This window comes from Cyclopterus lumpus, chromosome 1, assembly GCF_009769545.1.
Source record: "Cyclopterus lumpus isolate fCycLum1 chromosome 1, fCycLum1.pri, whole genome shotgun sequence".
Classification (NCBI taxonomy): domain Eukaryota; kingdom Metazoa; phylum Chordata; class Actinopteri; order Perciformes; family Cyclopteridae; genus Cyclopterus; species Cyclopterus lumpus.
The window spans coordinates 2983104-3054629 of record NC_046966.1 but is presented as its reverse complement, the minus strand read 5'-3'; the positions used below and the strand labels follow the sequence as shown (position 1 = coordinate 3054629).

Below are 71526 nucleotides of genomic sequence, written 5' to 3'. Positions count from 1 at the left end.
AATGTATCGCATGTATCTCACTAGTGAGATACACTAGTGAGAGAGATCTGCACTCACCCCCAGACATTTGGGCTCTCCCCTCTGGATGGCCCCACGCAGAGCCTGCTGTCTGTCAATCAGCTTGACAACATTCGCATCCTCCAACACATGCACTGTCAGATCACTGGAGACCGCCACCGCCATCACCTGCAGAGGACAGCAGAGCAACCTGCTTACAATCTGCAGGATCAGCTTGGAGATCAGGTCGCACAAATAACAACAACAACAAATGAAGTGAAATACAATACACATGTTAGACGCATTTTTTCTATTTAAAGGAAGGTTATTCAGCATTCTGTCTATAACTAAATTGTTTTTCATTGTGACCTCATCACTCACTGCTGATGGGGTTTGAACTATGAAGTATAGCAACACGTACTAAAGTGTTCACAGACTTTGAAACATACTTTAATGACCAATATGATTCGGTTTAGAGGAAAGAAACTAATATGTTATTAAAACGTTTAATTCCATGGTCAAAACTAAATAGAACATTGTTTTTGGTGTAAAATGCTCATAATGGAGCTTAATGAATAAAAAAATAGCACAGACGTATCTACATGAAGACAAGAACCTCTTCACACAAACTCAATTCATATTTAATACAAAATAAATAGAAAATTGAATTGGAAAAATATCTGAATCATACCTGTAGTTGTGCATGTTGGAGTCCATTAAGCAACAACCACGTATGTTCTACACATTTGTTCACATTATTACGCAGCCTTGAGACTTCTGACAGCTCTATTTTTTGAAAGTTGTGTAATATGACACATATGTTGTTGGATCACAACTAACACTTGTTGTCTGCCTCTCATAAAAGCAAAGGGGCCGTTGCACGAACACATAAATCATATCTCCTTTATTTCTGTTTCTGTTTTTGCCACCGAAAGACCGATTTCCCCGCAACGGGTCCTTCCCTCGTGCGTTACACATATTCACACATGTGAAACATATCAAATGAAATAATCTAATGTTGCCACGTTGCTGTACAACAATCCGATCCAGTCCAGTTGGAGTCGCTCGGGACTGATGGAGTGAACCATTGTCCGCCGCAGCGTTACGCAGCACTGCTTCTGCTTCTGCCTTCATGCGCGCACACGTAGGCTTATCAAGTGATTTGTTCCAAAATGTGCACGTAAAGTGAACGCGAACAAACGTCACTTTTTGTCACGAGCGTACACGTTTACGCGCACATTTCGCCCAAATGTGATGAGAGAGTATTGCGTAATCTTGACAGCTCACATGACTTGGTGTTTGGTACGCCGTGTGGCGCGCGCCTGTGCTCTTCTACAGTATGTCTCTTTAATTATTCTACATTCTACATTAAATGATACATTATACATTACATTACATGAGGCTTTACGCATCGTCTGAACACAGTGCGCACTCACTTTGACGGGGTCAAGACACGCGTAGGCTGTTGTCTACTTATTAGAATGCACACATGTCTTATTCCTACCTTGTTTTGAGTGAATACGGTCTGTCCTGTTCTTAGCTCAGCCTTCCGACCACTCCCTGCCTTCTCTTCTGTACAAGCGGGTAAATAAAACGGTCAGGGAGAGAAATCGAGTGAGCTCCTCATCCGGGGAGCTCCTCCTACACATCCTCTCCTAGTTTGGTGCCTTCCAGACGTCATTTTGTTGTCGGGAGTCTTCACCGTTATAAGTCCATCAGAAGAACTGTTTTCCTCGGTGGGACACAGAGGCCTCTCGGGCATACCTGCTCTTGTAAAACCTTCAGTCGAGGTAAGTAACCTCCGGAGACCTTCTGGGGTCACCCAGAGTCGATGTGTAAATCGGAGGGGGGGGGGGGTTGTTTGGGGGAGTCACATTGTTTCCTTGCATAACCTGCAGTGTTGCATAATCTTTTCAGTGCTTAAAGTTAACTTTTCGATTTTTTTCTTGGGTTATAATTACTTAGCATACACAATTCTGAAACAACTCTTTCCAGATCTAAACATCAAGTCTAACGCTGTGTGGGGCTCTTGGTCGGGTGGGCGGCGGTGCGACATAACTATGTCATGGCAGGTGTATTGCTCCGGACCCAAGGGAGCGCATGTTGTTGAGTGGCATTGGCATTTCTCGAGAAAGCTGCAAATAGCAACACTACAGGCCAAGCATGTACCCTGTCTGTACCCTGTCTGTACCCTTTCTGTACCTGTCTGTACCTCTATGTACCTGTATGCACCCTGTCTGTACCTGTCTGTACCTCTATGTACCTGTATGTACCTCTATGTACCTGTATGTACCTCTATGTACCTGTATGCACCCTGTCTGTACCTGTCTGTACCTGTCTGTACCTCTATGTACCTGTATGCACCCTGTCTGTACCCTATGCGTACCCGTCCGTACGTATCGTCTTTATAGCCATATGAACCTTGTCAATATTGGCATGTTGATGTGTTCAGGCCTGGACTCTTATGAAGCATGAACAATTTGGGGCAAAAGAAAGCCAATGTGAAATGTGAGAGGATTGTCAGTACCACATTTTGGACCAAACCTATTAATGGGTTCTATGGAGTACACCAAGGGTGAAAAGAACGTGTTCGAAGGCTGAAAGTGATGTCCAGTTATGACTTCAAAACAAAACTAGTTTATGTATATCCTAAAGTCTTCAAAACATGTTATAAAATGAAAATGAACGCATCAGATTTTGTGGTACCAATGGAACCTTATCCTTACCCTGGTGTGCATTTGGGGGGGCTATGGAGTCCACTGACAATTTCTAAAAACCTTTCAGGCAACCCAAGCCCCTCCACTGACCGGTGACAAATGCGTGCACGTTTGTTTCTCGACTACTAATCTACAAAATGTTTCTCCCACTTCTGGTGGGCCTTGTCAACGCATTACATTATCAACCTCCCTTATCCCCAGACCCCCCCTCTCCCTTTCTTCCTCCTCCGTTTCTCCTCCTCCTCCCACCACATCTGCTTCTCATCCAGCAGCATTCCTGTCTTCCCTAAGAGGATTGCGACATGTGGTTTTGATGAACTAACAGACTAACCCCCCCCCCCCCCCCCACACACACACACACACACACACACACACTCCCACCCTTTCACTACCTCATTTTGGTCTCTATTTCCCAAGTCCTCCTTTCCGGTTCAAACAGATAAACACAGATAAACACACAGAAATCTGACACACATGCTTCTTAGTTGTGGCTTCCCACTGTCCCTTCCCCTTTCTCATGATCATGTGGTCTGTCCTTGTTGCTCTTTGGGTTTATTCACGCCTTCTCCTTTCTTCTACAGTCTGTTCCTCGTTCTCTCTGATTAAGATTTGCAGTTTCAAACATTATTCTCTGATGAAGACGTTGGCCTCAGAAAGAGTTAGAGACTTATTTTAATGAACAGTTTCATTGTATCTATCATACCTATTGTAAGTCAGAGGGAACATAAATCCCTGTTAAACTATGTAATACCAGGTTTTAGGCTTCACAGGGAACCAGTCTGGTTACATCTACTCTACTGTTTACATCGCGGTAGAGAGCCACAACACACAAGGTTTCCCTCTAAAAGCCATACCACTATGGCATACTGATATTAATCGTTACATATGCCCTCCTCTTATCGCTGGTGTGTCGACAGAGGCCTGTCCCAAACGTCGGTAGATAACAATGTGGCTAATCTAGTCCTGCCACGAAGGCTACAGAGAGAGACCGTTGTGTCCTCCCACCCCAGTGGGGTTTACCCCTTGGGGATCCCCCTTTTGAAACACAAGGCGGACACAGCAGCTGTTTGTTCCCTACAGAGATCACACAGAGGGATGCCAGTGGCAGACATCCGGTAATTTCATCTTTAAAGACATCATATTTTATATGATTTGGATTTTAAAATCTTAATTAATCAGATAATTGATCATTTTAACCTTTGAAATGTAGAAAGCGGCATGAAAAAGTACCTCCATTGTTTTTACCACGGATGTTCAGTGGAAGCAGAATGAAAGTTGACATTGTACATGCAATGCAACATTTGATTGTTTATGTCTTATTATCGACTGCATCGTGGATGGTATGCACTTGGTTTATTTATAATAGAAGTGGACTTCAAATCAGTTATCGTGTCTGACGTACGTTTCATGTTTTGCAGGATCATGTCCTCAGGGGCTGTGGTGGCAGCAGGTCAAAGGTCACATCGTCTCTTTGCCTGGTTTGACCATGAAGCCGCTGCGGTGAGATCAGGACACCACTGAGTCTGGGTGGAGTCACCTCAACTTGCATTTGGAAACTTGCAGAAAATGATTCTTCGGTTATGTGTAATGCCAACACTCTGTGTGTGTGTGTGTGTGTGTGTGTGTGTGTGTGTGTGCAGGTGGTGACCATCCTGTTGGGGCTGTTCCAGCTGTTGTTGTCTGTCCCACTCGCCTACGCTAACCAATCGCTGCCCAAATTCTTCATACTGCCACTGGTCTTAGGAGTTCTAGTACGTACCTCATGATTTGTATTTCAGTGTGTGTGTGTGTGAGTGTGTGTGTGTGTGTGTGTGTGTGTGTGGGAGGGTCACTTTGACGTGCAGACTCTTTTCTGATTTCCTGATTAGAGCAGGACCCGCTCCTCTGTCTCACAGCGAGAGTGATTTTTAACAACATTTCAGTCATAAAAAACACCACCAGGCAAGAAAAAGATAACCAAAGACAGTGAAATATATCTCAAAATCTGGTTCATAGATGACCCCAATTTATCCATAAGAGCATGTTTTTTCTCAAATGACCCCACAGAAATTTAAGAAGGGTTCGACATGGAATATATTGTATTAGAAAGACTTCTCGATCTCGATCTGATGACACGTGCATCTTAATGAGGAAGTGAGTGAAAGGAAGACTTCCTTCAGCGGTCTGGCCACTCGACTTTACACTACTGATTGCCTGGTGCCCGTCGGCCACCACACTCTGATCCACAGGCGCCGCTAATGCTGCATTCAAGTACCGTTAGCCCAACGTTAGCCAGCTTTGTGTTAGCCACCAAGGTGAATTCATCTCTCCTGCAGACACACTTATCTGACAGCTGGCTACAGTATCTTGGAAGATAGCAACATAGAGGGCACTGCATTGGAGGAATTTACTCATCAGACTACAAATGAGACAATAATGTGGAATACCAATGCAATTTACAATCTTTTCAACCCTAAAACTGAACGCACGTACTGAATCATCAGGACCCCCCCCCTGCATACCGCGTAGCCTCCCGGTTACAAAGAGCTGAACAATCTGAAAGATGTGCAGAATAACTGCAATAAATTAAAAAAGCAATTATCTGCCGACACAATAATCCTGCTGACACAACAGAGTTTGTTTTGAGTATAAAGGAGGTCATATGAAGAAGAATACAGCCTCCCTGTTACTGGAAATGAAACCTAACAAGCGTGGCCAAGAAGCAGAGAGCAACAATCCACGAAAACTATGTAAAATAGTGCTCACATAACACGTTAAAAAATCAGAAGCAGATGCAACACACACACACGCACACACACACACACACACACACACACACGGGTCATGGATGGCTATAATCATACTATCACACTGAATCCGCTACCTTAAAGCGCAAAGCAGTCCAAAATAGATGAAATTATATATTGAAAAAAGAAAGAAAAAGAAATCCGATGATGAAATAAGGCTCTCTGCTGCATGTCATTTCCTCTGATGAGAGCAGCTCCAGTCTCCCAGTTCAAGTCCAATGCTGTGTGTGTTGCAGATTATGACAGGAGGATCCTTCACCTTCGCCAATGAGAGGAACTCCAGCAGAATCCTGGTACGTTCACATAAAAGCTAATCCAAAGATTAATGGGAGATTTTGAGCCAACCAACACCTGATACATAAGTTGTCCACCCTCTGTGTTCAAATACGCTCAGCAAGTCTCTGTTACTTTGTGTCATCTAAGAATACAAATCATTGTGTGTCTGCCATTTCTATCTTCTAAAGAAAGCACTTTGTAACCGTCGTATTGAAATGTGTATTATGAGTGTATTATTATTGTCACATGTTAAGCTTATATTCATAGCCATCAAATAGCATAAACACCCCATGCCTAAAAAAAGACAACAATAATACTTTTTTGACAGTAATTTCACAACAATACAGCCAGAGTGGGTGTGAGTAGCTTGACTGCCCTCCTCCACAGCTTCGAGGCTGCGCGTGCAGTAACGTGGTTGGCCTGCTGGGGGCGCTGCTGGCCTTCTGCCTCTACTGCTACAGCCTCAGCATGGTGTCCAACACAGAGCCGTGTGAGTCCCCGGATCTCCGCCACGACAACACGATGTCATTGTACGAGTGTTCCGGGGCAGTCCTGATGGTCAGTGGGCTGTAAAAACTAGATCAGGAGTGGGGATTGGCCGGGGAAAAGAGGATGTCCCGCCCCCATGAGAAGAGGAAATGTATGACCTGTCTCATTGTCCCCTGCAGGCCTACTGCTGGAGTCTGACACTGCTGCTGCTGCTCTTTGACACGGGGGCCGTGGTCCTGCACTGCTTGCTGACTGTCTCCGCCCTCAAAGCACTCAAAACAGACTGACACACACACACACACACACACACACACATGCACGCACGCGCAAACACACATCATGCTACATCAGGAATTACTCCATACTGGCATTACCTCCACAAAGCCAATGGAAATGTGCTTTCCAGAGTAAATGTAAAATAATAATAACCTTTCTGATTAGTTGACAGGTGTCTAATTAAATCATCAAACAGCTGATGAGTTTCATCACCTGTTGACCTGGTTAATAAAGCCATGGCATAAGTGACATAATACCCCTTTTTCTATTCATATACCAAATATTAATATTAGAGCCACGCAGATAGCTTCCATATTGGACACAATTAGCTTATTGCAGATATAACAATATGAGTGTAAATGTTGCCAAGGCCCTGTTTCAGAAAGCCGGTTCAGTGAAAACCTTGAGATGAGGGAAACTCTGGGTTTGCAGTTCCAGAAAAAGAGCCAGCTTACATTCTGGATCTGTTACCACGGTAACTGACTCTGTGAACCTAAGCTGCTCGTATCTAAGAGTGTCTCGTCTCTGATTAATTAGCGGTGGTTTACCGTATTTTAAGAACTAAAAAATGTGAACTCTGATCAACTGTTCTGGAGCCGAAGTTTCCCAAGTCGGGGTTAGTTAAGTCAGAGTTCAGGGTTCGGCTCAGTTTGTTGAACCTGCTTTCTGAAAGAGGGCCAAGGTCAGTAACAGAAAAGGTCCATCCGGCCAAAGAATAGAAGTTTGAGGTCACTTTGTCTCAATCAGCATATGCATCACAGAAAATAAATAAATACAATAGAGTAACCCTTGTCAACATTGTTTGTTTATGTTTATGTGGATAAAATACCATCAGAGGTAGAGCAGGTCATCCTCCGATCGGAAGATCGTCAGTTCGATTTCCGGCTGTGTCATCAGTGTGTGAGTGTGCGTGAATATGAATTACTTAAGATCCCGATGGCAACTTGCATGGCAGCCTCATCCATCAGTGTGTGAGTGTGTGAGTGTGACTGGGTGAATGCACACGGGGAGTGTACGAGGATCCCACAAATCATTTCAACCGCTCTGAAGTCTAAACCATCAACAATTATAAATGTTATCCTTTGACGTTGTAATTTTAAGAGTTTTTTCTTCATAAAAACACACACAATTCAAATGATAAAGAAATAAGTTAGTATTTTTTTATTGATTATAACAAATCTTACAATTAGTAATGTTAATGATGTATCATAATCTGCCTCGAGCTCAGTGTAAATAACAATTCATCTCTAATATCTATTTATGTTGCTGTGAAAACATCTTCAAACAACTGGATTTATTTAAGTTCCTACAAACTACACAATACTTATTATGTACCTTTGTTCAATACTCATTTTTACTAAACGCATCATAATTGACACAGCAATTGTGGGGTGTATCAGGGATGGCCAGGAGGGGGAGTACGAGAGTCTGGTGGACGACTTTGTTCAATGGTGCAAACACAACCACTTACAACTCAACACTGAAGACCAAGGACATGGTGGTGGATTTCCGCAGGTCTAAACCCACTATGCTACCAGTCTCCATTGAGGGGGTCAATGTGGAGGTGGTAGGCACATACAAGTACCGTGGGGTAATTCTGGACAATAAACTGGACTGGTCTGCCAACACGGACGCAATCTACAAGAAGGGGCAGAGCCGGCTGTACTTTCTGAGGAGGCTGCGGTCATTCAACGTCTGCAGCAAACTCCTCGAGATGTTTCACCAGTCCGTCGTCGCCAGCGTCCTCTTCTACGCGGTGGTGTGCTGGGGAGGAAGCACTAAGTAGAAGGATGCAGGGCGACTGGATAGGCTGGTGAAGAAAGCTGGCTCTGTGGTTGGTGCTGAACTGGAGCGCATCACTTCAGTCGCCGACAAAAGGACCCTCACCAAACTGCTCACCATCATGGACAATGGAAGCCATCCACTCTACGGTACCATCACTCGACAGAAGAGTCTGATCAGCTGGAGACTGCTGCCATGCAGAACTGATAGACTGTGTAAATCATTCATCCCCACTGTACAATAAATACAATCTGTCAATCAAAGGTACCTCACTAGAAAACCTCAGTTGACAGACAGTTCACTAGGAACCCCCCACCCCCAGCCTGGACTCCTAATAATGTGTGTTTTAATTTTTTGGACAATCTTTTTTAATAGTTTAATAGTGTGTATGTGTATATTATGTTTGTGTGATGTTTGGAGCTACTTGGATCCTGAATTTCCCTTAGGGGATCAATAAAGTACTTATCTATCATCTATCTATCTATCTAATGTAACAGAACAGAACCGTTGTCCTCCTGTCAGTTTAAACACAGATTGGTTGTTTACAATGAAACATCACCAGAGACTAGAAAAACATAAATGATGTCCTGATCTCAAAAATGAATTTTGGCAGATAAGTTTAGTAAAATGTTAGTGATGTTAACATTAAACTGTGCAATTAATCTGCGTGCTGAACCATGAGACGCGACCAAGAAGCTGCAGCAGAATTAGTCGCACCATTTAAAGGAGAACATGACATTCTGTGAAACACATGTATCTGCTGTCTTGCTCAGAGAGAGATGAGGAGACTAGTACCACCACACCTGTACATATGGAGTGGGAGCCATGAGGCGATCATGTTAGCTTAGCATAAATACTGGAAGCAGGGGCCAGCACGTAACACCCTCTCTACAGGGAACAGGTGAAGCTGATCATTACATTACATTACATTACATTACATGTCATTTAGCTGACGCTTTTATCCAAAGCGACTTACAATAAGTGCATTAAACCATGAGTCCAAACTCAGAACAACAAGAATCAAGCAAGTACAATTTCTTCAATAAAGTTAAACTACAAAGTACTATCCGTAAGTGCCAATTAAGTGCTACTAAAGAGCTAAACAACAAAGTGCTATTGGTAAGGGACATTTAAGTGCTACTACGGCATTATGAGTGCTACCTATTCAAGGTATAGTCGAAAAAGATGTGTTTTAGTTTGCGATCAGGGTCATCTCACTGGAAAACTACGTAAACACACAAGGGCAGGGGAAGTGCAGTTATCTGACACCAGAGGGAGAGGTCAACGACGCAATAAAACAGGGAACCCAAGAATGACATAAATGTGTAAACGAGGGAAACACAACTCAGGGGACTTGAGGAGATGTGGATGGAGCCGAGGCGGGCCTAGTTCCACGTTACCGAGCTAGTTGAGGCCCGTCCCCTTTGGTCCCGGTGTGAAGATATAAATGTAATAATGGCAACGAAAGCATTTCACTAACGGGAAAAACTAGAGCGCAGACTTCAATCAATCGAGCATTCAATGTGTCCGTCACATGAAATGATGGAAGATAACCCTGCAACTCCATGAAATGCAATCCTGTCATCTCCTTCAGTTAGTTCACTGACAACGACGTTCTTCACCATCACCTCCGTTCTTCTTGCCACAGTCCTCTCATCGGTCAGAGTGGTGCTACGTTATAGAGAAGGTGTCAGTAGAATGGCGCTGTGTTATCCCGTGCAGTCCGTCACCCAATGCTGCATTGACCAGCAGGATGCCGGGCGTACAATGTAACGCACAGCTAGCCTCATTATTTGTCCGATATTAGCGGCCGTGAGGTTCAGAGTTCAGAGACTCGAATTAGCCGAGGTGGCTAACCCACCTGTCACTCAAACAGGCCTTACCCTTAATTATGCATAACTCTAAGCGTCAATATAATTTAAACGGGTAAGTTATATCAAAACTCTCCCACGAACTTGTTGTCATGAACGGGGATACCGAAACCCTTTTTGTACCAGGCTGTGAACATGCTAATATTAATTCAATTCACTTCAATTCAGTTTATTTTGTATAGCCCAATATCACAAATTCCAAATTTCCAGATTTACAATCTTTACAATATTACTGCCATTTTGATTAATTTTATTATTTTACATGTTGGCAACACACTTTATACCGAGTTCACTTTTTCAAAACTGCTCAGACAGTTATCTTTAGATTTTATTAGCTTTACTTTTCCTCTTTTCCTTCTCCCAAGTGCATTAAAAGATACATACAATTCACATGATCGACACGGAGCTCAGTGCAGCAGCTCATCTCACATCCAAAATGCACTGATGCAAACGAAACACAAGTGTGCAAAATTATACTACTGGAAATCCCGTAAGGCCATAGAGAAAAATACATATTCACAATACAGACATGTATAGGGCGCCTACAAATACAGAAATACAACAGTCAAGCCTGTCTGCATTTGTTGCGATACACAACACATCTTCTCTTGGAATTTACTGCCTGATCCATCTCTGGCAATCTTCTGCAGATATGTCCAGTCATCCAGCCGGCTTTGTGTCCAAGAGGAGCATCTGATCATGCGGCTGGTGCTCATAAACTTTCCACCTGAGAAACAGAATACCTCTATGGCGGTTGAGGAATGGAGAGTAAAGTACAGCAGTCGTTGACTGGAAGAGATGGTGAAACGCACCATTGCCATCAACCTTTTGGGGGATTCTGCCTCACTTGCCTCTTTTCCTCACCTGGCCCAATTCTTTCATAGAGGCCACCGAGGCCGGAAAGGAGGCACTCGGTGATGTGTGTGTGCCAATCAGGAGAACAGAAAGTAAAAACTGCAATAGCAGCAAGAATCATCCTTCATGCTGGGCTGATTATTGCCAGAACGCTAACCGTGCAGTTAGAATTCATCTTCCCACGGGACACCAACGCTGATGAATAAACCTGTCTCCAATGTGTTTATTTTCTATTTTGCCTTCTTCTCTCTAAGAACATATTTTAATTTTTTTAATGTGGACTCGGGAGTGCCCGTTTGTGAAGAAAGCAGTGGCGTGGAGGTCCTCCAGCAAAGCAGGGGGACATATATGAAGCCATCCACAGAGGCACTGGCAGCAGTCGATGGGACATTACCGTCACATAGGGGTTTCCCTTGTATCAGCTGAGAACAGGACCCCACCATTACCCTGCGACATAGGGGACACCAGCGGGATAATGAGCCCGGTTAAATCTGATTGCGCAGACACATGTCGGCCAACAGTATGTATTTAAAGTGTGCACTACTTTGAACCAGGAGTTCGTTACAGTTCAACTGCGCCGTTTTACAATGTTTTTATTATGTCCGAACTCCCCCGCTAACCGCGGAACGTGGATAGCTCCTAAAATGGCGGCGGTTTCTGTCAGTGTGGAGTGAAACTTTCCTCATTTCAGTGAAGATTTGTGTCGTTTTCCGACACATTCTGTCGACTGGGTTTTACAGCTAGCGTTGCCGGAACACGGAGGCGGTTGACGGTGTTCGCCTGGACCGAGCGGCGTCACCACGGGCTCCGTCTGTAACCCGACAAAAGCGTCGGGCTTTTCCTCGAAGTTGACGGTGGCTCGATGCCCGACATTGCGATTATACCGACCGTTGTGTTATCATCGGATCGCTCAACGCGGAACCGTCGGGTGAGATCGGAAGCGGCCGAGTAGCGTCGAACACGACTCGGCAGCTTGTGGCTCGACCCCATTCCGCCGGGGCTGGCCCGAGGACGTGTCGCGTCACTTGAGATATATAGTTGGTGTTGGATGTCACCGCCAGTCAGTGTCGGGCTGAATTCGGTTCGCTAGCGTCGCGTAAGTACCCGTGTGTTTCTGTTTGTTACCGTTGTTTCGCTGTTGCCGGTACAGCTCGTTCTGTTTTGTGGCCTGCGGTCACTTAACTCGGCAGAGTGGCTGTGGCGTGACTTTAACACGCTGAATGTAACACTGCCGTGCAGTCAACTGGGTACGCCGTGGTGCTTTCCAGGTGCTACTATTGACACACAATGCCCACATTTGCCACATACCACTGGTTGCTTTTATTAAGGGAGTGGCTGCAGGTTTGTTTGGCCTTGATTTGTTAAAAATGGCCCAATACGTCCATGACTTCTATTGATCTACTCTAGAGTGGTGGTATTAGGATACAGAGGTTGGGCCTCTGACTGTCCACTTATGTTTCCAAACATTGTTTTTAACTCCTATTTCCTGGTTCCTTTATGACACACAGCCATCCTGGCAAATCAAATGGAGAAGCTCCAGGACCTGAGCCAATCAGAGCTCCAGGAGCTCCTGGACAACCCAGAGAGGGTGGAGTCTATGGCGCTGGAGTCTGACGAGGTAAAAAAAATAAAAATGATGCTTCACTTTCCATTTGGCCTTCGTTTTTGTTGTTCAGCTTTCCGACAGGCGGAACCAACCTAATGCTAATGAAAGATATGTCTTGTTTCTAGTTTAGTGCACAGTCTGGGTGGGGGTAAGTGAGTAATGCTTTCCTTCTTTGGGAACCACAAAAGGGAACTGCTGCAATGCTGCTGTCCAAATGTACAACACCCCTATTGTACTAGGGAGCTCCCATTAATGTGAATGTTGAACCCTTTCTCCTTGTATTCCTTCCCATAACTCGTTGTATGCCTCTCACACTGTTCACCTAAACTCTTTAGTGTTTTTTGTCAATATTACGCTTATACCCTGTTACATTACGCTTATACCCTGTTGCATTACGCTCATTCCATGTTACATTACGCTTATACCCTGTTACATTATGCTTATTCCCTGTTGCATTACGCTCATTCCATGTTACATTACGCTCATTCCCTGTTACATTATGCTTATACCCTGTTACATTACGCTTATACCCTGTTACATTACGCTCATTCCCTGTTACATTACGCTTATTCCCTGTTGCATTACGCTTATAGCCTGTTAATAATAATGCATTCTATTTGTAAGGCACTCTTCCTCCAAGAATCTCAGAGTATTACATTACACTTATTCCCTGTTACATTACGCCTGTTACATTACGCTTATTTCCTGTTACATTAAGCTTATACCCTATTACAGTTAAACAAGTACCCCAGTGTCCAGTTGCATAACCACCCTGGTTATGCAACTGGCTGAGGCCTTCTGTGTACAGTTGAACATAGGCTAAAATGGTATGTCATTGGCTCAGATTTAGATGGTTGTCTATGTTCTTGAACTTCACTTTCTTTGGATTTGCATCGAAGCGAGTGTTGAAAAAGCGGCTGCCAACACCGAGCAGACCAATTTGGATGATGCAAGTGAGTTGTAATCTGAAGGCAAGCCTGGGATTGGAGAATGTACATTCATTCAGACTTGCAACTCACTCCACAAGGTTTATGGAACCTGCACATGTATTCCATACAGTTTAATTTGGTTGCTGTTGTTAACTGATATTATTCAATAATAATCTGTTAAATCTTTAGTTCCGATTGTTGCAATTTGAGATGTTATAACTGTAACACAGAAACCTGCCAAAATGACACACAGGCCTACGTCAGGCCAGTAACATTCAGCCAGTTGCCTGATAGGGCCACTGCTTGCAAAATAAAAATAAACATAATCATTTAATTTCTACGACTGTGTTGAGAATGCTGACTGGTGTTATATGCGTAGAGTAGTGTCTCTGAAGCGCGACCATACAACGGCCAACGGCAGTTGCGAAGCCGAGATAAAAACCCGAAGCCCGTGGCGCCTTACCCACCCTCGTGTGCAAACAGCTCTTATTGGTTTTCCCAGAGGGCCCAGATGAAACAAACACAAAATGCATCACATTGCGCTGCTTTTTCCAGTCCAGAATGAGCACCGCAGTGGTAGAGCGGGTCATCCTCCGCTCTGAAGATCGGTGGTTCGCTCCCTGGCTCCTTCAGTCGGCATGTCGTTGGGAATAATAATGTACACTTTATTTATCCTTGTGGGGAAATTCTTCTCTGCATTGTACCCATCCTTAGTTAATAAGGAGCAGTGGGCTGCAGTGAAGCGCCCGAGGAGCGACTGGGGGTTCAGCGTCTTGCTCAAGGACACTTCGACATGTAACTATGGGGAGAGCGGGGATCGAACCGGGTACCTTGTAGTTGCGGGATGTGTGTGAATGGGTGAATGTTGACATGTAGTGTGCTTTGAGTAGCCAGAAGGGGCGCGAAGTGAATGCAAGTCCATTTACCAATGTGTTGTTGAGGAACAGGTTAGCAGAACCAAAATTCTTTCCTAGTATTTTGGATGTGAGAATAGAAGTTTGGGAAGTTAACAAGAAATTTGTCAATGAAATCATCTAAAACTGGTAACATTTGAAATGAAGGAGTAATAAGAGAAGAAGCAAGAGTCAGTAAACACCTACGATGGTGGTTCACTTCATACTGGGATACATCGCCATGGCAAGCAGGGTCTATTTGAGTGTGAGGAAAGGATTTTGAGGGACAGGATTCCAAAATCTGAAGTAAAACTCAAATTGTAGAACACACTTTTGAATAAAGTGGTTAAGAAAGAGAAAAGTGTGTCACCCCCATGGAAATGGATCGCGTAACAGGGCCATCTAATAGCACCATAAATGACATTGCATAACCACAATAACACTGAATCAGCATATTTCCTCTTGGCATGTATTCACTTCTTTGAGCTGTTGGCTTCCAGTCCAACAAACTGTATCGCCGTGCGTTTCTTTGCCACGACCTTTGTTTTACGTATGCTCTGGGAGATTATAAAACATGAGAGTATGCCTGCTTCCCACTTTGAGTTATGTTTTTTTTAATAAGTCACCAGAGCTGAAAGAATACATTCAAACTGTCATACAAGATAACAAACCGATACGCTGGGTATGTTGAACTCTCTTTTGAATTGCGGGCCTCTGGTGTCGACTTTGGAGTTTTTAACTATTTGTACTACAAAAAATGTAATATATTTAATCCCTGTGCATTTAGTGGTATCCAGAAAATGGCTCAAATGTAAAGCTGCCATAGTCTGAAGCCTGTTTTTTTCCCCCTAGATCCAGAACATCCAGCTGGAGAGAGAGATGGCATTGGCATCAAATCGCAGCCTGGCTGAGCAAAACCTGGACATGAAGCCTCGTCTAGAGTCAGAGAGGGAGGTCCTGGTGGAGAAATATTCTCAGCTGGAGGCCATCAGAGAAACCTACAGACAACACTGCTCCCTGAGAGGTAGGAGGGAGGGATCAGGAAGTGAATCTTGATCTTGAAGCATGGAGGAACAAACGGTGGATGAATAAATGTAGTGCAGGATGGAGGGTTGTGAGACTTTAGAGGCCAGCCATGGGCGTCCTGCAACCCGGTTCGATCCCCGCTCTCCCCATAGTTGCATGTCGAAGTGTCCTTGAGCAAGACGCTGAACCCCCAGTTGCTCCCCAAGCGCTTCACAGCAGCCCACTGCTCCTTAATAACTAAGGATGGGTTTAATTGCACCAAATTACATATTTTACATGTTTGTGTAAATTACGTAGTATGACGAATGTAATAAAGTTTAACGGTATTACAGTCTGAACTAACCACAGACACTCTACCATCCAGCTGTTATCACAGTCTGAACTAACCACAGACACTCTACCATCCAGCTGTTATCACAGTCTGAACTAACCACAGACACTCTACCATCCAGCTGTTATCACAGTCTGAACTAACCACAGACACTCTACCACCCAGCTGTTATCACAGTCTGAACTAACCACAGACACTCTACCATCCAGCTGTTATCACAGTCTGAACTAACCACAGACACTCTACCATCCAGCTGTTATCACAGTCTGAACTAACCACAGACACTCTACCATCCAGCTGTTATCACAGTCTGAACTAACCACAGACACTCTACCACCCAGCTGTTATCACAGTCTGAACTAACCACAGACACTCTACCACCCAGCTGTTATCACAGTCTGAACTAACCACAGACACTCTACCATCCAGCTGTTATTACAGTCTGAACTAATCACAGACACTCTACCATCCAGCTGTTATTACAGTCTGAACTAACCACAGACACTCTACCATCCAGCTGTTATCACAGTCTGAACTAACCACAGACACTCTACCACCCAGTTGTTATCACAGTCTGAACTAACCACAGACACTCTACCATCCAGCTGTTATCACAGTCTGAACTAACCACAGACACTCTACCATCCAGCTGTTATCACAGTCTGAACTAACCACAGACACTCTACCATCCAGCTGTTATTACAGTCTGAACTAACCACAGACACTCTACCACCCAGCTGTTATCACAGTCTGAACTAACCACAGACACTCTACCATCCAGCTGTTATTACAGTCTGAACTAATCACAGACACTCTACCATCCAGCTGTTATCACAGTCTGAACTAACCACAGACACTCTACCATCCAGCTGTTATCACAGTCTGAACTAACCACAGACACTCTACCATCCAGCTGTTATTACAGTCTGAACTAACCACAGACACTCTACCATCCAGCTGTTATCACAGTCTGAACTAACCACAGACACTCTACCATCCAGCTGTTATTACAGTCTGAACTAACCACAGACACTCTACCATCCAGCTGTTATCACAGTCTGAACTAATCACAGACACTCTACCATCCAGCTGTTATCACAGTCTGAACTAATCACAAACACTCTACCACCCAGCTGGTATCACAGTCTGAACTAACCACAGACACTCTACCATCCAGCTGTTATTACAGTCTGAACTAATCACAGACACTACTAGAAGCATGAAGAAAGCTTGTGTGAAGCAGGAGTTGCTCAGGTGGTGTGAACATTGTATTTTTAGATACATTTCCTGACATAGATGAGTCCCAACAGGAGGTTCAGGGCTGACAAAAGCACGTTTAGGAGTGCAGTACTACGTGTATCCAACAGTCCGTCATTTAGAGAGTATCCGCTCAGTCAGGTGTGACTTCCAAAACTAAATATTCGCTTGCATTACAACCTAAATTGGTAAGTTTGAAAACGGGACTTTTCTTCCACCATTTATATCTGTGGACAACTCTGATGTCTTTCCCCCTATACCATAAATGTACTGTGTGATGCATCGAAACGGCAAAATTCTAATAAACTTCCTTTTAATTTCTGCTCACTTGAGGTGGTTTTTACCTTTGAGTTAATGCACTAAACGGATTATGGAAACACCGTAGATACCTTAGATTAAGACCTTTAACTCAGCTGTTTCTGCTGTAGGAACCTGTTGAATTGTTATTATGGGATCTTTGGAATCTTCTCGGATTTCCCCCAAATGTGAGAATGCTTGTTTTTGTCTCCGGACCGCAGGAAGCATGGCCAATACTAGCTGACGTGAAAGAACTATTTGCTCAGTTGAAACAAAGACCTCTCCATTTGTCTCTCTTAGCCTCTAGAGTGTATAAAGGTTTACAACTTCTACTTCTTAAGCGTTGTTTATTCTCGCGGTTGGCATCGTAGCGCCTCCGCAGGCTAGCGAGCTCCCAGCACGCCGAGGCGTTCATACTCTAATGCGCTGCAGTATTCTCCCAAACAGCAGAGGGCGAACACACAAAATGAACTGTGAGGAATCAAAAAGACAACGAGTGAAACTCCGATATGAACACAGACTGTTGGTGTGACCGACAGAAAGCCATAAACTCACCTCCACAAGGAGGGATTGTGATCATCTGTAAACTTGTATCGCATATTCATGAATTACTTTATTGCCTTTTATACAAGCCCTGTTAATAAACGAGTCAACTATTAAAAGCATTAGAAAGAAACAAAGGTTGACTATCATGTAAGCAATTTGATTTGGCTACAAAATATTACCCTATAAATATTACATTACATTGTCTAAAGCATCTTGTTTACATGAATAATCCCTCGACATGTAAATCAAGTTGTTACATCCGCCATGATTATGTCATTTTGTGGCGGGCCCGCCTCACACCGGCTTGCCTTTAGCACCAACTTCTGACAAAAACTACGCTGGAAACTCCTCAATTTCTTTCTTTTTTGAGGCATTTCATTTGCTTAAAATTCACTTGACAAATTGAATGGAAACACGGCTGCTCTCTCTCTCTCTCTCTCTCTCTCTCTCTCTCTCTCTCTCTCTCGTTGCCAGACCATCAAAATACAATGGGTCCCATATTTGGACAGTACACTATAACAGCAATCTGAACATTACTATTGATATATCTTGTGTGTTTGTGTGTGTGTGTGTGTGTGTGTGTGTATACATTCAGTATACGCTGTGCTTGTCTCTCTTTCTCACTCTCTGTACAGTCTATCTGTCTCACCCTTTCTTGCTCTCCTCATCCTCAGATGGGATGGTGGGTCAGGTGTCCCCAGAGGCATTGTTCTCCAGACTACAGACAGAGGGCAGCAAAACAGAGGCAGAGTCCGAGGTCAGAACTGTCACACACACACACACACACACACACACACACACACACCGCTTCAGAAACGAAGAGATGCAACAATGGAAATGTGCTGCAAATGAAAGAAATATATATTTCCGAAATCCACAAAAACACTGCAAATGCAGAAACAACGTAAAGTCAAAAACACACATCTATAACTAGCTACAGGAACTTGGTTCTTTTTTAAAATAGTGTAAAAGGAAAAAAGTATACATAGCTTTTTTAAAAATCTCTTATCCTCTTTTCTTCCCGCTGCAAAAAAACCCAACTCAGTCGTCTGGTCTCTCTTTCTCAGGTTGAGCCGTTCCACTTGGTGTGCCCCCTAGAGGCCTGGAGAACCTCTGTTGTGTTGACTGGAAACGCAGCGTTTCTTTTCTGAGTTTTTGACTTTGCATAGTTTATGTATTTGCAGCATGTTTTTGCTGTTTTGGCTTTCTGCAGCTGTAGCACTTTTCAAATGGAAATGTTTGGGTCTGTTGTAGCTGGGGATTGGTATCATTAAGACTTTATTGATGCTCCTTAATGGTTCAGTTCCTTATGGAGACTCTTATTGGTTCTTTTGCATGCAAAAGACTACATTTAGAACAGGATTTAAATGTATTCATATATAAAATATATCTAAAGGTTATTGCTGAGCAACAGTCGATGGATAAAGTCCCCGGTCGTGTGTCTCTGTCTGCAGGCTCTAGCTGATGAGTTTCTGGAGGGCTCGCTGCAGTTGGACCCCTTCCTGGATCGCTTCCTCTCCCTGCGGTCCCTCGCTCACAAAAGACGGGTGCGGATAGAAAAACTCCAGGAGATCCTCCGGCAGAGGAGCGAGGGCAATCCCAACGCCATGACACTATCAGCAGGCAGCAGCCAAGACCCCGCTGCCACCCCCTCACCGTGGAGTCAACAGACGACAACGGCAACGGCGACGAATCCGCAGCAGCCAAACTCCACACCTCAGCCCTCCGGCTACCAAAACGCCCCGCAGCCGGCCTCCTCTGCAGGGGGCCCCTCCGGTCTCCCCTATAGCCCGTACCCCGTCACACCCAACCATCCCCCTGCCGCGGCAGCAGGCCCGGCCAACATCCCGTCACAGTTTCCTCCATACCCAGGTCCCGGCTCACCTTTCACCCCAGCAGGGAGCTACCCCGGCCCCAGGCCTGCTTTCGGGCCTCCGGCTTCATCCGCCTGCCCTTACCCGACCCCGCCCTCCTTCCCTTCCCCACACCCGGGCTCAGCATTCGGCCAGTACACCCCGAGCCAGCCCCAGAGTGGCCCCGCGCCCTACCCGGCCTCCTACAGCTACGGCGGCTACAGCTACCCAGCCGGGCCCGCGTCGGCACCAGGGAGACCCATCTACAGACCAGGATATGGAGTTCCTCAGCCGTACTCATGAAAGCACTACTGCTCCTCTGTCTCAATTCTTCCTCTCAAATCTTCCCTCCATTGCTCTCCACACCGCCCTCCCTCCCTCCCTCCCTTAACGCCAGTCTCCCCCAGCCTATATCCCTCTCCTCTCGTCTTTTTCTACCCTCCCTCTTTCTTTCTCCCATATTGAGGTCTCTCGCTTTACTTCTCTTTGTTGCACTATTTCTCTCTTTCTATTATCGGTCTGATGATCTCTCCGTCTCTCTTTCCTTTCTCCCGTCTCTGTCACCCTACGGCCCACCAACTCCCCCACACTAGTCTCAGGTTGTTGCGTTGTGTTTAAGTGTTAAAACACTATCTGGCCCTTCATACCCTCACCCCGCCCCCCCCCCCCTCTCCATCGATCCTCCCCTCCCCTCCTCCTTTTCCATTTCTTGTGTGTGTGTGTGTGTGTGTGTGTTTCGCTCTTTGGCAATCAGAAAGTCCTTATAAACACACAAGTGCACTCCCCTTATGACACATGCATGTCTTTGTAACACCACATCAGTGTCCAGTAGCTGTCTGATTTACATTGTTATTCACAAGCACACGTAGACAAAGTGGCTCATGATGGAACTGGGCCTCGAGTCGTGGTCCTTGGGCCCATAACATGCAATTGAATTGGCAAAGTTGATGGCCGTCACAAAGTCTGGCTCTCATATCAGCAGTAGCTGCTGGATCTGTCAGCTCTTCCAGGCACCTCCCCAAGTACAAACACAAGTGTTTCATTATGCACATGCCTGTAGACGGCGGGAAGAGGAACCTCCAGTCATCCCTTTATCTTTTGGTCAACCAAAGAACCTTGTGACGATCACAGTGCTTTGCTTCTTTTCTGTTTTCTCTGTCCTGGTTCACTCCCCCTTTTCCATTTTGGTCCCAGAACTGTTGGGGGGGGCAAAAGCTTCTTTACCCCGTGTGTCTACTTGGGGGCAGTTTGAATCTAGTTCCAACATTGAGTACTATGATCTGGATGGTGTAAGCGGTTGCTTGTGGAGCGCTGTAGAGCTGAGGGAACAACGGGCGAATCCACGTAGTCGGCTGATCCACTGCCAGATGGGTCCTGAACAAACCTTCCCTTCCGGTCTACGGTGAATCCAAAATGCGAGTCTCCATTCCTAGACCCACGTGACACCGACGGCTAACAAGTGCAGCTGTCGGTGTCACTTGTTAGCCGTCCTTATTGGCGTGTCTTACGTTTGTAGTGTCATGTATGTATCTCACTCCTATACACACAAAAACATATACACAACTATCACAAAGGGCTCGTAAGACGAGGCCGGAAGGGCAGTACTACCAGAAATTTGTAAAATGGTCTCTTCAACATACATTAGCTAGCTAGCTAGCTAGCTAGCTAATGTATGTAGGTGTTGGCTAATGTTAGAGGCAGATTGCCCACCTCTCCAACCAACATGAAAAGCAACTCCACTTCAGAAGTGGTGCTTCTCCGAGTCATGTTTGGCTTGTGTAGACCGGTAGCGCATGGTGCTTTAATGCTAAGAGCAAGCGCAATGAACCCTGGACGGGTTGATGTGGGTTCAGGGGGGAGTCCTGTACGTCACCCCCGCTGTACCCGCTGCTGCACGTCTGTCGTTCACCGTTTGAGCCAAACATACTTTCACTCCTTCGTTTCCACCTGTCGTACTCATCCCTTCCTCCTGTCCTGACCTTCCTCTCCGTCACTCTCCCCCTCTCTTCATCTGCTCGTTGAATATGAACTGATGCTTGACAATGATAACCCGAAGAGAATAGTTTTATTTCTATAAGTTCACGCTATCCATGAGAATACATGTGACGTGTATAGTTTAATGGAGTGATGAATATAAAGTTGGAGATCAGTTCTGTGTCATTTTAATCAATACAAATAATATCATTGAAATTGCAATGTAGGAAATTGATGAAAGCTCATTTATGGATCTTTTCGAGGTACATGCCGCCTCTCTAAATTTGTATTACACTGTGGAATAAACATGAAACTATAATATCTCATGAAACCTTGCAATGTCACATTTCATCCCGGTCATCATGATTGGTCACCTTCCTCTCAGCTTCCTCGGAACACTTTGAGCATCATCGCTTTCTAAGAGCAGCGCCACAGCGCTTTGAGCAGCACGTTTCATGTTATTTCTCGACTCTGCATGTCATGAAATTGTTGCCCAGAGAATCCAGAAGGAAACCATTCGTTTCTTGTTTTTATGTCGGAAGGAACTTTAACCTGTTGGGTTATTTATTATAGCTGTAGTTGGTGACCGAGCCACATTTAAAGTATTTCCCTGCTGTGTCACGGCTAGAGTGTCATCAGGAATGGTGAAAAAAAAAAAAAAACAGTTGTGTTTTTAAGCTGGTTTTGAGTTTCCTGGTTTCAGCTGTCCGCTATTACCCCACATCCATGAAACGACCGACCCGGCCTTTTGGGTCGGAGGCGTGTCCACTTCTGTTTCCTCTGTCCGACTGAGGGCTCATATGGACTCGGATCTCTGCAGCATTCCTGTCAGTTATCATCATATATCTGTTAGAAAAGATGGGAAGCCCAATGAAAACAAGACTAGGTTTTATTTTCTGTTCACAATATTTGCCTCCATATTTAGAGCTAAATGTGTGCATTGAGTATGTGCTGTATAATATAAAATAATACAAATGGATTTCAAGCATTTCACAACTACAGCTCAGTGATGTTTTAACGATTTCACCTGGTTTGTACGGCAACATCTTTCTTTTGTTGGGAATGACCTTGAACTTTCTAAACCTGATATCATTGGCCGAAAAAAAATAATGTCCGGAAGAGCGCTGGCCATAGTTCCGGAGACCCAGAATGTGTTCACTTGAATATGAGCTCCTTTTCTCACGCGGTTTGATGATTGGGTTTGTTGCTCCTGCCACTGCTGACGAATGACGATCCAGCTAGTGTTGGAATGTCATTAAAAAAGAATACATCAGATCAACGATAGTAGTTTGCTTGTTTATATTACAAGCTACAGGCTGCTTTATAAAGCAGAATAAGCTGTAACTAAGGGCTGTGTTAATGGTTAATCAATACTAATGCCTTATAGATTAGTTTCTTTATAGTGTTGGATTCCAGCAGTTCTCCATTAATCCATCACTAAGTTTGAGTGTAAAGTTCTTGGTAACAGCCAGCCACTAAAAAAACTTGAATCTGGTTGCACATTTAAACTTAGGAGATGTCTTGGCGAGTGAAGACCTTAGCGGTGTGTACATTGGTTGTTAGGAAACACCTGTAGTAGTAATGTCCGATCAGGAGATATCAATTATGTAAACAGGAAGTCTCCGGAGCATCACAAGATATGTCTTTACTAAAATACCCCCAACTTACCTGGCAATCCTTTGTAAATGTACGTGGCTACATGCATATAGCAATGTGGTTGCTTTAAAGTTAGCTGAATGATCATGCTAAACGAGCTAATGTCATTAGGTCATTTAGTATAACATCTTGCAATATTACATACCATTTGTGAAATGTAATTTAAAATTATTATAGCAGCATTCGGATCAGATGTCGGCTCAGACGTGTCGTCCATATCCCATTCACCCAGACGGCTCGTACGTTAGCAAGCTAACGTGACTTTTGTCAGTTCACTAAGCAGCAGTTAGTGGCAGCAGCCGTAATAATTCATCTCCACATCAGAACTTAATTTAGCCACGCGTAAATCTCCACAGTTTGCAGAGCTGCCAACTTGTCAAAAAACCTTGGAGTGAGATTTTGTTGGGGGTGACCAACATTTTGCCGCGCACACAGCCACACACGCTCAAATATCAGGAAATTTGAATTAATTTGGCGTTGTACCCATGTTGTGCGCTGCATTCTGGTGGTTTGTGGGGCCCATAGTCGTTGATAGGGGCGGCCTACTGGAGATGGACAACATTGGTTACATTCTGTGAAGCAAAGACATGGTGGTCCGCCTCCAGGAAATTTTGGTTTAAGTAGATTTTATTTCATGCATTCTAGTGGATTTTTGGGTGGTATGCTAAAGATGTGCAATTTCTGAACTTATTCTGATTCATGTTCATCTGCTCATGACTCGCAGGGCCTTCTAGACTTGAGCTGAACATTCAACAAGAAAACTATTGTTGTGCCTCAATGACTGTCTATGTACCACAATATAACCTAATTAATAGACCTGTGTTTAAGATTTGACCAAGGTAGGTTGATTGACATTTTGATTACAATGGTATTGAACTAATTATTAACTGAAACCTAACCTATATTGTTAATTGTATTCTTAAGAGCAAAAAAGCAAAAAATGACATTTTTCATTATGAAACAAAAAAGTGCAACAAATTAAGTGCTTGAACAGTAGCCTTTTTAACCAAAACAATGGTTCAACACATAAATAAAATAACAAAACAATGAGATCAGAGATCAGAATTTTTTACGATTTGTGGGCAAGGTTGTACTGGCCCGTGGCCTTCTTGGAGGCCTTGATGGCCGCTGAGGGGGGCTCCCATCTGAAGCAGGGCTCCAGGTCGGACATCTTTATGGCCATGAAGGAGGACAGGGTGCCATCCAATGCCAGGCTATTTTCTTAGTCCCACAACTGAAAACACCCTCTCAGCATCTGCATTTGAATGGGGCAACACCAGGACCAGCTTGGCGACGGCAGCAAGTCTCTGAAATTATTTGGCTCCTGTCACCTATTGAAAATGAACCAAGAACAAAATGGAAAAACATACTATATTTTATTTTCATTAATACTGTAAATATACTGTAACAAACTTCAGATACAACATGCATAGTTTGCATCATGTATGACACACTATATGCATGCATCAATAAAAGCAACAGATGTAGTCAAGTCACACCTGCCAAAATAAATGTAGGCTATACCTTATGTTTCCTTGTTGCCATTCCGGCATAACGTTAAGTTAGCTAACTAGTGCTGCAATGATTATAGTTAAGATGACTCAAAACAACAAAATCTCACAACTGTCAACACTTCCTCAGCCCACTAACTCGCTAGCGATCTGTCTCCTACACTAATTGTCTAATTTGATTAACGGTAGCTAGCGAACGTTAGCCTAACAATGTTAGCCTAACACACACCATGTATTGCTAAATTAGAAGGTCCCGTCTCCAATCCGGTGTTGGGCTTCGTCACCACCGTCGTTTGTTGCGGGAGTAGCAGGTGCTTTCATTTCTGCTTCCATCATGAAATCAGTCATCTACTCATGTAGCTAGTTGCTAGCTAAGTTAGCATCCTGGGCATCACTGGGAATCAAAAATAAACTTGGCTTTGAGAGCACGGACGTGATTAACCAATGATTTAACTTGCAAGCTAGCACCACTGATTCAACCTGCTCAGTTGGAGTCTGTGTTCCACCACAGTCCCCGACGTTGGTCTCATGATTCTTTTTTTTTCTAAAGATATATTTGATTTTGTGGCGAGCAACGAAGGTTTCAGGGGAAATGTATCGGAGTCAAAGTATCAGTTTTCTTTGCAAAATGTAGTGACGTAAAAGTGAAAATCAACAGAAACATAAATAGTAAAGTAGAGTACAGATATCCAAAACACAACAGTAATCAAGTAATTAAGACTGGAAATAAGAAACATTCACATTAGACAAGGAAATAAGAAACAGTCACCTTAGACTAGGAAATAAGAAACGGTCAAGTTAGACTAGGAGATAAGAAACGGTCACGTTAGCCCAGGAAATAAGAAACGGTCACGTTAGACCAGGAAATAAGAAACGGTCACGTTAGACCAGGAAATAAGAAACGGTCATGTTAGACCAGGAAATAAGAAACGGTCACGTTATACCGTCTATTTAAATAAAAATAAAAAAGGTAAACCTTTTTCCCAGCACACTCAAAACAATTTTTTTGTAGTTAAATGTTCTATATTATGGAGATACAGTGTTTTACAGTTAGTTATTTTAGTGTCTATATAAATTATAAACTCACTCACTCACACACACACAGACACACACACACACACACACACACACACACACACACACATACTGCTCTGCTCAGCTCAAAACAAAATGCTGACCACAGCTACTTTAAACTGAAAGCTCAAAACACAACACGTGTGCGTGTGCGTGTGTGCAGCCACATCACAGCAGGTTTAAGCTCTCGGGCTCCGTTAGTTAAAGTATTTGCAGGTAATCCTGTAACTCGGATGTAAGTGTTTGGTTTTTTAGTGTTTCTGCTGCTGAAAGTAAAAGTGTAGAGAAATCCGATGGCGGACATCACCGGGAAGAGAGGAAGAGGAGGAAGAAGAGGAGTCGTGAATGTTGAGGTGAGTTTTATATGTTTGTTTTACAACGTTTTCAAAAACACTGAAGAAACTTCTCAGTGAAACTGAACCTCTTTGTGGCATCAAAGAAAAAACTATTGTGTTACAGATGTTTGGGATTTTATTGAAGTGTGCAACTAAGTCTGTGTGAGTGTGTGTGTGGAGTGAAAGTAGTGACATCCCTTGCTAAGCACACCTGAATCTCCGTCCAACTGCTGTTGGTCGAGTTGCATTGTGGGTAATGTAGGCAGCTTCTTTTAGCAGAGTTTTTTTTTAGTTTCAACACACAGATTACATTTACAGAAGAATCTTTGCGCTGCTCTTTTTTTTTTGTTTGCATGAGGGAAAGTTAACCAGATGTGTATCCCCGCCCCCTAAAAACAATTTTAAATTATGTTTTATTCTTTCAGGGGATGCCGGGTCACAAAACGCTTCAATGTGTCGTCCCCGAGAGCAGGGACAAGATATGTTGTGTCCTTTTTTAATTTTATTTGGAGGACTTCAATTGCAGTTCTTGTCCCCAAGTAATAGTTTTAGAGACTGCTTTCTGCTCTCTGGCCACACAGGGGCAGGGTTGAGTCGGTAACGCTCGATAGATGAGGACTAATTGGTTAAGTTTGTGCAACTTAAAGCCAGGTGAGAATGTATTAATTAGTACAGTAAAAAGGAAAACAATGGATCTATGTAGAAAATACACGCATTATCAATATGCATTATAATACCACAAGAAATAACATATGCATCTCTCTCTCTCTGTCCAGACCCCCCCTCGTCCTCTCCCCCCCTCGCCGTCTGTGTGGCGAGGCTGCGGGAGGAAGGTGCGGCTGCTGCTGCCGTTCTTGTGGCCCAAAGGCACTGCGGCTCTGCAGGGCCTCGCGCTTTTAGAGCCAGGCGCCGCAGGAGCTCTCCATCTACTGCGTGGCCCAGTGCATGATGGGAAACGCCTGGCTGTCGCCACATCAAAGAGCTGATTGGCTCTTAGATCTGACAGCAAACACCACGTGTTGTAGAAAGTCCATATTTTAACATTTAATTGTTCGCTATTTGTCAAATGTAGTGCAAAGATGTGGATGTTAATAATAATAATAATAATGTATAAGGTTATTTATTTAGCAAATAAATAAATAAGACATCCAACAACTACAATATAGCCAATCTTTTGTCCTCAATTCCAAAATTAACACAGTTAAATAAATAAAAATATATCAAAATTTAGACCACTGTGAAAAGTAGATTTATTTTATTTTGGAAAATCCCATTTGTGTGACCTCAACAGATTGGAAATGCATTTGGTCCATTTGTGAGATTACATATTAGATATCCCAAACCTTATTTAATATGGTCGTTAAGATGATTAGTTCTGTTAAATATAAATATATTTGTTTCAACACTTTTCAGACACATTTCAACTTTTAAATGTTGACACAATCTTCAACTATTACTGTATGATTCAGCTTTTTGATCCTACTTTTGATCTGATACTTCTTGGAACCACTGATACTTCTACTACAACCACTACTAAAACTTCAGCTGCTGAAAACTACTCGTTAGTATACGCCATAAGTAGAGGGATCTCTTCTGCCTCAATTTCATCAGCGATCAAGAATGCAAACGCTATTTCTTCCGCCATAGTTATCAACATTTGGTCTGTAACTGTAACCTAGAACTAACAACTGTTGTTGTGACTTCCTGAACACTGACTTCCTGTGTGTTCTTTGAAGGCAGCTGAAAACTGTCCGACTTGATCGCAGTTTTTTGGCCACGCACCCTGCAGCGGCCGCCTGCTCTAACGAACGAGCCTACTGCCAAAGAAGCTAGCATTTCAACTTTTCCTTGTCATGGTCATTGTATGATTTAACACAGTAATATGTTGCATATTGTTCCTTTTTATAGTACCAAGACCAGGTGGGTACCTTATAATTAGGGCATAAAGGTAGAGCTCCTTTTGATTACTTGATTTACTGGTATTGATGAAGTATAGTCCAAACCTGTCATTTATTTGTTGATATGGTTTATATTATTATTCTGAATCCATAACAATTAATGGACATTGTATCAAATGAAGTATAAAGTTGCAGAAAATTAAAACACTCAAGTAATGTAGCAGGAAAAGTATTATTGCGGTCAGGTGACCCTGTTGTATTATTACACCCTCTAATCACACGTTTTACGTTTTAGACACTCTGATCTTGTGGCTGAAACAATCCCACAATGCATCTGCCATGGCCTGGCGAGCCGCGTAGCACCGTGGCGGCGCCCCTCCCCCGCTGAATGCTAATCCTGTGCTGCATCGTCCATAGAGAAATGTTATAATAATACATTTATGTATATAGCACCTTTAAAAACAGAGTTTACAAAGTTATCTACATATAAGCAAAGTAAAAACATAACATGAATACAAGTAAACATTTCAGAAAATACATGAACAATGAACACAATAGAGGAATAGAAAATAACAAATACAAAATAAAGCAGAACAGACAAACTAAAATAGGGGAAACAAGGGGAAACTGCATAAAAGGACGACATCACTTAAAAGCAGTTCTATAAAAATGGGTTTTAAGAAGAAGCTACTGATTCTGCTAGTCTTATCCCCTCAGGTAGGTCGTTCCAAAGTCGAGGGGCTCTGATGGCAAAAGCACGGTCACCCTTTGATTTAAGCCTTGACTTTGGAACGGCCAGAAGGGCCTTGAAGGGTCTTGAAGGGCCTTGAAGGGCCTTGAAGGGTCTTGAAGGGGCCCACCGGAGGATCTAAGGCTGCGAGCTGGCTCATATGGGGCTAACATTTCAATGATGTAGCTTCGGGCCAGACCCAGGCGTGCTTTAAAAGTGAGCAGCAAAAAATCAATTCTAAAACTAACAGGGAGCCAGTGGAGAGAGGCGAGGACTGGAGTAATGTGATGCCGTCTGTTAGAACCAGTCAGAAGCCGAGCTGCTGCATTCTGGACTAGTTGCAGGCGGGAGATGGATTTTTGATTTATGCCGGAAAAGAGGGAGTTGCAGTAGTCGAGTCGAGAGAAAATGAGTGCATGAATGACTTATTCCAGATCTGAGAGTGAGAATATGGGTTTGATTTTTGAGATTATTCTTAATTGAAAGAAGCAGAACTGGCAGGACTTTTTTGATCTGTGATTCAAAATTTAATTGAGAGTCAAACATTACACCCAAATTTCTGGCAACAGGTTTTAAATAAGCAGTCAGGGGACCAAGTTGACTCTTGATGAGACTGGTGTTATTGTTTGGGGAACTGAATAATATGACTTTATGCTTCTGTGTAGGCTGCCTCTTCTTACTCCATAGACCTGCTGGTTTGTTACTCTTTGCTAATAAAGAACCTGCTTGTTTGTAGTTTTCTGTCTCATTGTAAAAGGTGCGTGTGTATGTGCGTGCATATGTGTCCACTGGGTGGCGCCATTCAGTTTATTTTGTATAGCCCAATATCACAAATTACAAATTCGCCTCAGAGGGCTTTACAATCTGTACACATACGACATCCCTGTCCAAGGACCTCACATCGAATCAGGAAAAACTCCCCAAAAATAACCTTTCACAGGGAAAAAAGTGAAGAAACCTTCAGGAGAGCAACAGAGGAGGATCCCTCTCCCCGGATGGACAGAAGCAATGGATGTCATGTGTACAGAATGAACAGCATTACAAAGTTACATAAACACATTACATGAATATGACAATGTATGAATGGAGCTCCAATCCATGAAACAGAAGGAGGTAGAGAGGAGGGGGGGCGGGGCGCATCAGCAGGGCCAACGCGGGAGGCCGGCTCACCAGCATCAGACACCTCCAGGTCCAATGGACCCTCTGAGACGTGAAGTCACAACGACTCCGGGGAGAAAGCAGAGTTAATAAGGTGCAATGGAGAGATGTGAATTCATCCATAAGGAGAGAGAGAAGAGGAGATAGGTGCTCAGTGTATCCTAAAACATCCCCCAGCAGCATATAAGCCTATAGCAGCATATCTAGGGGCTCGACCAGGGCAAACCTGATTCAGCCCTAACTATAAGCACTATTAAAGAGGAAAGTCTTAAGTCTATTCTTAAATGAGGTGACTGTGTCGGCCCCCAAGACTGAAAGTCCGGGGGGCAGACACAGTGCCATAGCACGATAGAAATGTCAACAGTATACTGGGTGGATGCACTGGCATCAGAATTCTTTACTGGTTGAAGACCTCTAAGATGGCTGCCTCGGTGCGTCTCGTGTTGTTTTTGTCTAAAATTCCAGTTTTCTGCTGTGGACCTCTTTCATCAGAGATGATGCTCATGAACGTCAGGCTAACGACGCTGCTGAACTAGTGGGCATTCTCGTCAAAGGTGCGCTCACCTTTTTACTCATGCAGTGAAACGGCATCGGCGAGGAAAACTTGGCTTTCTCTGCAATAAACTACTGATCTAAGAACTGTCGCTGCATTTGGGTCCGTGAACTCACCACACCATAACCATGTGGGTACAACCCCAAAAGGTGCATTCAACCATGTGGGTGCAACCCCAAAAAGTACAGATCTCTGGGGGTCGCTTACATTTAAACATATTTTAATAAATGGCTGCTATTAGATTTGGTTCAACATTGTCGGTGCTACGCTAACGAGTTAGTTGTCAAATGACAACATCGATGCCACTCTCATAATTGATTTGTTGAATGTGAAGCTAGCTGCTTAGCTTCATTTAAGAGGAAACAGCTAGCCTGGATCTGAACCAAATCTGCCTTCCAGCACCTCTACAGCTCACTAATTAACACTTTATATCTTATTTGTTTAACCCTCTGGAGTGGATGGACGCGCTGGCGCGTTTTTCGTTGTTTATGCAACGGTTCTATTCATATCTTCATGGTAAAACGGCACAGAAATATGAGCCAAGAGCTTGGACGTGACGTTTGTGTCGAGCTCCACCCTTCAACATAATTTGTGTGAATTAATTTGAATAAATCAGCTTTAGGGCCAAATTACCTCTTTACACTGTGCCTAAAGACAATGGTGCTTCATTATATAGATAGCTGCAAATTTTGATTATATAACATATGTGTATGTATCAAATGCAAGTGCCTTTTAAAAGGTGAATTCAAGAAATTCATAAAAGAGTACATTTTATTAGTTTGGAGGAAAACCAGCCAGATGACTGAGAGTCAGTATTAAGTATTGTATGCTTATACACATAGTACTGTATGCACTGTATCAATGTATTCAGTGGACACCTCCATGTTTACTTATAAACTGTACACACAGAATTTACTCTAAACCCTCATTTGCATATTCCGGAACACAGTAATGTCACAGACTGTGGCCTCATGGAACCCTTCATCAAAGGCACAACCATAGAACACTCAGTGCCAGCTCCCCTATATATACTCTAGCCTTACAGCAACAAGCAGTAACGTTGTTAGAAACGTCTTCAGCGGTCTTCAGGTGTAATGGCTAAAGTATTAGGAAAGCTCTTCAAAGCTGACGAGAAGGACGTCGTCCCTGGAGAAGGGAATACAGCAGTAATGCAAGATGAGGAAAGTCCACAGAGGGGGGAAAGCGGGAGACTGGACCCCATCCTGGACCCCATCCCCCGTGAAGATGAGTTGACTTCCAACTCGGGGAACATTAGTGTCGTCCCTGGACGACTGAAGCGGAAAAGAACAGAAGATGGGGAAAGCCTACAGAGGGAGAAAAGCAGGAGACTGGACCCCATCCTGGACCCCATCCCCTGTGAAGATGAGTTTCCGTCCACCTCAGAGGACATTAGTGTCGTCCCTGGAGAACTGAAGCGGAAACGAACAGAAGATGGGGAAAGCCTACAGAGGGAAAAAAGCAGGAGACTGGACCCCATCCCCTGTGAAGATGAGTTTCCGTCCACCTCAGAGGACATTAGTGTCGTCCCTGGAGAACTGAAGCGGAAACGAACAGAAGATGGGGAAAGCCTACAGAGGGAAAAAAGCAGGAGACTGGACCCCATGCTGGACCCCATTCTGGACCCCATGCTGGACCCCATCCTGGACCCCATGCTGGAACCCATTCTGGACCTCATCCTGGACCCCATGATGGACCCCATCATGGACCCCATCCCCTGTGAAGATGAGTTGCCGTCCACCTCAGAGGACACTGGTAAGCTATATCCCCATATTTTAACTACTATTCTGCTATAAATGATTTAAGAGATATCGTCTTGTGTTTTTGTCCTCGTTCGTGTTGTGAACGTCAGTAAATTCATGTTGTGATGTTTTTTCTCTCATCTTTAGAAAGCAGAAACCCACCCGAGACGGCTCTGAGCGCGAGAAGCGCCGATGATGGACCGGTTCAGAAGGACGACGGGTTTCTAGACCTGTCAGCCATGTTTAAGGCCAAGTATCGTCAGCAGGAGAAACTTGGCGAAGGAGGATTTGGATGCGTGTATGCTGGCTATCGTAAAGAGGATAATCTTCCTGTACGTTTTTCACATGTTTTTTCACACACATACAGACACACACACAGTATGGTCAGGAAGTGTAACCAAAAAGTCTTGTTTGTATCTCCCTTAGGTCGCCATCAAGCATATTATCATAGACGAAGAGCTCCTCTTTCACAAAGACAGTAATGGGCTCCAGATCCCCATGGAGGTAGCTGTCCTAAGGAAGCTAGGGGCCGGATCAGAGCAGCATTCAGCATCCATTGACCTACTGGACTGGTACGTTGTGGACGAGGAGCTGATCCTGGTGCTGGAGAGACCGATGCCGGCCGTAGACCTCTTCGACTACATTCAAGACAAAGGAGGCTACTTGAAGGAAAAGGAAGCTAAGGTAAGCTGCTGTAGTCATCTCAGTCACAACCATGAAAACATGTCCAAGCATCCTCCTCTCTGATCCCTCAACTCTCTTTTTTTGTCTTTCAGATTATAATGAAGCAGTTGGTGAATGCAGCCATTGACCTCCAGGAGAAGCACATTTTCCACCGGGACATCAAGACGGAAAATGTCCTTATTCAGACCTGCATGAATTTGCCACGAGTTCGCGTCATCGACTTTGGTCTGAGCTGCTTCGGCGGAGAAGACGACGTCTATAACACCTTTTATGGTAAGAAGTCCAGTTTTACTCCTGCTCTTTATTAACTTCACCCATCGGTGACTTTTACATTGAAACAAAGCTCTTCCTCCTCCTCAACGTCTTTTTATTATGTTTGTATATTTTAGGTACTCACATCCCCCCAGAGTGGGCCAGTCGGCAGGAATACAAAGCGGGACCCACGACAGTATTCCAGATCGGAATGGTCCTGTTCTACATGCGAAAAAAGGTGTCATTTAGACCGGGGATGACCTATCTGGAGCTGAATGAGACCAAGTGGCTTTCCAAAAGTAAGAAAAACATAAACACAAAAATCTGTTCATTTGAGTTCACGTTGCGATGGATCACAGGACTTCACCCATTCTTCTCCTTTCTCTACAGATGGCAAAGATTTCATTAAGGCGTGCTTCAGTGAGGACCCGGATACTCGTTTCACCCTGGACCAGCTGAAGCATCACCCGTGGCTGAGATAGTATCACACACACACACACACATGTCTTAATTTACATTTAATCCCTTTAGCCCTCCATTTATTTCTATATGGGCAGACTGTGGCCAGGAGCCTAGGCGCTGCCCAAACTGTAACATTGTTCAAAATCTGGCATTTCCCTGTTCGACGGGAGAAACATTACCTTAAATCCCGTAATAGCGGCGGTGCTCAAATTCTCTCTACTATAAAGGCTGGTCCCGTCATTTCAAGTCAAGATGACTCAAAAGATCTGATTAATATACGATTCAGCCAATCACGTATTCAGCTAATTATAATATAAATATGGGCAGACTGCGGCCAGGAGCCTAGGCGCTGCCCAAGCCGTGAGATTGTTCATTCTCTGGCATTTCCCTGTTCCACGGGAGAAACATTACCGTAAATCCCATAATAGCTGAGGGCCTCAAATAATCTCTACTATAAAGGGCTGGTCCCGTCATTTCAAGTCAAGATGACTCAAAAGATCTGATCAATACACGATTCAGCCAATCGCGTATTCAGCTAATTCTAATATAAATATGAGCAGACTGCGGCCAGGAGCCTAGGCGCTGCCCAAGCCGTGAGATTGTTCATTCTCTGGCATTTCCCTGTTCCACGGGAGAAACATTACCGTAAATCCCATAATAGCTGAGGGCCTCAAATAATCTCTACTATAAAGGGCTAGTCCCATTATTTCCAGTCAAGATGACTCAAAAGATCTGATCAACATACCTTTAAACTTAAATAATGACGGTCTTTTGATTCAACCAAAATTATAAACTGATCTGATTAGGAACATAGATTGCGGCAAAAACTTGTATGGTAATAATAATAATAATAAACGTTTTAAGAACAATAGGTCCTCAATAGCAATACCACAAATTCAATACTGGTATATTTATCTATAATAGTAATAAATAAAACATCTGTACAGTTCCCTTTTTACCATTTTGTTCTTGCCCAGCCTTTTGAACACTTAACAAATGGCATTAATATTAGCATTAATACAGCAAGATATTAATGAAAACTGACTCCCCTTGCAGTCAATGCGTGCAGACAGCATGACATGGAGCGGAACAGTGCGTCCGCTCTGATCGCACTATTTTAATTAAGCATCGATACAAAACATATGCAAAATCGTATCGTTTTTAACGTATGTGTACCGCGGTACCATTTTTGTATCGATACACCGTGCAAAACATCGCAGCAGTAGATGTTGCAGGCCGACATCCAAACTAACCCTAACCCCCCAATGAAGACGCTGTTGACATCTTAACACTGATTGGCCAATCACGCATTCAGCTAATTATAATATAAATATGGGCAGACTGTGGCCAGGAGCCTAGGCGCTGCCCAAACAGTAACATTGTTCAAAATCTGGCATTTCCCTGTTCCACGGGAGAAACATTACCGCAAATCCCGTAATAGCGGCGGTGCTCAAATTCTCTCTACTATAAAGGCTGGTCCCATCATTTCAAGTCAAGATGACTCAAAAGATCTGATCAATACACGATTCAGCCAATCACGTATTCAGCTAATTATAATATAAATATGGGCAGACTGCGGCCAGGAGCCTAGGCGCTGCCCAAGCCGTGAGATTGTTCAATATCTGGCATTTCGCTGTTCCACGGTAGAAACATTACCGTAAATCCCATAATAGCTGCGGGCCTCAAATAATCTCTACTATAAAGGGCTGGTCCCGTCATTTCAAGTCAAGATGACTCAAAAGATCTGATCAATACACGATTCAGCCAATCGCGTATTCAGCTAATTCTAATATAAATATGGGCAGACTGCGGCCAGGAGCCTAGGCGCTGCCCAAGCCGTGAGATTGTTCATTCTCTGGCATTTCCCTGTTCCACGGGAGAAACATTACCGTAAATCCCATAATAGCTGAGGGCCTCAAATAATCTCTACTATAAAGGGCTGGTCCCGTCATTTCAAGTCAAGATGACTCAAAAGATCTGATCAATACACGATTCAGCCAATCGCGTATTCAGCTAATTCTAATATAAATATGGGCAGACTGCGGCCAGGAGCCTAGGCGCTGCCCAAGCCGTGAGATTGTTCATTCTCTGGCATTTCCCTGTTCCACGGGAGAAACATTACCGTAAATCCCATAATAGCTGAGGGCCTCAAATAATCTCTACTATAAAGGGCTAGTCCCATTATTTCCAGTCAAGATGACTCAAAAGATCTGATCAACATACCTTTAAACTTAAATAATGACGGTCTTTTGATTCGACCAAAATTATAAACTGATCTGATTAGGAACATAGATTGCGGCAAAAACTTGTATGGTAATAATAATAATAAACGTTTTAAGATTAATAGGTCCTCAATAGCAATACCACAAATTCAATACTGGTATATTTATCTATAATAGTAATAAATAAAACATCTGTACAGTTCCCTTTTTACCATTTTGTTCTTGCCCAGCCTTTTGAACACTTAACAAATGGCATTAATATTAGCATTAATACAGCAAGATATTAATGAAAACTGACTCCCCTTGCAGTCAATGCGTGCAGACAGCATGACATGGAGCGGAACAGTGCGTCCGCTCTGATCGCACTATTTTAATTAAGCATCGATACAAAACATATGCAAAATCGTATCGTTTTTAACGTATGTGTACTGCGGTACCATTTTTATATCGATACACCGTGCAAAACATCGCAGCAGTAGATGTTGCAGGCCGACATCCAAACTAACCCTAACCCCCCAATGAAGACGCTGTTGACATCTTAACACTGATTGGCCAATCACGCATTCAGCTAATTATAATATAAATATGGGCAGACTGTGGCCAGGAGCCTAGGCGCTGCCCAAACAGTAACATTGTTCAATCTCTGTCATTTCCCTGTTCCACGGGAGAAACATTACCGCAAATCCCATAACAGCTGCGGGCCTCAAATCATCTCTACTATAAAGAGCTGGTCCCATCATTTCCAGTCAAGATGACTCAAAAGATCTGATCAACATACCTTTAAACTTAAATAATGACGGTCTTTTGATTCGACCACAATTATAAACTGATCTGATTAAGAACATAGATTGCGGCAAAAACTTGTATGGTAATAATAATAATAAACGTTTTAAGAACAATAGGTCCTCAATAGCAATACCACAAATTCGATACTGGTATATTTATCTATAATAGTAATAAATAAAACATCTGTATGGTTCCCTTTTTACCATTTGGTTCCTGCCCAGCCTTTTGAACACATAACAAATAGCATTAATATTAGCATTAATACAGCAAGATATTAATGAAAACTCTCTCCCCTTGCAGTCAATGCGTGCAGACAGCATGACATGGAGCGGAACAGTGCGTCCGCTCTGATCGCACTATTTTAATTAAGCATCGATACAAAACATATGCAAAATCGTATCGTTTTTAACGTATGTGTACCGCGGTACCATTTTTGTATCGATACACCGTGCAAAACATCGCAGCAGTAGATGTTGCAGGCCGACATCCAAGCTAACCCTAACCCCCCAATGAAGACGCTGTTGACATCTTAACACTGATTGGCCAATCACGTATTCAGCTAATTATAATATAAATATGGCCAGACTGTGGCCAGGAGCCTAGGCGCTGCCCAAACAGTAACATTGTTCAATCTCTGGCATTTCCCTGTTCCACAGGAGAAACATTACCGCAAATCCCATAACAGCTGCGGGCCTCAAATCATCTCTACTATAAAGGCTGGTCCCGGATCAGGGATACTAGAGTCACACAGCTGGAACACATTTAATCCCTCTGGTCCCCAGGTTAAAAAAAAAAGAAGCATACCTGCAAACTCATAAGGGGTGAAAAAGGTGACAACGTCGGGGGGTGCAGTCGTTTGATGGAACCTTTAAGCTTTTATGAACGTCTTTTGATTCGACCAAAATTATAAACTGATCTGATTAAGAACATAGATTGCGGCAAAAACTCGTACCACAAATACGATACTGGTATATTTTTTTATAATAGTAATAAATAATATTCCTCCTCACTGTCTTTTTATTAGGTACCCACGTCCCCCCCAGAGTTGCATGCATGTGGATCTGGATCAGCGTTTCACCCTGGAGCAACTGAGGAATAGATAGTATCACACTACACACACACACACGTCTTAATTTACATTTAAACATAAACTACACTATAGATAGATAGATGTTTTAATTGTACTCACATTATATTATTTATGTTCTAACAATTGTCTTATTTTTCAGATCCAGGCACAGGTCCATCCGTCCGAGAAGAGGGGATCTCTCTTTGAATTGCCCCTTCCGAGATTTCTTCCCATTTTGGGGAGTTTTTTTCTCGTTTTCTTAGAGAGCTCGGGATGGGTCAGGAGCTGCTGCTGCTGCTTTCAAAATAAAAAAAATATTTAAAAAAAAAATTAATCTTTTCTTTCATTTTTTACTTTAATATGATTTTTAATCCACTTTAAAAAAAATGTTTTAATACTCTGTTAATCTTGCACATGTTGAAACATGTCAATAAACCTGGAATTTCTGTGTCAAAAAGTCTAAAGTCAAAAATAGCTGGTGAGCCCAGAGCCACAGCTGTAATCTCAGTAGAGATATTTCTAGATATCTCTTATTTCTTAGAAATTGTACCACATGGACTTTATCAAAATGTTAAATTCATATCAAGCCATTTTTCTGCTGACAGGATAAGTTGTTGCTGCATAAAATAACAAAAGAAACGGGTCACATTAGACCAGCAGATACAAAACGGTCACCTTAGACCAAGAATCAAGAAACGGGTCACCTTAGACCAAGAATTAAGAAACCCTTAGACCAATAATTAAGAAACGGTCACCTTAGACTAAGAATTAAGAAACGGGTCACCTTAGACCAGGGAATTATTAAGTCAGACCAGAAAATAACCGGGAAATAAGAAAAGGTCACGTTAGACCAGGAGGTACAAAACGATCACGTTAGACCAGTGTTACGCCCTCTTTTTATTCTAGGGGAAAAGTGGGGGGACGGTCACGTTAGACCAGGAATCAAGCAGTGTACCCAAAACAATGCCTTACTGGAAAATGACTCCAGTTAAAGTGAAAGTCACCTATGAGAATATTACTTGAGTAAAAGTCTTAAAGTATCTGATATTTACTGTACTCAAGTATCAAAAAGAATTGGGTTGGCTTTGATCCATCCAGGATCAACAATGTTCAACATAATATATTGTACATACATATACTTTTACATCTACTATGAACTTATCATCATAATTCTCTGAAAAGCAATATGACACTGAAGGAGTTGTAACGTACTTATAAACGTGCGTTTATAATTATGCTCATTCAGACTAGAGGATGTAATAAAGATCAACTTGATGCATCAGGTCAGTGTTTTGAGAAAGGACACCTGCCTTGTAAAGTCCTCTGGGCCTGATTTGAACACAACAGGAAAAGGTTTTGCTCAAGCTGAATCTGCAATTGGGCGACTGCTACCATCATAACTATATTAAAACATGATCAATACTAAAGCAGCACCGAAAGTAACATCCCATTCATTACTTGAAACTGAAAAAAGTCCTGTTCATCTGCAAAAGAAGTAAAAAAAAGAAGAAAAATTCAAAATTGCGCTAACTTAACGGTAGCTAACGTTAAGCTAGCTAATTAGTGCTGCAATGATTATAGCTAAGATTACTTAAATCAACAAAATCTCACAACTGTCAACTTCCTCAGCCCACTAACTCGCTAGCGATCTGTCTCCTACACTAATTGTCTAATTTGATTAACGGTAGCTAGCGAATGTTAGCCTAACACACACCATGTATTGCTAAATTAGAAGGTCAGACACCCGTCTCCAATCCGGTGTTGGGCTTCAACACCACCGTCGTTTGTTGCGGGAGTAGCAGGTGCTTTCATTTCTGCTTCCGTCATGAAATCAGTCATCTACTCATGTAGCTAGTCGCTAGCTAAGTTAGCATCATGGGCATCACTGGGAATCAAAAATAAACTTGGCTTTGAGAGCACGGACGTGATTAACCAATGATTTAACTTGCAAGCTAGCACCACTGATTCAACCTGCTCAGTAGGAGTCTGTGTTCCACCACAGTCCCCGACGTTGGTCTCATGATTCTTTTTTTTTCTAAAGATATATTTGATTTTGTGGCGAGCAACGAAGGTTTCAGGGGAAATGTATCGGAGTCAAAGTATCAGTTTTCTTTGCAAAATGTAGTGACGTAAAAGTGAAAATCAACAGAAACATAAATAGTAAAGTAGAGTACAGATATCCAAAACACGATTTAAGTACAGTAACAAAGTATTTCTACTTCGTTACTGTACACCACTGGAATTAAGACTGGAAATAAGAAACATTCACATTAGACCAGTGTCGTGTATCCTGCACTTCCTTAGAAGATCGGCTTCCAACATACCGGTTCACATGTGTTTCTGGTCAGTGTCCTCCTCGAAAGAATGCCCGTTGATCTGTTGGAGGATCGGTCCGTACCTAGTACTCGGTACGGTTCCTGTGTCTGGAACATATTTGCTTAGATTAGAGGCCTCTGCATGACGTTATGTTATCTCAAGTCATGATATATGGTACTCGTTCTTATGTCTGAAACGTATGTCTTTGGTGAGGGGCCCCTGTGTGACGGTCTCCAGTTTTGGGCCTATATAACTTAGCTGCCTCGCACTGGACAGCAGATCTTCATATTTGGCTGAGAAGTTTCTCTGAGCGATCTAGACGCTCGTTCCGACCTGTGATTCCTGCCTGTAATAAACTTTATTATACCAGAAAGAACAGTGTCCGCGGAGGTTCCTTCACCCTCATTCTTCAACATCACTGCCACTTGAAAGATACGACACCAGGAAATAAGAAACGGTCACGTTATACCAGGAAATAAGAAACGGTCACATTAGACCAGGAAATAAGAAACGGTCACGTTATCCAAGGAAATAAGAAACGGTCACGTTAGACCAGGAAATAAGAAACGGTCACGTTAGACCAGGAGATAAGAAACGGTCACGTTATACCAGGAAATAAGAAACGGTCACATTAGACCAGGAAATAAGAAACGGTCACATTAGACCAGGAAATAAGAAACGGTCACGTTATACAAGGAAATAAGAAACTGTCACGTTAGACCAGGAGATAAGAAACGGTCACGTTAGCCAAGGAAATAACAAACGGTCACGTTAGACCAGGAAATAACAAACGGTCACGTTAGACCAGGAAATAACAAATGGTCACGTTAGACCAGGAAATAACAAATGGTCACGTTAGACCAGGAGATAAGAAACGGTCACGTTAGACCAGGAGATAAGAAACGGTCTTTAATAACTACTCTCAAACTACTTACAAAAACATGCCTAATTCTATTGCACACATTTCCTGTCTTTATGTTAAATTCTTTGGAATACATCTTAACTGTTCAAAGTGCTGTTTGGAAAATGATTGAGAGGGTCCTTTTCTTTGGCCTGTAAATAAAAAGATAAATGTTATGTGAGCAGCCTTAATAAACAATGCTATGATGTTTTGAGCATGCAGGTTAACAAGGAGCTCTCCTGCTGCTTGTTATGACAGTTGAGTTTACATTCACCACACAAAACACAATTAATCATTTCTTTCAAGATTTAAAGTTTAGGAGAGTTAACATACCTTAGTCTCTAAGTTTAAGAGAGTTACATACATATGGCGTTGACATTGAGCATTTGGAGGTCTTCCCACAGAACCCTCTTCTGTCAGACCATTACCTCATAACTTTTGAGTTTATACTCCCAGAGTATACACCGTTAGTCAAAAGTTTCTACACCAGATGTCTAACTGACAGTGCTGTAGCTAAATTTATAGAAGCGATTCCTTCTGCATTTGATTCAATACCACGTCTCAATGTGACGGAGGACTCCTGTGCTAACTTTAGTCCGTCCCAGATTGATCATATTGTCGATAGTGCTACAGGCTCACTGAGAATGACACTAGACTTGATAGCCCCACTGAAGAAAAAGACAGTGAGGCAAAGGAGGTTTGCTCCCTGGTATAACCCTCAGACCCGCGACCTAAAGCAAACTTCACGAAAGCTTGAAAGCATATGGCGTTCCACCAATCTGGAAGAATCACGCTTAGTTTGGCGAGATAGTCTTAAAACATATAAAAAGGCTCTCCGTAATGCCAGAGCAGCCTATTACTCATCAGTAATAGAGAAAAATAAGAACAACCCCAGGGTTCTCTTTAGCACTGTAGCCAGGCTGACAGAGAGTCACAGCTCTGTGGAGCCGTGTATTCCTATAGACCTCAGTAGTAATGACTTCATGAACTTCTTCAATGAAAAGATTTTAACTATTAGAGGCAAGATTGATGCTCTCTTGCCCTTAACTACTACCGATCTGTCATCAAGAGGAGTGGCCTTGGAAACGGCTGTATGCCCTGGTGTATATTTGGATAGCTTTTCTCCCATTAACCTAGACCAATTGTCCTCAATGGTTTCTACTTCTAAACCGTCTACCTGTCTCTTAGACCCCATCCCAACGAGGCTGCTTAAAGACGTGTTGCCTTTAATTGGCACCTCTCTGCTGGATATTGTTAATGTGTCTTTGCTAACAGGCCATGTAACACATTCCTTCAAAGTAGCTGTAATTAAACCTCTCCTGAAAAAGCCCACTCTTAATCCAGAGGTGTTGGCTAATGTTAGGTTGTAGTGGATTTTATATATATTTGCACATGTAGATAAGAGAAGTTTATGTTTTAAAGTAATACATAAAGAAAGATATGATAATTAATTTGGGATATTATGAGGAATATTCTGGAGAAATGTATTATGAAACATAAGAGAGGATCACTGTTTTATTATTCTGTTTTAATGACAAATGTAATGATTAACTGTATGATGCATGAGAATGAATTAATGTTTTATTGTTTAGACAATAGTTAAAATGGATGCCGATTGAAACCTAATGTGTTGCTTTTATTCGGAAGGCAGGATAATAGGCTTTTATTCTGAAGGGGGAACTTCCTGTCCTTGACCGGAAGAGTGAGCTTTGACCCCGCTAGTTTTACTAATTGGCGTAGCGAACAGAACTGCGGCATCCTTTGAACTGACCAATGGAACTAACCTTTAGGTGTGAATTCATTTGCATGACCATACTAATAGCCGAGCATTTGTTCTGGGGACATGGTTCTACTGGTCTGGAGACTCGAGACAGCCCCGGTCTGTGGCTCCCTGGGAGCTGCACTCCGTCTGTGGAGAGTTCCTCCTTTCTGGCCCCACAATCGTGAACGCTACATGAGTATTATCTTTGCCATTAAATATTGTTAAACTTTAACTCGAATCCTGAATTGCCTGCGGCCACGGGACCCAGAGCTTTGAACACGAATCTTACAATTTGGTGACCACCGACGTGAGCTGCTGTGGCCTCGTGGCTGAGGAACTGGGCCCGCTAGATCCACGCCTTCCACACCATGGCCAACTCATTATCGGTAAGCTTGGAACCTGTTTCATCGAATCCTGCATAGCTTAATATAGACACTTTAGCGTGTGGATTGGTGCGGAGCTTGTTGGACCAGGCTAAAACATTTAGCGTGAAAACACGACATAGAATAAGGACTAAGCTAGGTCCGTGGTGAAGATGATGCTCATTTAGTGTTTTTATGTTTGTTTTGTGTTGTGTGGTACTGTTAAATGTGTGTATATCTGTTGTAAGTCGCACGAGCATATTGAACGAGACTGGTTACGCGAAGATAGTGCCGCATTGTTCCTAAAGAGTTGAAGTCCGTGAGAGCGGCCTGCCGGAGTTTATTTATTTAAACTCCCCACAGTGAGGAGTTAGTGAGCGTTACGTAGAAGCTATTCGCCATAATCTATTGTCCGCTACAAACATTTCCCCCTTAGACTCTTTAGGGACGCACATTGAATTTAACGTCCAATAGTCCACAATAGATAAATCGTTCCGCGACGCGACTGATTAGCAGCGTGGAGGGTTCAAGTCCCCCAGCGAAGACTGGCGCAAGAATTGATATGGGCTATTGTAAGAAATAAGATAAATAAGTTACCGTGATAAACCAGTTGTTACAAACAGGTCTGTAGAGTGAAGAGAGCAAGAGCCCCACCTACCTTGGGACCGTTTGGGACAGTTTTCTATGCAGTACAGCGTGCTATTGTTGTAAATACTGTAAATATATATATATATATTCCATAATTAGAAGAGACAAGCATAGGGAAGACAGGATAAGGGTAGAATAGAATCCCACTTATACCATTTTGAGCCCCTGATGAATAAGTAGTTAAACCTTTTTGAGAGAAGAGAGGAAAAAGGAGATCAGAGGACACAGACAAAGGGTTATAAAATAACCATTTTTTTTCCCCCTGCAAGACCACATGTGGGTCACAAGTGTTTAGAATACACGTCTTTGCCAGTCGAGAGCCATTCACCATCAGGTTTGACACCTAGTGGTTGAACCCCCCCCACCCCCCATGGAGTGCCCTAGGGATTAACCTTATTGGCACCATGGTGTTGCAAACGTTGAATAGTGAAAGAGGACAGTGGTAAACCACTGATGCATTATTCTTTTTGATTTAAGTATTGCCAGTTTATTACAGCAATTGATTTTCTCATTATTGCCAGTTTTTTGAATAAAAGTAATTGATTTATCGTTTGCTTTACTCATGATTGTCGGATTTTGATTAAGACATATCGTTTGATTTCTCATCATTACCGGTTTTGATTAAAAGTAATTGTTTTATCGTTTGCTTTTCTCATAATTGGCGGTTTTGGTTCTCATGCCATTTGTTTTTCATTATTGACGATTCTTTGATTAAAAGTAATTGTTTTATCGTTTGCTTTTCTCATAATTGGCAGTTTTTGTGATCATATCGTTTGCTTGTTTATGCTGGGCGGTTAAAAGTAATTGTTAAAAATTTAGTTAAAATAAAGTTTTTTTCCCATTGATTTGGTTGAAACGCAGGAGAAGCCTGTATAAGCGTAGAACAGAGTTCCGTTTATACCAATGGGCCCCTGTTAAATAATTTGCTTATTAAAAGTACACAGGAGAAGCCTGTATAAAGTGTTGGACAGAGTCCCACTTATACTGATTGGGCCCCTAGTGATTCATTAGCATAAAATAACAAGTTTTTCCCATTTTTGACAGCTGAAGGCTGTATCATTTGCTTTGTGCTTGGCTGTGTGGACTGTACGTAATCGTTGTTCCATTTGCATAAAGTAACACATTTTGCCCATTTTTGTCTAAATTTACATTGTCCTAATTGCAGTGTACAACCTTATTCCCTCTAACCTATTATTGTCCAATTGCAGTGTATAACTTTTTTCCCTTCCTAACTTGAATATTTTTCCCAATCGCATCACACTTGCACGTTAGACACATAGTGTGAAAATATTTTATTTTTTAATTTATTCAAAAAAATTAATTTTTAATTTTTTGGATAAATTTTAATCTGAAATTTTATTTTTCCTTCTACATTTACATTTCCTTATATAAAGCCAGTCAGTACCCATTCTCGGAAAATGTCGAGCCAACTTCAATCAAGACTCCGGTCGCTTGGATTGAAGACATCCTCTATGCTGCTATGAACCTGATAGTTCAAGCCAAAAGACTGAATAAGAAGCTGAGGAAATATGTTCAGCAATGTCATGCCGAGGGTTTACTTGACGTAACAACCCTGGAGGGGCCCACAGAAGACCAGAAGTTACTCTGATGAGAGTGCTCAAGCTGAGAGACAAACAGAAAGGAAAATTGGTTCACGTCCCGATCAGCAGACGTCACCAGAACCAATGAAGCCATTGTGTAGGCAAGACTGCCATGACATGGCATAGCAGTGAATGAAGACAACACTGCCCGGAGGTGCCAGGAAGAAGCAACACCCCGAAAGACCCCAAAGAAGAAACAAACAGGAATAAAGAGCTGTCAATGGAGACAGCCCCTGTACTTCTGCCATCAGCCCCCGTTCCCACCCCTTCCATCTATCCCATAATATGTTAATACCCTCCCCCGTACGCCCACAGCCCACTTAAAAGAGAAGCTCCACACACCATGGCCCCAGTAGAGAGACTATTAGGAGGCAGTGTGGAGTTTGACTCCGCAGAAAGCAGAACAGTCGCAGACCTGATGAACAAGGTCGCACAGCTGCAGAGGGCATTAGCTGGCCGAGAAAAGGGCAGAGAAAGGGATGCTAGACAAAGTCAGCAAAGAGAGGAGGAAGACAGGGACCTAATGAGAAGAGAATTATGGTGGAAGAAAGAGAGGGAAAGAAAGGCAGAGGAAGGTGAACTGTCACATGCAGAGCTGTCAGAACAGGGTAAAGACGTCAGTCCATCACATTACCATTAAGAAAGGCAGAGGAGGAAGCCCGGCAGAGGCGCCAAGTCATGACCTCACCAATTCAGAGCGTCCCAATAGATACAAATAGGAGATAGGTCCCACCCAGATACCACTCCCTCGCTCATTAACGCCATCCCTAACCGAACAACAGGCGATGGACGCATATGGACTGCGTCCTGGTGGCACCCCACCTCCAGCTCAGAGCCCCCACCTCCAGCTCTGAGCCTCCATTCTAATCGCATGGCCAACTGCGACACCTCAGTGAAGAGGAGCCAAATCAAGGCCCCAGCCCCCTCCACCCCCATCTCACAAGAAGAGGAGCCCTGCTTGACCTTTCCGTTCAATTAACTGTGCTATGCAACTGGCGCAGAGGAGGAGACAGCCTCCAAGACAGCAGAGGAGGAGACAGCCTCCAGGGATCACGACAACACCTCCCGAGGAGAGCAAAGGAAGGCATAAGCTACAAGCCTCCACCACGACACACTCAGATGTCAGTGGCAGCAACAAGCCCAGTGTGCTGTGAAGAAGAAGAGGGAAATGCCAGATTCAGGCACCTATCATGACATTGAGCAATTGCACACCTCAATACAAGCCATATAATCCCAGAGATACTCCCAACATGGCCAACCTAGCCAGCATCAAGCTAAAGTCAGATGAAGAAGCCATGGTGTACCTGAAGGAAGCAGCTGACGCCTAGGAATCAGCTACAGGCACCAGACATGACAGGAACCTGACATACCTGAACATGTGGAAGGCTGCTGTAATAGCAGGTCTCCCGGACAAGTTGAGTCGTGAGCAACATACGATGGGCATAAAGATGCCACCTTTGAAGTGTGGAAGAAACACATCACACACCACATCACTCAGCACCACGAGGATGATGAAGAAGAAAAGGCAACCAAAGATGAGCTGTCAATGAGACTCCTGAAGCTACAGATAGCAAAAGAGGACACAGAGGCTGCTAAGCACGGCCCACAAGCGCGAAAGCAGATGGCTGCTGTTAGCAACCTCGTCGTCCAGATCCAGGAAGCAGTGGGCAAAGCCCTGGACCAATATAAAGAAGAGGAGAAAGACAGAGACAAGTCCAGAGGATCCAGAAGAGACAGGTGGCGAGAACCTTGTCGTATCTGTGACAGACTTGGGCACAGGGCTGAGGAATGTTACAGTCGTCCTGATGCAGCTAGAGGCAGAGGAAGCCCACAAAGAGGAGGATTTGGACGACACATTCCAAACCAGAACCAGATGCCTGCAAGAATAGTGCAGGATGAAGATTATGTGGATTTTCTATTAAGAGGCCCAGAGGGCCCGGCACAGTGAATAATGGTTCCAAATGGGCGAGAACCTATCATCACCTGTGCCATAGATGCCATGGATTATGACACAACATCCATATGTCATGCCAGAAGATCCCTACCGTTGCACCTACAACTACGCCGCCACCTAAGAAGAAAAGGAGGGTGAAACCATGCGAGCCAAACGACATGGCCGATGGACTTAATGTGAAGATGGAAATATTGCCGCATACTCAGTCGTGCAGCAACAACAGAAAAGACATTCAACCATTTCTGCGGAAATCATCGCACAGCAAGCATCTGCACAGCTAGCAGAAGTAGTGGCATTGACAAAAGCAAAAGTCAATTGAAGCAATTACTGAGAGCCATCCTGCTACCACGACACGTAGCAGTGATGAAGTGTAAAGGACACCAGACCACAAAGACAAAAGTGGCAGAAGGCAACGAAGCCGCTGACCTCGCAGCAAAGAAGGCAGCAGGCTATGTGAAACAAAGGACAGACATAGCCGCACCGGAACTCCCAAAACTCGGAATAGAAGACATCAAGCTCATGCAGAAAGAAGCAGAGCAGAGCAGAATCAGTGGGACACAATGGAGCCGTCCAAAAGAAAGGACTCTGGAGATCACATGATGGGCATAGTGGCACCTGCAAGGATGTGTCAAGGACTCATCAGACAGGCACATGGTCCCTCTCACGTGAATCCCAAAAGAACAGAGGAGGAAGTTTCCATCCTCTGGTGGCATCCTATATGACTGAGATGGTGAAACTCATCACCATGAATGTCCCACCTGCAATGATTTTAGTATGAAAAGACCATACAGATGTCCCCAAGGAGAGTTCCCAGTGCCAGATGCTCCATTCAAAGAAATATGCATCGACTACACCGATATGGGTGCAGAAAACAGGAAGAGAGGTTTCAGATACCTACTCGTGATGATCGACAGATACACCAGATGGGTGGAAGCGATCCCCTGCAAGAAAGAAGACTCAAAGACAGTCTTAAAATGGCCGAAGAAGGAACTCATCCCGAGATATGAAGTTCCAAGGAGAATAGGGTCTGACCACGGCACACACTTTGCAAACAAACACTTACAAGAGGTGGAAAGACACCTAGGAATTACACACGCACACGGAGCAGTCTATCACCCACAATCACAGGGTATAGTCGAGAGGGCTAATCGGATGATTAAGTCAAAGATAGCTGAAATATGTCATGGCACAAAATACCTAGCTGCAAATATTTTTGAGAAGAAATGAGAGATTTCATTTTCTCTTTCAGTAGGTGTTCGAGCAAGAGAGGAGAGCCAGACGAATACCAGCTCGCAATCAGATCCTAGCAGGATTTGAAATAGTTAAAAGAACATAGAGTTGATCAATTACATTTAATATAATCCGCAGAGATAAATAAATTAAGAGATAAATAATTTAAAATAGATGGGATTGGACGAGTAATTAAGACTCCGTTGGACAACAGAAACGCATTTAATAGTTGATTCCTCCCACGGGTGAGAAGCTGTTCCTCACACGGAGTTCGAGATTGCTAATCTGATCCTTGATAATTTAGTTCGAGATTGCTAATCTGATCCTTGATAATTGAGTTCGAGATTGCTAGTCCGAACCTGGATAATTCAGTTCTTTAAGAAATAATTTTTGAGAAGATTAAAGGAAACATAGAAATAGAATGACTACTTCTCAGACATGTTGGAGAATTGGTTCGGGAAATATGAAATTATTTCCAAATATATTTCAGATATCCAACTTTAGTTAGAGCCAGCGCAGAAAGCAGCTCTGTGTGTTTTAATTCTCTCCCACAGCTACACTCGTCTCTCCATCGTCGACCTTCATTGTGTACCTGGCTGCCTGCTGTGATGGACCTCACCAACAGATGTGCTGCCAACAGAGGAGTATCGTGCACCTTTAACACATTGATTCAAATTATAAAAAAATCACGGAAGTATGATGACAATAAAATAAATATAGTGTTTGAACTTGCTGTTTTCCTTTTACTCGAGGAAATCGAGGAATGGAGGAATGCAGAGAGGAGACCATGGAGAAGATGAGCATGCAGAGAAAGGAGACCATGGAGGAGATGAACATGCAGAGAAAGGAGACCATCAAGAAGATGAGAGTGCAAAGGAAGAAGATGCACATAGACATATGCACAGATAGACACATATCTGATCACAACACTCCTAGACTTTAGTTACTTTGCAGAGCAGGGTCAAAAGGAGGGAGTGATATTGTTTTTCTTCCACAGGTATTGATAATAAAGATTGTATTACAGTGATGTATACAGTGCGGTGAAATAAAATCCAATACAAGTTGTTTATACTATGGAATAGTATAAAAGGAGGGACTGTTAGGTTGTAGTGGATTTTATATATATTTGCACATGTAGATAAGAGAAGTTTATGTTTTAAAGTAATACATAAAGAAAGATATGATAATTAATTTGGGATATTATGAGGAATATTCTGGAGAAATGTATTATGAAACATAAGAGAGGATCACTGTTTTATTATTCTGTTTTAATGACAAATGTAATGATTAACTGTATGATGCATGAGAATGAATTAATGTTTTATTGTTTAGACAATAGTTAAAATGGATGCCGATTGAAACCTAATGTGTTGCTTTTATTCGGAAGGCAGGATAATAGGCTTTTATTCTGAAGGGGGAACTTCCTGTCCTTGACCGGAAGAGTGAGCTTTGACCCCGCTAGTTTTACTAATTGGCGTAGCGAACAGAACTGCGGCATCCTTTGAACTGACCAATGGAACTAACCTTTAGGTGTGAATTCATTTGCATGACCATACTAATAGCCGAGCATTTGTTCTGGGGACATGGTTCTACTGGTCTGGAGACTCGAGACAGCCCCGGTCTGTGGCTCCCTGGGAGCTGCAGTTCGTCTGTGGAGAGTTCCTCCTTTCTGGCCCCACGATCGTGAACGCTACATGAGTATTATCTTTGCCATTAAATATTGTTAAACTTTAACTCGAATCCTGAATTGCCTGCGGCCACGGGACCCAGAGCTTTGAACACGAATCTTACACTAACTACAGACCAATCTCTAACTTTCCCTTCCTCTCTAAGATCCTTGAGAAAGTAGTCGCAAATCAGTTGTGCGACTTCCTACATCAGAATAGTTTATTTGAGGAGTTTCAGTCAGGATTTAGAAAACACCACAGCACAGAGACAGCACTGGTGAAAATTACAAATGACCTCCTAATTGCATCAGATAAAGGACTCATCTCCGTACTGGTATTATTAGACCTTAGTGCTGCGTTCGACACCATTGATCATGACATCCTATTACAGAGACTGGATCAGTCGATTGGCATTTCAGGTACCGCACTAAGTTGGTTTAAATCCTATTCATCAGATCGATCTCAATTTGTATTTGTAAACGATGAAGCCTCAATGACCACCAACGTTAATCACGGAGTTCCACAAGGTTCTGTGCTTGGACCAATTTTATTTACCTTATATATGCTTCCTTTGGGCAATATTATCAGGAAACACTGCATAAACTTTCATTGCTATGCAGACGATACTCAATTATATCTATCGATCAAACCAGAGGAGACCAACCAGCTCGCTAAAATTCAAGAATGTCTTAAAGACATAAAAACATGGATGACCTGCAACTTCCTGATGTTAAACTCAGACAAAACTGAAGTTATTTTACTGGGCCCTGAACACCTCAGAGATCAATTATCTGGTGATGAGGTTTCTGTAGATGGCATTTCCCTCGCATCCAACACCACTGTAAAGAATCTAGGCGTTATCTTTGACCGAGACTTGTCCTTTAACTCCCACGTTAAGCAAATCTCAAGGATTGCATTTTTTCATCTACGTAACATTTCAAAAATCAGGCACATCTTGTCTCAAAAAGATGCAGAAAAGCTGGTTCACGCGTTTGTTACTTCCAGACTAGATTACTGCAACTCCTTATTATCAGGCTGCCCTAATAAGTCTCTTAAATCCCTCCAGTTGATCCAGAATGCTGCAGCTCGTGTACTTACAAAAACTAAGAAAAGAGATCACATTACTCCTGTATTAGCTGCGCTGCACTGGCTCCCTGTAAAATCAAGAATCACATTTAAAATTCTTCTCCTCACCTACAAAGCCTTGATTGGTGATGCACCATCATATCTTAAGGAGCTTGTAGTACCATATTGCCCCACTAGAGAGCTGCGCTCACTAAATGCGGGGCTACTTGTGGTTCCTAGAGTCCTAAAAAGTAGGATGGGAGCAAGAGCCTTCAGTTATCAAGCTCCTCTTTTATGGAACCAGCTTCCACTTTCAGTCCGGGAGGCAGACACAGTCACCTCATTCAAGAATAGACTTAAGACTTTCCTCTTTAATAGTGCTTATAGTTAGGGCTGAATCAGGTTTGCCCTGGTCGAGCCCCTTGATATGCTGCTATAGGCTTATAGGCTGCTGGGGGATGTTTTAGGATACACTGAGCACCTCTCTCCTCTTCTCTCTCTCCTTATGGATACATTTACATCTCTCCATTGCACCTTATTAACTCTGCTTCCTCCCCGGAGTCGTTGTGACTTCACGTCTCATAGGGTCCATTGGACCTGGAGGTGTCTGATGCCTGGTGATCCGGCCTCCCACCTTGGCCCTGCTGATGCCCCGCCCCCTCCTCTCTACCTCCTTCTGTTTCATGGATTGGAGTTCCATTCATACATTGTCATATTCATGTAATGTGTTTATGTAACTTTGTAAATGCTGTTCATTCTGTACACATGACATCTATTGCTTCTGTCCATCCGGGGAGAGGGATCCTCCTCTGTTGCTCTCCTGAAGGTTTCTTCCCTTTTTTCCCTGTGAAAGGTTATTTTTGGGGAGTTTTTCCTGATCCGATGTGAGGTCCTGGGACAGGGATGTCGTATGTGTACAGATTGTAAAGCCCTCTGAGGCAAATTTGTAATTTGTGATATTGGGCTATACAAAATAAACTGAATTGAATTCAATTCAATTAACATACCTTAGTCTCTAAGTTTAAGAGAGTTAACATACCTTAGTCTCTAAGTTTAAGAGAGTTAACACACCTTAGTCTCTGCTCCTCCAGAGTGTCTCTTTGAAAATCTTCTTCTGTTGCTAACTTCGGGACTCTTTGGGATAAATAGGATGTCTATGCAGCGAATGGGGTTACAGATGCGCTCCTTAGCGCCACCTATTGTCGGGGAGTTTGAAAAGGAACAAACGCGTCTCGGGGACAGACCTCCCACTCTGCCCAAAATCAGCCGTGATTTGCCATGAAAAATTGGTTGTTTGGCGTGAGTGCGTGTGAAAACATGCAAATGCATTTGTCACACGGCGAAACCCTGAGAGTTGGCAGCTCTGAGTTTGTAATCTATTGATTCATATGAACAGACATAAATTGAACTTAACGACGAAACCCCCCCTCTAAATTGGGTTTGGGAAAACCATCAAGATTGGGCTTAAAAATGGGTACGTAAAACTTGGTTAAGTTCAGGAAGAGACGCCACAAAGGGGTCCCAACAACACCGGCCTCGAACAAGTCACAGGTCGTGTCTGTTTCACGTATTTCAGATGTCTTCTTAGCCTCAGGATCAATCTTCTGACATTCTGGACCAAAAAAACACAAAGAAGAAGAAACCCACGCACACCTTTGAATGGATTAGCAACATTTATTATAGCTCAATGGAATTTTTACATAAACCCAAAATGTGTTCTCATTATCTTATAACTATAAACATTAGTAATTGATTAGTTAACCATTAATAGGCCATTTGTTACAATGTGTTTATCCTTTACTGGACCGTGTCCACCTACAGTCCACAAAAACCCGTGATGTCTATCAGCAGGTCAGAAACAGCTTGATGCATGTGATGGTGCACGCTCCAGACAGGCCGGCAGTCTGGGTCTGACACGTGACTTGTGACCTGCTGTCAGCCAGTCGGGTTGTTCTTATTTGTGAGAAGCTGTGTGTCGTGGTGACGCCCCTCAGTGAGGATCAGTCAGGTGTCGGTGTGCTAGGAGGAGCCAGCTGATGTCCTGCACATACAGTACTTACAATATGGTGCTGATGCCATTCTCTTTACTTCTACATCACCTGTGTTTCACTTTTAAATCACCTGTGTTTTACTATTACATTACCTTTTGTTTTACTTCTACATCTCCTGTGTTTTACTTTTAAGTCACCTGTTTTACTTCTACATTACCTGTGTTTTACTTCTACATTACCTGTGTTTAACTTTTAAATCACCTGTTTTACTTCTACATTAAATGTCTTTTACTTCTACATCACCTGTGTTTTACTTCTACATCTCCTGAGTTTTACTTATACATCTCCTGTGTTTACATCTACATCACCTGTGTTTTACTTCTACATCTCCTGAGTTTTACTTATACATCTCCTGTGTTTACATCTACATCACCTGTGTTTTACTTCTACATCTCCTGTGTTTACATCTACATCACCTGTGTTTTACTTCTACATCTCCTGTGTTTTACTTCTACATCACCTGTGTTTTACTTCTACATCTCCTGTGTTTTATTTCTACATCTCCTGTGTTTTACTTCTACATCTCCTGTGTTTTACTTCTACATCACCTGTGTTTTACTTCTACATCACCTGTGTTTTACTTCTACATCACCTGTGTTTTCATCTACATCTCCTGTGTTTTACTTCTACATCTCCTGTGTTTACTTCTACATCTCCTATGTTTTACTTCCACATCTCCTGTGTTTACTTCTACATCAGTCTGTTCATCTTTACCCGACACACAGACTAGTGTTTGGGCTGTTTTAGTTGGCTTTGAGCCAACACAACAGGGGGACTCCACTTGAGATGACGATACTCTAATATTCTTGAGCATGACGAGCTTTTCATATCCAACTTTAAGAGAGGAATGATTCTGGTGGGTTTGTACTGAGGAGAAAGAATGACAGTATCCTCCCGCAGCCTTTTACTCCAGGTCCAGACCCCATTTTGAAACCCACTGGTCTACAGTGGAAAAAGTCTGCTTGTCACAAACATATTTCTTTCTTTCACAAAAGACTGTTTGTGGTATTTTTAGACGAGATCTCTCAATTTAACACGTTAGATATTATATATATATATATATATATATATATATATATATATATATATATATATATATATAAACGGATAACAACTCTAAAACGGATATCAACTCTAAATGATGGACAGAGTATTTGCTAGTCAGCGCTGCTCACCTATCATTTCCCAGGGTTGTTACCTGGGTGTTATGTGTTGGCTTCGAGCAGCCTCCTCCTCATAAGAAGATACCGTGCCGAGCAGAGAAGAGGGGGAGGTCAAAGTCGGGGGGACTTTCGGTGTCTGTACGACTCCGTAAACCAGAGGCGGAGGATGACAGAAAGCGAGAGTGACGGGGTTATGAAGTGGAGCGCTGATGAGTCAGGAGGAGAAGTTATTTCACTTGTAACAGAACCAGGAGGTGATCTGTTCTAAATTAGAATAGAAATGACTCCCTTATTCATTCTTCACAATGAGTAGCATATTTTGGAAACTTGTTGTGTTAAAGTAGTCATTGTCAGTTCCAGATTCATCAAGATTGTTACTTCATTAATAAATCCTCTCAAAAGTAAAAACTCAACCCGTAGGAGCAGTTATACATATATAAACACATATATACTGTATATACATATATATATATATATATATATATATATATATATATACACATACACACAAACACACACATATATATATATATATACACACATACATATATAAATATACACACACATACATATATACTTATATATACACATACATATACTGTATATATATACACACATGTATATATATGTATATTCTATATATTTTTTATTCTATATATTTGTATATTTATATATATATATATATATATATATATATATATATACACACACATATATACATATATATATATATTCAATACAAAAAAATGATATAGTCCAAAATCACAAATTGACCTCAGAGGGTTTTACAATCAGTTCAGCAACACGCTCTGAGAATAGTCACAGCTGATGGAATAAAGGATTTTTTGTAAGTTTGCAATATACATATATAAATATATATATATATTTATATGTATCATATATTTCAAATGTCTCGTCCCTAATAGCTTGTAATTGTTCTTGCTGTCCATTGTGATTTCCATCTGAAATGCTTGAGAGTCATTGAATCAGAATCAGAGAGCTTATTGACAAGTATGTCACACATACAATGAATTTGTCCCGGTGATTGGTGCGTGACAATAAACATAATGTCATAATAAAATACATAATGAAGAAAATAGAACAGAACAGAATATGATAAACAAAAGATCTGGATTTTCCTATTTGGTTGTGGATTAAGAGAATAAGTCCTAGAGTTGGAGTTGTTTGTCTCCAATGATCTTGTTGGCTCTACCTCCCATTGTTCTTGATTATGATGAATTTATAAATTGTTGGTGATTTCATTTCCATATTTGTGGTACTTCAAATCGCACCTCAAAAGCAGAATGTGGAGACAAATGATAAAATGAAGCATTTCTGTGTTAAAGGAGCACACAGTAGAATCATTCATTCCCTTCTTTGAGAGTATCAATCTGGGATCCAATGAGGGGGCGGGGCCGACAATCACAAGGGATGAGAAACAGAAGAATAAAACAGGAAACATTGAAATAATCTCCACCATGGAAGGACTCTGCGAATGTTACAGTTCCTTTTACTTCATAAGTTGTAGTTATCTAAAGTTATCTACACAGTTTGTGTAGCTCGTCCTCAGGCTCTGTTCTCACACATCTAACAGAGATCATGAAATACAAGTATATGACAAAGATCATATCTACGTATATATACATCCATTTTATATATTAAAATGTAATATGAATGCATATAGCTCAATTATATGTATGTCAAAATAAATGCATATATATGCTATATATATATATATTTTTTGCCTCCTAAAACTCACTTTTACAAGATTTCACACACAAAATGTTTTTCATTATTATTATCACTCTATATTTACTATTTATAGTTTCTTTTGTTTTCTTTATTTTAAATGCACTTTTATCTGTTTTAAACAGTTTATTCTATTATTGGCAATAATTCTGCTTTTTATCAGATCACTTTATATCTTATTTGTTTATGTGGTTAATTCCTTGACCTAAATTTCACATCTTTCATGTAAGCTTATTTTTATTATTATAGTTTTTGTTGTTGTTCTTGTTTCTTGTGTTGTATGTTTATATATATATATATATATATATATATATATATATATATATATATATATATATATATATATATAGTAATTTCTCTGTGAATGCTGTAATTAGTGAATGCTGTGGATTTTATTTCGTGTGTCTCATTCAGATTTTGTAAGTAAAACACCATCTTATGAAATATGACAATTTCAACAGTATTTTTTGAATTACAAAATGAAAAACAAAAAGCAATATAATTATAAAGAAAACTATTAAAAACAAATGTGACAATGCACAAATGCTCTTTTGAATCCTAGGTTAAAATATTAGATTTACACCGCTTTAAATTGAATATATAGAACCAAAGTACCTTTTTGAGGGACTTCTTTATCCTGTTAATTAACAATTTTAGGACTGTGTGTGTTTCTTAACATTTAAGTAAAAGGCAATTCAGGAATTTAGTATGGTATAATGTGCGGTATTATATTTATTATTCAGTTTTATTGCACTACTTTTAAATCCATCATGCATGTTGCAATTCATCCCTCAGCCTTCCCTGACGGAGCGCCGATGTACTTCGATGTACTCTGTAGGGGCTCGTGGGGCTCGTGACTCACAAACATGTTTTAAAAAACATCAATTTAGTTGAGCGTCACGTAACTCCTGTGTCCTTCACCTCTTCCTCCTACCTCTTCCTCCTTCTTATCATCATTTCTTATTTTCCCCACCCATCTCCGCCTCTCTTCTGCAAGCTTCCTTTGAAGAGAGGAAATCTGCACTTTTGCACAAGCAGCAACGGCGGCGACGACGACAGGCCGGGGATGAAGTGATTCACTGTATGGAGAGAGAGAGAGAGAGAGAGAGAGAGATTGACACCTCTGCACCGTTTCCTTTCTCATCGGTTTTTCTGTTGTTGGCCTCTTTTGTATGTCTGTTCTCCTGCCTGTCTGTCGGCCTGTCTGTCGGTCTGTCTGTCGATCTGTCTGTCTGTCTGTCCTCTTCCTCCACTATAGTTCATTGTTACTGTGATGGATCTCAGGACTGCTGTGACCTTCTCAACTCTTTTACTCATCGTTGCTGGTAAGTGCACATTACTTTTGGGACATATGGAATATTGCATAATAGAAGAACTGGGCAAATAAACTGGTTTGTTATAATGGTAGCCTCAAACCTCTGAGATGGGGTATTACCAGGCCTGAACTGTACTGAAGAAAAATCAACGCTTTAAAATGTAAAAAACTTGTACATGTGAGAAAAAGCTACAAATGATTTTGATGCATCCTGAATCGATGAGACGGGCAAAAGGGGAGACCTGTTTTCACAGCAGCTTTAATGGTCTCCTGGTTGCCAGCGGAGGCCAAATTCCTAATAAAAGGCCAGTTGTGAGCGCGGATGCTACCTTATGACTAGCCTAATGCTAGGCCTAGTGTAATAGTCTAGGAGCTGCTGTTGGTTGGTCCCAGTTCTGCTGACTGATGTTCCATTTGGTTTGAAGAAATATACGGACATCTAAATATATCATGAATTAGTTTCACAATCCCTGCTGCTCAGTTCCAGAAATATTGTCGATTTCATATCGGCATATCATCCAAATCATTTAAAACTATGAAGTTAACTTCATGTCTTCATGTTGTCCCAACCTTTATTTAGCATTGGGACTGGCAGAGGCCTCTCAGCCCGGTTCCACAAGGGAACCTCAACGTGCAGCTTCCAGCCTAAACGTGTCCGTTCCACCTCAGGCGACCTTTCCCATTGCAGACTTTTGGGATGCTCACCAGGTGGGACTGAAGTACTCACATCACACCGGTGCTTTTCCAGGACAGGTCAGGTCAAATAGTCTGCTGCGAAAAAATAGTTATTTCCAGCCTACAAAACGTTATTTAGAGCGTGAATTACTCATGTGTGCGCATGCTTCGATGCGCCGCATCAAATGTGTGTCGGCGCGGCTAGATGACTTTGTGACATGAAAGCTGTGGCCCTCTTGTCCACCTGCCAATCATGGAGACAAATGGATTAAATGATCGTCCACAGAAATAAAAAAATCCCGTCCACATTACTATAAACCTGTGCACTTCAAACATATGATCTGTCGTCATAATCAAACTTGCCCTCCTGGACAGTATCGTCATCCTCAAGCAACATGTCCCACCAACGCACCCTGTGTTCCCTCACCATGCTTCCTCCTGGGTTCCTACTGTGTTCCCTCACCATGCTTCCTCCTGGGTTCCTACTGTGTTCCCTCACCATGCTTCCTCCTGGGTTCCTACTGTGTTCCCTCACCATGCTTCCTCCTGGGTTCCTACTGTGTTCCCTCACCATGCTTCCTCCTGTGTTCCCACTGTGTTCCCTCACCATGCTTCCTCCTGGGTTCCTACTGTGTTCCCTCACCATGCTTCCTACTGTGTTCCCTCACCATGCTTCCTCCTGTGTTCCTACTGTGTTCCCTCACCATGCTTCCTACTGTGTTCCCTCACCATGCTTCCTCCTGGGTTCCTACTGTGTTCCCTCACCATGCTTCCTCCTGGGTTCCTACTGTGTTCCCTCACCATGCTTCCTACTGTGTTCCCTCACCATGCTTCCTACTATGTTCCCTCACCATGCTTCCTCCTGGGTTCCTACTGTGTTCCCTCACCATTCTTCCTACTGTGTTCCCTCACCATGCTTCCTCCTGGGTTCCTACTGTGTTCCCTCACCATGCTTCCCACTGTGTTCCCTTACCATGCGTCCTCCTGCGTTCCCTCACCATGCTTCCTATTGTGTTCCCTCACCATGCTTCCTCCTGGGTTCCTACTGTGTTCCCTCACCATTCTTCCTACTGTGTTCCCTCACCATGCTTCCTCCTGGGTTCCTACTGTGTTCCCTCACCATGCTTCCCACTGTGTTCCCTTACCATGCGTCCTCCTGTGTTCCCTCACCATGCTTCCTATTGTGTTCCTGCTGGCTCTGAGGGCCGGTACAGGACCTCAGAGCCGTAGTTGTGGAACCAGCTGCTCATCAGCTGCTATGAGTGGGACACAGAAGGCACTATTGACTCACTGTGACATAAAACATAGTCAATATAATAGCGTCATACTATATTACACTAAAAGGACTTTGATAAAGTCTCTCATTATCTACTAGAACTGTTTTAATATGAACTGGATTGATGATTTTTCGCCGTAAATTAAAACCCAAACACGAGAGACCCTCTCGGACATTATTGTAGCAAAATGCTTGTAACTGTGCGTGGAGAGTTGTGTAGCTGTGTCTGTGTGTGTTTAATTAGATTTGTAAAAGAAAAAAAAGAATTCTCCAAATCTGTACTAGATTAGCAAAACAACTCAATTAACAAAAGTGTAAATGCGTACGTTAATACCATCGGCTGAAAGTATTTTTCTCCAGGAACTGTAAATACAGACAAGTCCTCAGTTACAGCTCAGCAGGTGTTACGGCTCGGCCCGCCAGCTCAACAGCTTCATTCCACCAGTCAGACGGTCTCTTTGGACGCATTTACAGATTTGCCAACACAAATGTATTTTTTCTAAATTTGGAGCTGTTGTTTATTTTCAAATCTGCTACGCACAAATATTCTCAATACATATTTGTAGATTCCTGTAAACATTCACAAAACTCTGTCCGCATTTAGAGATTCTTTGACACATTTGCAAATCTGACTACACACTCACGGCTTGACATACAGTTACACAACTCTCCAAATCGTTTGGCTCCAATAATGGCCTCATAATATCCAGATTACTGTGTGACAAGTCATTCATTCTCATTGTCAGTTCCAGATTCATCAAGATTGTTACTTTATTAATAAATCCTCTCAAAAGTAAAAAGTAAAAACCCAACCCGTAGGTTATACATATATATATATATATATATATATATATATATATATATATATATAGGAAAATAACAAATACTTTAAGTCATTGTACAAAAAACAGTTTGCCTACTTTTCAGATTCAGATATTACATTAAAAATGTGTAATCAGTTTCTAAGATTATATGATATTATGATGACATGAAATGCATATTATAACTTGGCATAAACGGTATGGCAACATTTTAATTATTTCATAGTATATATTGTTATATTGCCCAACCCAATTGCATCTATCTAATAATATCATCATAATCATAGTTGATCAATAATATAATATATTTATAATATACAGGGATCATTCTGCTGCATAATGAGACTTTTGCTTTTAATTCTTTGATACTCATAATATTAATGTACTTTTATAATTTCATGTTCATATTTTGAATGCAGATTTTGAGTTAGTGTTATTTCCCCTAATGGAAGATGTTGACTTTTGACTGATTCTTTTGAGTAGTTCAGTATATCACCATCCCTGTAACACATTCAAAGGTTCCAGATGTTTTTCTGTATAGTTGTGAACTTCACGAAAACATTTCAAATGTACATTAAGCTTCAAACATATCTGTTTTACTTGTCAACTTCTTAAAAGGTCCGTTTGCATCTCTCTTCTACAAGATCTCGCTAGATGACAGAATGCATGTCTGGATTGCATTGATCATTTCATATTGTGTAAATGTATTAAACCCTGCAAGAAACGCAGAAGCGCATTAACTGCATTGAGTTACAAAGTGAGAAAAGAAAAGGCATCAAAGTAAATGAGTAAGTTAAGTCCAAGCTGAACTCCTGCTGGCTGTATTACGACCTGCCTCGCGGCCCAGGAACCAAAGACAAAGAACCAGCTCTCAGAACGATTTTCAGTGAATTCTAAAACTTTCAATGAAAGTATTCAACTTTGAGTTTATCCAACTTTTTAGATTGAAAAAAACTACAACGCATTTTCAGATGAACCCGGAGTGGAATCCAGCCATGCAGATAGTTTCGGTTCTGTTTGCAGAAGCTTTGAAATCCACGCCACTGAAACGCCACTGAAACTGGTGCCGCCACCCGGCACAGCGGCGCTGAATAGAAACAAGGTGGCGAGGTTCAGAGCATCACAGTGACATTTAAGAACAAGCAACCTTCGTGACGGTTTTTATATAAAATAGTTCCCTAGTGGAAACTAAATATCTACAAACCACGATGGGTAAATGAAACAACATTTGAACTGGCTCAATTTGATATGATGTTATGAATTTTATATGATTTCATTGTTTCCATTTACCATGCTGATTAAGAGACAATGAAAATGTTTTTTTTAAATCAGCATGTATCTACATTCAGTAAACATTCAGTGGCTAGACTAGCATAGACGTAATTATTGATAAACAACGTTTATGCCACAAATATATCTGGCTTTAATACACAAAATACTTCAGGCTTCACACTCCAAGCAGAGACCACAAACTTAAAACTATTTAATTATTTGAAGAATATTCAAAGTTATTTCCTCACCTTTGGTACAAAACTATCTCAAGAGAGCGGTGGATCGAACCGCTCGATCGTTCACCTCTTTTTTGTTTCTCTGATGATTATTTGATGTTTTTTGGAAATCCCTTATTATTCTTATGCCTTCGTGTTGTGTCTGAAATCTGTGTTTAAAAAACCAACCTTTTTTTACTCTTTGGTGGTGCTTGGTGTTGTTCATTCTGTATATATAAAAACGTGCCACACACACACACACACACATCAAATTCAACAGTAAAACATAACAGAGTGATACTCCTACAGTGTGTGTTGATCTGTGTTCTCCATACTAACTGTTCCTTGTCTTCAAACATCAGGCCAGACCAGAGATGGGCCAGACATCACAGAGACTCTCTCCCCCACTCAGACCAACGGCACCAGCAGCAACTGTTCCTGCCCCACTGTGACTCCAGCAACCACTGCTGGCCCCGCCTCCAACCCCAGCAGCCCTGCCTCTGCCCTGGGTCTCCTTACAATCATGTGGATGAGGAAATGTGAAGGAGATGTTACCCTGATCCTCTTTCATCCCTCCAACTCCTCCTCGGCTGTTTGTCATGACAATGCAACGGACATCCAGAGTCTTTTGAGAAATGTGTGTGAAAACCGGAAAGGTTGTAAAGACACACCGCAATGGCACAAAGGCAGAGGCACGCCTAACGCCTTTGTCATCACAGAGAGTGGAGCAGAGAAGAGGGCCAGGTGTGAGACACTGAGGGTCCAATGCACAGGTTGGTCTCCTGTCTGTGTGCTGGTGCTTGTCTTTGGATGTGTGTGTAAGTTAACCAATCCTCTGCAGCCTTTAGGAGGCTAACATGACGCAGTGCATAATGGCCTGAGATGAAGCATCTGAACATAAAGTCCCTAATTTTGTCATAGGTAAAACAATGGTGAATGGCAAAGGATGAATGGACTTGTACTTGTATAGCACTTTCTAGTCTTCCGACGACTCAACGCGCTATAACACTACAAGTCATCATTCACACCCATTCATACCCTGATGCCAGGGGCTATCATGCATCTGCCCATAAGGACTAACATTAATACCCATTCACACACCAATGGCACAGCCCGTATACAGGAGTGATTTGGGGTTAATGTCTTCCCCTAGGACATGGGGGATCAATCCTCTGATCGAAGGATGACCAGCTCTACCACTGAGTCACCGTCACCATGCACTATAACACTGTAAGAATAAGGCATGAGGATTGTTGTTTGGGTACCAGTTACCAGAATACTATACTTCCTTCCATACTTGAGGAACCGGACATCCGGGATGAAGACCGCCGTGACCGTTGATTTGCTGGCTCAGCACTCTCAATAGCGGGTGCTCTTCCTGGCTCTCCTTCCTCTCAGTTGGGATCACTGAATGCCGATGATGAAGATGAGGAGGAATATGGAGCAGTATTATTTACCTGCCACTGAGGCACCTTTTCAGCACCCGTCGGGCATCATAAACATGCTAGTAGATCTGAGAGGCATCGTGACTTGAGTAGAACAACCTGCACCTGCTCTGCGTCTTCTAGCCTGAGATGTCTACCGAAATGTCCTTGGCCGTGGTCTTGCTTCTCAGAGCTTCAACTAGAAACTCTGGTATCTTGCTATGAGTCTTTCACCAGTCAACAGAGACACACTAAAGGGGTTTCCCACAGTCCCACCACTGGAACAAAGCTTAGCATCCATCCTCTTCCCGAAGGCCCCTTTCTTTGGCAGGCGTAGCCCCACACTCTGCCATCTCCTCAGGACCAGGCTTATGTCACCATAACATCTCTCTGTTTTCCTCCACTGTTTCCACCATGGCTACTAAGACCGGGGCTAGCCACGGACATCAGGAAGGCTATGCCAGCTCTCCTGGCCCTCACCACGGCGTCTGTAGTAGTGTTTCCAGAGTTATGCCGTGACAAACAATGATGCAGCATAACATATGGCTGCTCCACATGTCAAAGCTACATGTACTATGTACTTTTACACAATGGACGAGATCACAAAGAACGGTCCTGAGGGAGTTAGCAAATATAAACGTGCACAGAACCTAGCAGGCCTACCTATACGCACACCTAAATGGAATTGTATGGTAAATGTGTAAAAGTGTCCACCAACTCAAGGCGCCATGGAGGCGGAGTTCGGGATCGAACCACCAATCTCTTAATTAGAGCCTCTTACTTAGTTATCTTCCTGTGTGTTCACAGCTTTGGTCAGATAGCAGACGACTTCAGAGGGCCCGAGTGAGGTGTTGATGTTAGTTGCAGAATCCTTTGACACTGTGTCCGGTTTGAGGGTCCTGCCCATTCACCACAGTGTGTCTGTGGTGAATGGGTGAATGATGTAATGTAGTTAAAGTGGTCGGAAGACTAGAAAAGCGCTGTACAAGTACAGGTCCATTTACCACGTTCATGTGTGTATGTGTGTGTGCGTCCAGATGAGAAGGTCCTCCCAGATGTACAGGGCCAGCTGCAGGCCTACAGAGTGGTGACAGCTTTACTCTGCTGCGTGCTGCTGGTCCTGTTACTGATCCGCATCACCAGACCCACCGTCAGTGCCCTGCAGAAGAGATGTGAGTACGAACACACACACAAACACACACACACACAGATGCATATGCATAGGCTACACACGTGTATGTAATCAGTACTTACTGACCTAAAAACTCTGATATTTCCAGATTAAGACTTGTCAGATTAAAGATTATGTCCAAGAAGGGACTGTTGATTTAAATCAACAATAGAACAAACTGTTTGGGTGTGGTGCTGGGGGGTGGGGGTGGGGGGGGGGGGGCTTCAGATTCTCATTCAGATGTTGCTAAATACTGATGCATGGTGCATGGAAGGATGCCAAGCCCACCTCAAACCAGAGTACAGAGGGATATATCTTATATATATAATCTTCTTTGTATATAGAAGATTCAAATTACCCGGGCAGCAGTTACATGAATGTTCAGTGGTTTGGTTGCCTTGTTTTCAGTATCAGAAAGGAGGCAGAATCGCTGGATCGGACCAACACAAAGTCACAGTGGTGAGTCACACACACACACACACACACACACACAACAATTGTTTTTTACTCAATTCAGCCATTTCTTCCTACATAGGATGACTGGGATAAATTAACAAAAGTAAAAACACTTGTTTGAGCTGATTCGATTTATGTCCATCGAGACAACACATTAATAAGCCACACTGTTGTACTGGGTAATATATTCCTTAACAACACACACCGTCCTGCTGCCACAAATATGCACTTGAGCACCATATGTGGATAAATCCGCTGTTGAAAATAATCCACAATGCACAAAGCACTTTTTCCTCATGTTTGTTTAATAAAATCTCGAGACCAGCTGTTAGGAAATGACTATTTGAGTGTAATGTCAGTGTACATGTGTAATGTCTTCAGTAGGAAGCATTGGGATTTGAACTGAGATCTACAGACAGGAAGTCAGGAAGTATGAAGACAAGAACTAACACATTGTTGGTTTGGATCTTCAAGAGAGTTTTGTTGACGACAAGAACATAAAACAACACAAAATGTAAACTTTTAAAGTTAGTCTCTCATCTGTTTATGTCTCTGTTTAGTGTCTTACCAGCGAGGAAAAACTACAGTTAAAAACAATGACGGAGAGAAGAGACTGTCCTACCCTGGTAACACACACACACACACACACACACACACATGTGAAACCAACAAAGTTAGCTCACTGGCCTCCAGCAGGCCTCCATTGGTTTAAATCTGGCTCCTCTCGCTGTGTGTTGTCAACAGCTCTGGAGCGACTGGCAGTCAGTGACAGCAGAGAGCCGTCATCCAACAGGAACAGTGATTATAACTTCTGATCATCATCATCATCTTCATCATCATCATCCATATGTGGGCTAAGAATACTTTTCCACATTTGACTATTTTTGGATTCCTGGATTTTGTTTTGAATTGGATTGACTTAGTATTGTGAAGTTGATCTTGCACCTCTTGATATACTTGCATTGTCTGCCCCACATACTAAACCTTCAGTTCTAAAACATGGTCAGTATTGACAACCATCAATGTATATCATATATAAACTCAATTTAGCAGCTTTTTTAAACAAGTTATATCCTCCTTACCAAAGTTATATTCACATGTGATAATTTAATGGCATCATTTTGGTGTATGTTTTACTTTTAGCTGGGCCAGTAGTTTCCTCATTCTTACACACTTTGTGCTAAACTAATCTACACACAACCTGAACCAAGTTTACAATTACATACAAAATCAAACTCGGAGCATATTGATTCAAAACCACCTGATTCACTGACATTGTAACATACTTTTGGTTTTCTTTTGTTGATCGTTTGTGATTTTTGAATATTATTGTGAACTCCTTTCTTGTCAGTAAAATTATCTAAGTTGTGTTTGACCTGATTTGTTGTCTTAGAAGTAGATGAATGGAAAATGTTGTAGATGTTGGACTGAAACACATAGAAGAGGAGGAGAAGAGTGAGCGACAAAGGTGGTTACTAAGTGCAGAACTGTGGTTTCCTCTGCCGTTGATGAAACTTCCTGTTTGTGTTATTTCTGTCGTTGCCTGTGTATCGTTCTCCATCTCTTCTATTCCTTCACTCTTTCTCTTTTCTTGTTGTCTTTTTGTTGTCTCTCAATCCCGCCTCATTCTTTTCATTTGTTTCTTGTTTTCTCTTTTGTTTACCTCTGTAAGAATTGCTCCCACTTTTTTTTTTTTTTTGCCGTGCGTGATGAAGTCACGGTGGAGGTTCATTCATAATCATCCTCACACATCTCAGCTATCACTGATTGGATTTCAACAAAAACTTTGTCCAATAATGATCCACAGAAAATTGAGTAACTATTAGACACGGTTTAGAAATTCAAAAATTACAGAAGATTAACATCTGTGGTCAAATTTCAAGTCACTTGGACTTACAGTGTGAGGAGGTGGCCTTTCCAAAATCGTAACTTATATGGCCACCTTGTGGGAAGCTTGGGAAGCACTAACACATCATTTCCAGTAATTGGGCCAAGTTTCATGTTTTAACTCGTTCAAGCTCATGGGAGTTTGAGCCGCTGTGGCAGACAATGGAGCAGCTAGTGGGCACCATGCTGGCAGCTGACCTCTATTTGGTTGTCTCCTGTGGTCCTCATTCCTAATAGAGACGGGAAGCCCAGATGAATTATATTGAACTCAATGTATGGCACACACTAATGCTAAGCCTCAATACAATACAGGATATTCTGGACTCACTGACTGCTCTGTGGTTTTCTTCATCAACCTCAACAGTGGGTACTGGCAGTGTCCGATGGATGAGTTTGAATAGTTATTTAGTGTTGAGTTAGTTTCCCCGATAACGGTGAGGGGGTCAAACACTGTGCTTATGACTTGTAAAGCTATTGTGGTACAAACTGCTCATCCGGGTTTTGCTCAGCTTTTAAAATGCGTAATATTTCTTTTAACTGTTTAACTGATAGCACAGTTAATAATTAACATCCCTATTGCAAGCTATGATTCAGGAAAACACAATGTTGAATTGGTATATTTCATACTCATATCTTACTCGGTATCGGCAAGTACTCACATTCATCCATCCATCCATCCATTATCACCCGCTTATCCGGGGTCGGGTCGCGGTGGCAGCAGGTTCAGCAGGCCGACCCAGGCCTCCCTCTCACCCGCAGCACTTTCCAGCTCATTCTGGGGGATCCCGAGACGTTCCAAGGCCAGCCGGGAGATATAATCCCTCCAGCGTGTCCTCGGTCTTCCCCGGGGCCTCCTACCAGTTGTACGTGCCCGGAAAACCTCTACTGGGAGGCGTCCAGGAGGCATCCTGACTAGATGCCCGAACCACCTCAGCTGACTCCTTTCGACACGAAGGAGCAGCGACTCGACTCCAAGCTCCCCCCTGATGTCCGAGCTCCTTACCCTATCTCTAAGGCTGAGCCCGGCCACCCTACGGAGGAAGCTCATTTCGGCCGCTTGTATCCGAGATCTCGTTCTTTCGGTCACGACCCAGAGTTCGTGACCATAGGTGAGGGTTGGAACGTAGACCGACCAGTAAATGGAGAGCTTTGCCTTCCGGCTCAGCTCCCTCTTCACCAAGACGGACCGGTACAGCGCCTGTTTTACTGCTGCAGCCGCACCAATCCACCTGTCGATCTCCCGCTCCACCTTACCCTCACTCGTGAACAAGACCCCGAGATACTTGAACTCCTTCGCTTGGGGTAGGCAGTTTGCCCCCACCTGGAGGGAGCAATCCGCCGGTTTCCGGCAGAGCACCATGGCCTCAGATTTGGAGGTGCTAACTCTCATCCCTGCCGCTTCGCACTCGGCTGCAAAACGCCCCAGTGAATGCTGGAGGTCACGGTCCAAGGAGGCAAACAGGACCACATCATCCGCGAACAGCAGAGAGGCGATCCCGAGACTGCTGAACCGGATCCTCTCCGCCCCCTGGCTGCGCCTAGATATCCTGTCCATGAAGGTCACGAACAGGACCGGTGATAAAGGGCAGCCCTGGCGGAGGCCAACACCCACCGGGAACGTGTCTGACTTACTACCGAGGAGACGAACACAGCTCCCACTGCAGGCGTACAGAGACCGGATGGCCCGTGCCAACGGGTCCGGCACCCCATACTCCCGCAGCACCCCTCGACAAAAAACCCAGAGGGACCTGGTTGAAAGCCTTCTCCAGGTCTACAAAGCACATGTAAGCTGGTTGGGCAAACTCCCAGGACCCCTCCAGTAATCTTGCAAGGGTAAAGAGCTGGTCCACTGTTCCACGACCGGGACGGAATCCGCACTGTTCGTCTTGAATCCGAGGTTCGACAAGCAGTCGGAGCCTCCTCTCCAGCACCCTGGCATAAGCTTTTCCCGGGCTGAGGCTGAGCATGTGTGATACCACGATAGTTCGAGCACACTCTCCGTTCCCCCTTCTTGAAGATGGGAACCACCACCCCGGTCTGCCAGGCACTGTTCCCGACCCCCATGCGACACTGAAAAGGCGTGTCAACCAAGACAGCCCAACAATGTCCAGCGCTTTCAGCATCTCAGGGCGGATCTCATCCACCCCTGGCGCCTTGCCACCAAGGAGCTTTTTGACTACCTTAGCGACCTCTGCCAGGGATATGGGTGAAACCACCCCAAAGTCTTCCGCCGCTGCCGGATGACTTTGCCAGTACTCACATGTAAATGTTAAATGGACTTGTACTTGCATACACTTTTCTAATCCTACCACCACTCAAAGCGCTTTAACACCACATGACATCATTCACCCATTCACATCCATTCACACACTGATGGGAGGGGCTACCATGCAAGGTGCACAGCCTTCGGTAGCAACTATGGAGCCTCCGAGCCTCTGATTGAAGGACAACCCACTCTACCACTGAGCCACAGCCGCCCACATGTACTTGTACTTGTATATGGTCTGAAATAAAAGTGGTATCGTTTATGTGCATGTGTTTTCTAGTCCAATAAGTTTCCAGTACCATGTTCAATTAATCACGTTCATAACAAACAGAATGTGATGAAATGGGTTCAGCATTAAGCGAGTTGGTAACGAAGCCTAAATCTACCAATACACTTTTTATTTGTATGTTGTGGATATGGCCGGATCATTTCTGGTGGAAATTGCAAATAACTGCACAGACAATATATTTCCATAGGTGGCTATTAAAATCTCCTTTCAGGCTTTCACTCAAAACGCCACAATGACAGCCCTGCGCTCTGACTTGCCGTGAAGGCATGGCGACCGCTCAGCATGCTGCTCGCCAAAGAGTGTGGGGAAAATTGCAACTTCGTGATTATCAATTCTCAATTTGACGATGTGATTGGATGGGTCTGACTGAATGTCACACAGCTGGTTCTAGTTACCTCCCCTAAAAGTTTATCTAGTTCAACTCCATCCATTTATTTAATACTGATCGGTGGTTCACCTGCCTGATTCATCAATCTCTGCCAAAACAGGCACATTTCTACTGCGTGTGTGTGTTTGTGTGTGTGTGTGTGTGTGTGTGTCCATCTGCGTATGAGTGGGAGTATTTTGCCTCGTCCTCTTCTGGTTAGGTCACGATATGAGATGATAATCTGGCCTCATTGCAAATGTCCCATCCAGAAACAATGACAGATGACAGCAGATTACAGCAACAGATTATCCACCAGGGGATTGATGTGGGAGGACAGAAATGAAGGGAGAGGGGGAAAGATAGAAGAGTGTGTGACATGTACACACACACGGAAGACGTGTCATTGTGTGAAAGAAACAAGTGTGATAAAGATCAGTTGGAGGACATTTTAAAACAATGATGTGGTAATGTATGTCTAAATGTTGAATATTATCATCCATCTCATACCTGCTCTCACTCCCAAGTAGCGCATCATCGTTTAAAAGTTAAGGCTATGACCAATAGAATACAGCAGCTTGGTCATAGCCTTAACTTTTAAACGATGATGCGCTATGAGGACGTAGTTATGGCGCGACTGACCAGTGTTGTGATTGGGTCCCGTGTGAAACCAAAAGTCCACTTTGACTTTTTCAAGTTTAAAGTAACCTTACGCTACCAAACTTAACCAAGTTGTGTTAGTGCATGTGTGAAAAAAAACTGCTGGTGCATTCAAACAGAGAACTAAAGTTACTGGTGTACTTTATGTGAGCAAGCGAATTAGTGTAGGGATATATTAACGAAGAGATATAATGTTAACTGCTGCATCCTTTGCGTACACAAGTAAAGGAAGAATAGGTGTATATGATCAACAATGAAATAAAAAGGAAAAGTCTTGTAGTCTTGTATTTATAAGTTGTAAACAATACAAATAGTGTCAGGAAATAAATACTGAAATAACATTAATATACAGTATGTACGTGTAAAGATCTCTCTCTACTGTTTATACAGGATGTAGAATCTATATCGACAGAGACAGATGTGCATGTTAAAAAAAATGGTGGATTAAAAAATGAAATTTTAATCTCCAATGGCAGCAGTGGATATTTTGGTGTTAGAGGGTTATTGACAGTGTATGAGGGTGACACCCTGCAGGGGAAGTCAGGCTCAGAGCAGTTCTGTTTCTTCTATGGTACAATATCATTTGTTATTGCTCAGCAATAAAACTGATATCTAGGAATAATTGTTAGAATAATCAAAAATCCTCCTTTCATGATCTCAAGGACACTATACAATGTAGAAAAATGAAAGTAAAAAAGGAACTAAAAACATAACTTTCTCTAAAATGCTCTCACAGGTCACGTTTGTTAGTCAAGGCATCTCCTAAAACGAGAGCTTCTGTGGATTCCATATATACAGTATCTTTTATCCATGGTACATACACATGTTATGATGCACTCGGAGCCGGGGATCGATCCTCCGAACCCGCTCTACGACTGAGCCACAGTGGAGTGCTAATTTACACAGAACTGACAATGCCATAAAAATCATATGACAATAAAGTACATATTGTATGCTTGCCACAACATCATACGTGACATTTAGTGGAAGGCTGGAAACTGTATTACATTTTTATGGTGCCACTTGGCACTTTTAACTTTAACATAAATTAAAAG

General features: G+C 42.7%; 5 protein-coding genes across 7 annotated transcripts in view; 4 read left to right on the top strand and 1 right to left on the bottom strand.

The window, feature by feature from the left end:
• The window catches only part of tmem176 (transmembrane protein 176), a 9300-nt gene extending 7670 nt beyond the window's left edge, over positions 1 to 1630 (bottom strand). The window contains exons 1-2 of the mRNA XM_034542652.1: positions 1502 to 1630; positions 58 to 186 (exon numbers count right to left, since the gene is read on the bottom strand). Of these exons, the coding sequence (XP_034398543.1) occupies positions 58 to 183 (126 nt within the window). The 5' untranslated portion in view covers positions 184 to 186; positions 1502 to 1630. The remainder of the gene's footprint in view (positions 1 to 57; positions 187 to 1501) is intronic.
• A 43-nt stretch (positions 1631 to 1673) lies between these two features.
• Positions 1674 to 7337, top strand: si:dkey-9i23.16 (uncharacterized protein LOC571915 homolog). Of its 2 annotated transcripts, none has more exons than XM_034542608.1 (6): positions 1674 to 1787; positions 4133 to 4214; positions 4355 to 4465; positions 5737 to 5793; positions 6164 to 6334; positions 6445 to 7337. In XM_034542608.1, exons 2-6 carry the CDS (start codon positions 4137 to 4139, stop codon positions 6550 to 6552), a joined length of 525 nt encoding a protein of 174 aa, XP_034398499.1. In that variant the 5' UTR covers positions 1674 to 1787; positions 4133 to 4136; the 3' UTR covers positions 6553 to 7337. The 2 variants fall into 2 exon arrangements, with proteins under 2 accessions (XP_034398499.1, XP_034398491.1); XM_034542600.1 differs by lacking the exon at positions 1674 to 1787 and adding an exon at positions 3247 to 3829.
• A 4160-nt stretch (positions 7338 to 11497) lies between these two features.
• On the top strand, positions 11498 to 22092 carry vps37c (VPS37C subunit of ESCRT-I). Of its 2 annotated transcripts, XM_034542569.1 has the most exons (5): positions 11498 to 12145; positions 12558 to 12667; positions 15330 to 15501; positions 18609 to 18691; positions 19389 to 22092. In XM_034542569.1, exons 2-5 carry the CDS (start codon positions 12575 to 12577, stop codon positions 20088 to 20090), a joined length of 1050 nt encoding a protein of 349 aa, XP_034398460.1. In that variant the 5' UTR covers positions 11498 to 12145; positions 12558 to 12574; the 3' UTR covers positions 20091 to 22092. The 2 variants fall into 2 exon arrangements, with proteins under 2 accessions (XP_034398460.1, XP_034398469.1); XM_034542578.1 differs by lacking the exons at positions 11498 to 12145; positions 12558 to 12667 and adding an exon at positions 12685 to 12803.
• A 10206-nt stretch (positions 22093 to 32298) lies between these two features.
• Positions 32299 to 33854, top strand: LOC117738843 (serine/threonine-protein kinase pim-2-like). The gene is made up of 6 exons (XM_034544961.1): positions 32299 to 32449; positions 32584 to 32768; positions 32863 to 33120; positions 33213 to 33393; positions 33510 to 33671; positions 33763 to 33854. Exons 1-6 carry the CDS (start codon positions 32299 to 32301, stop codon positions 33852 to 33854), a joined length of 1029 nt encoding a protein of 342 aa, XP_034400852.1.
• Positions 33855 to 57421: 23567 nt separating this feature from the next.
• Positions 57422 to 66619, top strand: LOC117736922. Its single transcript, XM_034542589.1, has 6 exons — positions 57422 to 57705; positions 62317 to 62727; positions 64416 to 64550; positions 64958 to 65008; positions 65566 to 65631; positions 65750 to 66619. The coding sequence occupies exons 1-6, from the start codon at positions 57654 to 57656 to the stop codon at positions 65818 to 65820; spliced, it is 786 nt and encodes a 261-aa protein (XP_034398480.1). The 5' UTR covers positions 57422 to 57653; the 3' UTR covers positions 65821 to 66619.
• The last annotated feature ends 4907 nt before the right edge of the window (positions 66620 to 71526 follow it).

Coding starts and splice junctions, on each gene's coding strand:
- si:dkey-9i23.16 (XM_034542600.1), top strand. CDS start 3,600: ATGCCCTCCTCTTATCGCTGGTGTGTCGACAGAGGCCTGTCCCAAACG. Junction 3,830..4,132: donor ATGCCAGTGGCAGACATCCG/GTAATTTCATCT, acceptor CATGTTTTGCAG/GATCATGTCCTCAGGGGCTG. Junction 4,466..5,736: donor CACTGGTCTTAGGAGTTCTA/GTACGTACCTCA, acceptor TGTGTGTTGCAG/ATTATGACAGGAGGATCCTT.
- vps37c (XM_034542569.1), top strand. CDS start 12,575: ATGGAGAAGCTCCAGGACCTGAGCCAATCAGAGCTCCAGGAGCTCCTG. Junction 12,668..15,329: donor TGGCGCTGGAGTCTGACGAG/GTAAAAAAAATA, acceptor TTTTCCCCCTAG/ATCCAGAACATCCAGCTGGA. Junction 18,692..19,388: donor AAACAGAGGCAGAGTCCGAG/GTCAGAACTGTC, acceptor CTCTGTCTGCAG/GCTCTAGCTGATGAGTTTCT.
- LOC117738843 (XM_034544961.1), top strand. CDS start 32,299: ATGCTGGACCCCATTCTGGACCCCATGCTGGACCCCATCCTGGACCCC. Junction 33,394..33,509: donor CGTCTATAACACCTTTTATG/GTAAGAAGTCCA, acceptor TGTATATTTTAG/GTACTCACATCCCCCCAGAG. Junction 33,672..33,762: donor GACCAAGTGGCTTTCCAAAA/GTAAGAAAAACA, acceptor CTTTCTCTACAG/ATGGCAAAGATTTCATTAAG.
- LOC117736922 (XM_034542589.1), top strand. CDS start 57,654: ATGGATCTCAGGACTGCTGTGACCTTCTCAACTCTTTTACTCATCGTT. Junction 64,551..64,957: donor CAGTGCCCTGCAGAAGAGAT/GTGAGTACGAAC, acceptor CCTTGTTTTCAG/TATCAGAAAGGAGGCAGAAT. Junction 65,009..65,565: donor ACCAACACAAAGTCACAGTG/GTGAGTCACACA, acceptor GTCTCTGTTTAG/TGTCTTACCAGCGAGGAAAA.